This window comes from Mchenga conophoros, linkage group LG5, assembly GCF_057382185.1.
Source record: "Mchenga conophoros isolate Kocher_MC1m ecotype Shallow Benthic linkage group LG5, M_conophoros_male_GT1.1, whole genome shotgun sequence".
Taxonomy (NCBI): Eukaryota; Metazoa; Chordata; class Actinopteri; order Cichliformes; family Cichlidae; genus Mchenga; species Mchenga conophoros.
This window is the reverse complement of record NC_140530.1, coordinates 877,052-949,140: the sequence shown is the minus strand read 5'-3', so window position 1 is coordinate 949,140 and position 72,089 is coordinate 877,052. Positions and strand designations below refer to the sequence as shown.

General features: G+C 42.4%; 3 protein-coding genes across 4 annotated transcripts; all 3 read left to right on the top strand.

The window, feature by feature from the left end:
* Nucleotides 1-27,381: 27,381 nt before the first annotated feature.
* Nucleotides 27,382-31,827, top strand: LOC146573528 (acidic mammalian chitinase-like). The gene is made up of 12 exons (XM_085272760.1): nt 27,382-27,400; nt 27,541-27,600; nt 27,693-27,719; nt 27,824-28,028; nt 28,163-28,219; nt 28,457-28,622; nt 28,806-28,930; nt 29,042-29,165; nt 29,271-29,453; nt 29,570-29,686; nt 29,782-29,914; nt 30,275-31,827. Exons 2-12 carry the CDS (start codon nt 27,576-27,578, stop codon nt 30,520-30,522), a joined length of 1,410 nt encoding a protein of 469 aa, XP_085128886.1. The 5' UTR covers nt 27,382-27,400; nt 27,541-27,575; the 3' UTR covers nt 30,523-31,827.
* A 2,550-nt stretch (nt 31,828-34,377) lies between these two features.
* On the top strand, nt 34,378-40,823 carry LOC146573527 (uncharacterized). Its single transcript, XM_085275440.1, has 9 exons — nt 34,378-34,399; nt 38,541-38,678; nt 38,837-38,914; nt 39,096-39,250; nt 39,463-39,599; nt 39,677-39,770; nt 39,901-40,233; nt 40,312-40,492; nt 40,712-40,823. The coding sequence occupies exons 1-9, from the start codon at nt 34,378-34,380 to the stop codon at nt 40,726-40,728; spliced, it is 1,155 nt and encodes a 384-aa protein (XP_085131566.1). The 3' UTR covers nt 40,729-40,823.
* Nucleotides 40,824-60,586: 19,763 nt separating this feature from the next.
* LOC146573526 (acidic mammalian chitinase-like) lies at nt 60,587-63,682 on the top strand. Of its 2 annotated transcripts, XM_085272758.1 has the most exons (12): nt 60,587-60,604; nt 60,691-60,779; nt 60,867-60,893; nt 60,995-61,199; nt 61,334-61,390; nt 61,628-61,793; nt 61,986-62,110; nt 62,222-62,345; nt 62,432-62,614; nt 62,731-62,847; nt 62,941-63,073; nt 63,275-63,680. In XM_085272758.1, the coding sequence occupies exons 2-12, from the start codon at nt 60,755-60,757 to the stop codon at nt 63,529-63,531; spliced, it is 1,419 nt and encodes a 472-aa protein (XP_085128884.1). In that variant the 5' UTR covers nt 60,587-60,604; nt 60,691-60,754; the 3' UTR covers nt 63,532-63,680. The 2 variants fall into 2 exon arrangements, with proteins under 2 accessions (XP_085128884.1, XP_085128885.1); XM_085272759.1 differs by lacking the exon at nt 60,587-60,604 and having other exon boundaries at nt 60,740-60,779; nt 63,275-63,682.
* Nucleotides 63,683-72,089: the final 8,407 nt, after the last annotated feature.

Here is a 72,089-nt window from a genome sequence, read left to right as displayed (position 1 = left end):
CCTCAGTGGGCTAGTTTCAGTCATTATGCAAATGTACTGTTTATAAGATTGGGGAAACCTGCAGTCAGCTGAGACTGAAGAAGTCACTTGGATGAGTGACGAAACGTTTCTCCCACTGAAATTGCTACGTCCTGAACAGAATCAACTTTTTGGTGACATCCATTTACTCAAAAATTACTGATAAGTGGATAACTGGAATATATAGTTTATAATTTCAACAATGTACTGTACAAAATGGAACTATATATGACAAATGTGGTGTGGTGCTTGTGTGATTTTTAACAAGGACCCTACAAAACTTTACAGTAGTCATGCTACCAAACTTCTGATGGCTACGTGTGGAGTTCCTGCTGTAAATGCATTCACTTTTAAGATAAAGAAATCTAAGTGATAAGAGGCCAGAAATGTTTGCACTGGCTTATGAATCTAAATCACTGAGGCCGTCTCTCCTGCATGAAGTCCAGGTGCTGGTTTTCTGTGTGTGCGTCTGATGCCCCAAAGCTGACTCCGAGCTGTAACACCATCCATGGCTGCAGTATGGAACAGATGTGGGGGTGTCCTCATCTCCCAGAGGAGTCCAAATCGTCATCAAACAGCCCTACAGACACAAAAACGTGAAAATATAAACAACCAGACTATCAGCAGTGATTTAAATTCTGTAATATATACTGTAAATGATTTTCATAGAGGTCTTAAAGTAGTTAAGGCCTTTATAATCACAGAGCATACAGAGAAAAGTACTAAACTGAATCAATTTCAGCCTTTGTTTTTCATCGTGTATATTGTATTAATAATTAAATTTCATTATCTGTGTCTTTACCACACATTTGCCACACAGGTGTAGATACTGTAGGTGCAGTGAATGCTTAAATTGCACTGATTAGAATATACTGGACACTCAAAGCTCAGATTCAGCGCACTCTGTTAGAGGCTGGGATTTGATGAATTCATCATATATACTGTGGCGGACCACCAGGTGACTCCACTCACACCCAAGTTTAAGGGAAGTGTTGGGGTGGAGATTTTGGCGATTTTTGTATGTGGAGTTCTGGTGAATTGGTTAATAAAGTTGTAGTGAGACCTACTGAGACCTCTCCTGTCGTCTTTACATACTGCCACATTGGTGACCCATGTGGCGAACATGCTAAGGTTTGAAGACGAAGCCAGCGCCGGCTTGGGAGCATCGGTTTCCACCGGACTTCCACCTCCGCTGATGGCTGCGTTTACTGTGGCACTTAAGCAGCCAGATTTTTGGTTTTACGACCCTCCTTCCTGGTTCGTGCACGTAAAAGCTCAGTTCGCTCTTCGTGGAGTTTCAGCTGATGATACCAAATACCACCATGTGGTGGCCTCGCTTGATCCACTGTCCACCCGCTGCATGATGACTCTCCTCTGGGACCCCCCGCCCAAGGTAAATACACCGCCTCAAGCAGCTACTTCCTCTCTGATGCTGAGCGGGCCGAGAAACTCCTCTCCCTTGCGGGCCTGGGCAATGGTACCGCTCTCGAGCTCATGGAGAGCATGCTGTCCTTACTGGGCACGGATGACGGAGGATTCCTCTTCATCCACCTCTTCCTCTGACAGCTGCCGGCTGAGGTGTGTGCTGGACTTGCCAACTCCCCGCTATTGGCCACGCAGGATTACCGCTCCCTTTCAGAAGAGGAGGATCGCATCCTCCTGGCTACCCGGAGCTTTGGTGTCCAGGCGACTGTCATGGACTCACCAGTGGCTTCCCCCGCTCGCCCACCGATACTCCACGGGCCCTCCGACTCATCCACGGTGGCTGGGATTGTTGTACGGCGGCAACGTGGAAAAGGGCTTTGTTTTTATCATCAGCGTTTTGGAGCGAAGGCATGGCACTGTCTGCTGCCTTGCAATTTTAAGACCCAGGGAAACGGGCCCACCAGTGCTCTGTAGCAGCCATGACGGCAACAAGGAAAAGCTGCTTTTCATGGAGGACTCATCAGAGGTGTGGACTCGAGTCACATGACTTGGACTCGAGTCAGACTCGAGTCATTAATTTTATGACTTTAGACTTGACTTGAAAAAATGTTCTAAGACTTGTGACTTGACTTGGACTTTTACACCAATGACTTGGGACTTGAATTGGACTTGAACCGGTTTACTTGAAAAGACTTGATATTTCACCCCAAATATAAAATTTAACATGTATATTAGATGTACATGTAGATTGAAAATGTGATGTCATTCCGGGGTAGAACCGCAAAGGATTCTGGGAACTCGTGGCAAGAGGTACTAACGCACGCAGGCTTTCAATTGAAATCAGTCACACAGCGATAAAAAGAAACACAAAAATGTCAAGAAGCTGTTGTATTATTAACTGCAATAGCCGGTCGCATGACAGCCACGGGAAGCCGACGGGTAAAGAGATCAGTTGTTATCGGATTATGTCGTTGAAGAGAAATTGTTCAAGCCATGTTTCCGAAGTAACAAAGAGGCGACGGGTGGCCTGGATTGCAGCCATTCAAAGACCAAATATAACGTCCCAGAACCCTCCAGCTCACAGGTTAGTCTGCTCCAAGCATTTACACGAAGGTCAGAGTTTTTTAGTCGTTAATACGTCATTTTTCTTAACATAATTGGTGATATAGGTTACAAGCAAGTCTGGCGCTGAACAGAAATTGTGGCGCTATGCTCCTTTATTTATTGTGCATAAATAGTGAATTGTCCTGACACAATATTGCGTTTCGCTTCTGTTATTATGGTACATTGACAAAAACATATACTTTTATTCACAGGATAAAACAGGTTTTTTGTATCACTAATTGCCCAGTACGATTACAGCATACAATATTATTGTCACTGCTACATTTCTGTAATGCGTACCAGAGATTATTTCCACTGCTAATTAATTACCGTTGAGCTCAAAGGTCCTATTAATAAACAGTTAACGAATGTGTATTCATGACGACGATTTGTGAGATTGGTAAACTTATGATACGTACGATGGTCTTTACTTTCTACACGGTGCATTTCAAGGTCCTGTACCCATCCGTCGGTAAACTGTACCTGGGCTTGTTGCAGTGACCTGAAGTTACTAAACTTCATGAGTGTATGCACTCACTCCAAGAACCGTATGAAAAGACCAAGACCAAGATGGCGCCGCGGATGGTCGCCCTGGTGCTTCAGTGCATTACTTTTGTTTTGTTTTTGTGCATTTTCTCTGTGTCTGGGCACTCCTCTGGATACTCGTACACCAGAGAAGAGCTCCTTAACTACAGGACTACAACGCCTGTGGATTTATTTCCAATATTTGTCGCATCTGCGGCAGATTTACTGCTGACTCTGACCAGGAAAGCGAGACGCCGAAAGAGAGGGAAGCGAGCCGGCGCACTCGTGCGTTTGAGGAGACGCGGACTGCGAACTGCTCTTCCTGGGATCTTCCTTTCTAATGTACGCTCACTCGGCAATAAGATTGACGAACTGGCCCTGATGAAAAGCATGAACAGAGACTTTGCCTCCTCCTGTGTCTTATGTTTTACGGAGTCGTGGCTCAGTGAGAACATCCCAGACTGCACGCTCAAGCTGGAGGGCTTTCATCTGCTGCGCGCGGACCGGCAGGCCGCTCTCTCCGGTAAGTCCAAAGGTGGAGGTCTCTGCTTCTGCATCAATAGTGGCTGGTGCACAGATGTGACAGTGATTGCTCAGCACTGCTCTTCCTCTCTGGAATATCTTTTTATCCACTGCAAACCGTTTTATTCTCCGCGGGAGTTTGCTTCATTCATCCTGGCCGCTGTTTACATCCCGCCAGACGCAGATGCGCAGGCAGCTCAGTGCGCACTCGCGGAGCAGATTCTCCACACGGAGCGGACATTCCCGGCCTCTCTCATCATTGCTCTTGGGGACTTTAACAAAGCCAATCTGAGCCATGAGCTTCCAAAATATAAGCAGTATATTAAATGCCCGACCAGAGAGGAGAGGACATTAGACCACTGTTACAGCACGATCAGCGGGGCCTATCGCGCGGTGCCCCGCGCTTCACTCGGACTTTCTGACCACGTCATGATCCACCTGATCCCCGCGTACAGACAGAGGCTGAAGCTCTCCAAACCCGTCGTGAGGACTAAAAAACTGTGGAGCAACGAGGCTGTGGAGGAGCTTCGCACGTGTTTGGAGTCCACAGACTGGGACACATTGAAGGCTGCTTCTAACAGCTTGGACGAGTTTACGGACACTGTCACCTCCTATATCCACTTCTGTGAGGACAGCATTGTGCCATCACGCACCAGGGTGAGTTATAACAATGACAAACCCTGGTTTACTCCTAAACTCAAAAAGCTGTGGCTGGAAAAGAGAAAGGCGTTCAGAAGCGGAGACAGGGACTGCTACAGAGAGGCCAAGTACAGGTTCACTAAAGAAGTGGACATTGCTAAACATCAGCACTCTGAGAAGATGCAGCAGCAGATCTCAGAGAATGACTCGGCCTCTGTGTGGAAAGGTTTTAGGAATATCACCAACTACAAGCCTAAAACCCCCCACTCCACTGATGACTTGCTCTTAGCCAACACCCTCAACGACTTTTACTGCCGTTTTGACGAGCCATCAGGCAGCCTTCACACCTCCAACGGCCCCAACAATAGAGACACTTTGGACACTAATTCCCCCACCTCTCCCCCCTACATAGAGCCATCACCACCTTCAAACCGTTCACCTACAACACCCCCCTCCTCACCCCACACAAAAGAGGATTTCACACCACCTCCTCCCACCACAACTCTTCATATTCATGAAGCAGATGTGAGGAAGCAGTTTAAGAACCTGAATGCTCGGAAAGCTCCCGGCCCAGACGGCGTGTCTCCTGCCACCCTCAGACACTGTGCAAACGAGCTGGCCCCAGTGTTTTCTGGCATTTTCAACTCCTCACTGCAGGCATGTCATGTGCCTGCCTGCTTCAAGTCCTCCACCATAATCCCTGTCCCCAAGAAACCTAGGATCACTGGACTAAATGACTACAGACCCGTGGCTCTGACATCTGTGGTCATGAAGTCTTTTGAGCGCCTAGTTCTCTCCCATCTCAGGACCCCCTGCAGTTTGCATATAGAGCCAACAGGTCTGTAGACGACGCCATCAACATGGCCCTACACTTCATCCTGCAGCATCTGGACTCCCCAGGAACCTACGCCAGGATCCTGTTTGTGGACTTCAGCTCTGCCTTCAACACCATCCTTCCAGACCATCTCCGAGGCAAGCTTTCCCAGATGAATGTGCCTGACCCCATCTGCCGGTGGATCACTGACTTCCTGACGGACAGGAAGCAGCATGTGAGGCTGGGAAAGAATGTCTCGGACTCCCAGACCATCAGCACCGGCTCCCCTCAGGGCTGTGTTCTTTCTCCTCTGCTCTTCTCCCTGTACACCAACTGCTGCACCTCCACCCACCAGTCTGTCAAGCTAATCAAGTTTGCAGATGACACCACCGTTATTGGACTCATGTCGGACGGGGATGAGTCTGCCTACAGGAGGGAGGTTGAACGTCTGGTGTCCTGGTGCAGCCACAACAACCTGGTGCTGAATGCCCAGAAGACAGTGGAGATTATTGTGGACTTCAGGAAGCACACAGCCCCACTCCCCCCCATCATCCTGACTGACACCCCCATCACCTCTGTGGACTCATTCCGCTTCCTGGGTACCACCATCACCCAGGACCTGAAGTGGGAGCCCACCATCACCTCCGTCATCAAGAAAGCCCAGCAGAGGATGTACTTCCTGAGGCAGCTGAAGAAATTCAACCTGCCAACACGGACGATGATGCAGTTCTACACTGCAATCATCGAGTCCATCCTCACCTCCTCCATCACCGTGTGGTACGCTGGAGCCACTATCAGGGACAAACAGAGACTGCAGCGTGTTGTGCGCTCTGCTGAGAAGGTGATTGGCTGCAGACTCCCATCTTTGCAGGACCTGTACACCTCCAGGACATTGCGGCGTGCAGCTCGGATCTCAGCTGACCCTTCTCACCCTGGACACAGTCTGTTTGACCTGCTCCCCTCAGGCAGGAGGCTCCGGTCCATTCGCACCAGAACCTCTCGCCATAAGAACAGTTTCTTCCCCTCTGCTGTTGGACACATGAACAATAACCATATGACTGTACCCGCCACTAACACATGACCCTACGCTGTGTCACTGCATCATTTCATGTTTGGCACTGATCACCACCTGCACTCATGTATATATCTTTCAACGTAGCACTCTTAATTCTTATTCTCATGTATATATCTCATGTATATCTCATGCACATATCTTTCTACGTAGCACTCTTAATTCTTATTCTCATGTATATATCTCATGTATATCTCTTGCACATATCTTTCCACGTAGCACTTTTAATTCTTATCCCTACTTTTATTTTTTTCCATGTCTATTTAAGTGCTATTTATGACAGCATGTTTGCACTGAAGCACCGCAGCAATTTCCTAATGTTGTAAACCTGCTCAACATTTGGCAATAAACCCCATTCTGATTCTGATTCTGATTCTGATTATAAATATGCATATAAATATGCTACGATGAGATAGCTGACTTCATCTAACTAGCAAATGTTGTCCAGGCTACGTTGGTGATGCAGTTTTTTTTTAATGTGTATGATATTTTTGTCATGTGATTTTAAAGCTGGTCCTACAACCGCATCCAAGAATAACATGCAGCTTATCTCAGAACTGTCGGTGAAAATTATTCTTGGAGCTAGGTTTAATTGAGCTGCATTTTAAAGAGGTGCAATTTCACAATTTGTGTATATTTTCTAAGTTCACTATTTTGTCATGTGTTGAGAAAAACACAGATTTAAAAATTACATGGTCTAATATTTACATTTAGCATAAAACTGCAACATGCTTTTTTTTTTTTTTTTTTTAAAGACTCGAAAGGACTTGAAATTCAAAATTTCAGACTTGTGACTTTACTCGGACTTTTACACCAGTGACTTGAGACTCGACTCTGACTTGCCTGACATTACTTGAGACTTGACTTGAGACTTGAGGATAAAGACTTGAGACTTACTTGAGACTTGCAAAACAATGACTTGGTCCCACCTCTGGGACTCATGTTTGGGGAGGTGTTTCATGGTGGACTGTGGCTCACAGAATAGCCTTCTTCCCATGGCTGGCTCATTTCAAATACATGGTTGAAAACGCTTTGCTGGCACTGACAGCCTGAGGTCTTGAACTCATGGACATCACCAGATGTTTCCTTCACCAGTTTCCTCCTTTTTAATTGTAGTGATCGAAACCACACAATAACTGCCAAGGGCCTCTATACTACTTATACAAACTTTCAGACCCAGAGCTCTTAAAGGAATGAACCCAGAATAAACGTGGCAAAGAGGTCAGAATCAGCCAGGATACATTAAAGTTTATTATTTTAAAAGAAAAAAAAAGGTCTGCAATGAAACTAAAATATCACAATTAAAAGGTCACTAACGACCAACATTGTACCTTTAATCGTGCAATCTGTCAGCAATGTAACAATCACCTGGTAGCTTGCTCTCACCAGAAGAAAACAGGTGCTCGTTGCTTTAAAAAAAACAAGTCCACCCAGATAAATACGGCTCACAAGAACACTTATCCCACGCACTAAGTGCTTCCCCAAGGCAATAATTGGTATAACTGCAATCAATTTATGTTAAAACACAGGAAATCCATCCACCATAAGACCTGATTCTCATGAGGCACGAGACCCAGCTCAGGGATTACACATAGACTAATATTGCACCGGCTCAGTTAACATAAATGCAAACCCAGACTAAATTTAGAAAATCAGTTTTAAAAGGTGACCCTTGCTCTGAAACAAACTAGGGAGAAAATGCAACAGAAAAGGAGAAAGAGGAAAAAACTGTGACACAAGCCCGTCCTGCAACTGACTACTATGTTTGCTGCACAACTTGCTTAGTGTCTTCTCAGATTACCTGAATCTCTGCTATAGAGATACATAACCACAGTTTGTGTAGCAGGCAACTAAATCTTCTCAGGCTTTTCACTTCCCAAATCACCATTGTTCACAGCCACTCATAACTTCAAAGGAGAGAAGAGGAAGACCTGCTGCTACTTCCTCTTTTATACCCTCCCTTGGGTCCCCTGGTTCTTAAAGCCTTCCGCATTACATAATGCTTTGCCAGGCTATTACTGCAGAGGCTTTCAGTTGCTGTTTGTTTGTGGGTCTTTCTGTTTCAAGCCTTCAACAAGTAAAATGCACGCTCAATTGGGTTAAGAGGTCAATGACTTGGCCATTCAAGAATATTCCACCTTTTGCTTTAATAAACTCCTGGGTCTTTGTTTTGCTCTTTTTCTTGTTTTTCACAACACTGTTACAGTCATGAGCTCCTTCTCAAAATCAAGAGAAGCAAATCCACTAACTTTCTAATCACGGAAGAGCCACCAATCACTCTTGAGGAACAGCGGACTGCTTCGGAGGCATCTACAATTAGTGATCCCTGCCGCAAGGTCTCGCCCACAGTGGAAACGTCTCAGGCTGTGCGAGAGGAGAGAGCAGGGTAAGTGTGGAGGCATCCGGAGCAGGCCAGCGGCTAATCCAAACAAACCTGCTATTCCCACCATCGTACTGTCCAGCGTGCGCTCCCTGGACAACAAGCTAGATTGTGTATGCTTACTTTGGTCCACCTTGAAGTCAGTGAGAGTGTGTTGTGTCCTCGCCTTTGTGGAAACTTGGCTCAATAATAACATTCCCGACAGCTCCATTCAACTCGACCGGCTAACATGCTTTCAAGCAGACAGAGCTCTCGCCGAAGGGGTCAAGGCTAGCGAAGCAGGACTCTGTGTTCACATCAACAATGCCCGGTGTTGTGATGCTGTCGTGGCTTGCAAACACTGTTCACCTCTGCTGGAGCTTGTGATCATCAAGTGCAGACCGCTCTACCATTCCGGCAAGGCTACAGATGAGGGGTCACTCACCAGCTGCAGAGCAGAAGCCAGGGGGGGTTGCAGTGATGTGCCCGTGAGCTCCGCCAGCAGCCAGCTGTGCTAGAGTAACCAAGCTCCAGGCCGAGAAGCCGAGGGCACCCCACACCCGAAGTGGCCCGTGCGAGCCCCAGGCTCCAGGCCCCGATAAGCAGTCACCAAGGAGTGAGCCGGTGTGTACCTGGACACCCACCCCCGGACACAAAGGACCACCAACGCACCGATGTCTGAGGGCGTCTGCCACTGGCAGGGGAAGTGGTGGGGGGAGATAGGCCTCCATACCTTGGAGGGCCTGAGATGTCCCCAGAGAGGTGGTGTCTGATACCCGACCTGACATATAGACACAGACATACAGGCACACACAGATACAAACATCCATTCCCACCCTCATGCTCTCATATGCACTTACTCCACACTCAACCAACGTGGAGACAGACATAAAGAGACGCTGTACACACGATCACACTCCCCAAGCGTACTCTACGAAGCGGGTCTAGGTACCCTTGTCCCTGGAGGGGGAAACTGCACCCAGACCCAGGTGGTGTTACCCTTTTCGCTGCGGTGGGGAGAAGCAGACCGCCCCGACTCCGCAGCAGTAGGGAGGCCCCACACTCCAGACCCAATTCGGACAGCCAACTCCTCCTCCTGCCCCCCCGCACCAGCAGGCCACAGAGAACGGGGGTGTGAGAAGACTCCAAAACCTCCCTCTGCCCGCCAGCTCCCCCGCTGACCCCAGTAGGCACCCCCATACTCCGCAACCCGCCAGGGAAAGGGGGCCCCAGCCCAGAGACGGAGCGCCCCCAGAATCCCACGCCTGTCCCGGACCAACCCAGGGGCAGCCAGGCTACCACGAGGAAACCATCACCTAAGAGCCAACAGAGCCCCTAATAGGCCATGACCGCTACCCCGGATTGAGCCCCCCAAGGAAGATGCTCCTGGGGAACCCCACGACACCCTAAGCCTGTCCCTACCCCCACACCAATCACAACAGTGAAGGTGGGACCAGATTATGACACCCCACCCCCACTAGGTGATGGAGCTGATCAAAGGAGCCCAGAGAAATTGATCTGATGTGGTGGCAGAGGCTGTATCAAGACAAATGTAATCTAATAGATAATTTCTATATTGGTTAGAATTAAGATTATTTTTATTTTTCCAGTTCATGAGGACTGTTTTCTTGGCTATGCATAGGGCAGTGAAAACCATATGGGCTATATTCTTTTCTGAAGTGACATTATCTAAGCTGCCCAACAAACACACTAAGGGGGAAGTTGGAATGTTGCATTTCAGACACTTTGATAAGTCTTCACATATCTCGCGCCAAAACTTCTGAACTGGTGGACAGAACCAAAGAGCGTGGATATAATTGTCCGGTGAATTGGTTTGGCAGTGTGAGCAGTTGTTGGTAGACGTAAAGCCCATCTTGAACATCTGATGACCTGTATAGTGCACTCTATGTAGTATTTTGTATTGAATTAATTGAAGACTGGGATTTCTAATTAGATGAAAGGTTTTTAAGCAAATCTGAGACCAGAAGTTTAGGTCTAAGTTAACTGATAAATCTGCTTCCCATTTTGCAATAGGAAGTGATATTGATTCATCTGTTTTAGAAAGCATTCTGTATATTTTGGATAGTAATTTGGGGGTTTTAAGAGTAAGAAATTGAACGACACTTGGTGGTGTTTGTAGTTCAACTTGACCCGGTTTAAATTTCTTTTTTACTATGGATTTAATTTGTTGATATTCTAAAAATCTTTTCTTGTTGATTCCATATTGTGTAACTAGTCTGTCAAATGAAATAAATTCTGTTCCTTCTAGTATATGTTCTAAATATTTGATTCCTTTACCACTCCAATCTGGAAAGTTGATCATATTATTGTTTTGTAATATGTCAGGGTTGTTCCAGATAGGTGTACGTTTGCATGGGATTAATGAAGACTCCGTCAATTTTAGAAACTCCCACCATGCTGTCAGTGAAGAGCTGATGTTGATGCTTTTAAAGCATTCATGTTGTTGGATGTTTGAGCTGATAAATGGTAGGTCTGAGATCTCTAGATTATTGCAAAGTGCTTGTTCTACATCTAGCCAAGGTTCATCTAAGACGGTATGTTTTAGCCATCCTGAGATAAACTGAAGCCTGTTGGCTAAGAAGTAGTGCTGAAAGTTAGGTAGATCTAATCCTCCTTTATCCTTGGTCTTTTGTAGTGTTTTTAAGCTGATACGTGGGGGTTTATCTTTCCAAAGGAATTTGGACATACATGAATCTAGAGATCTGAACCAATCTTGTGGTGGTTTAGTTGGGATCATTGAGAATAAATAATTTATTTTTGGTAAGACCATCATTTTTATAGAGGCAACCCTTCCCATGAGTGATATGGGTAGACATTTCCACCTAGCCAGATCGCCTTCTACCTTCTTTAAAAGTGGGATATGGTTTAATTTAGTTAGATCTGCAAGCTTGGGAGAGACATTAAAACCTAAATATTTTATATTTCCTGATTGCAGTGGTGTAAGGCAAGGCAAGGCAAGTTTATTTGTATAGCACAATTCAACAACAAGGTGATTCAAAGTGCTTTACAGAGACATTAGAAACAAAAACAAATAAAAAGCATGATTTAAAATTGATTAAAACAAGCAAACAAACAAACAAACTAATTAACAAACAAACAAACAAACAAACAAACAAACAAACAAACAAACAAAACAGTATATAAAATCAAAACAGATAAAATCAGAACAGTAGATAAAATCAGTAGTTAAATGTAAGTTTTGAAATTTAAGCTTAAAAGTGTGGATTTGGTGCTTTATTCAAATGCAGCTGAGAACAGGTGAGTCTTCAACCTGGATTTAAATAAACTGAGTGTTTCAGCTGATCTGAGGCTTTCTGGGAGTTTGTTCCAGATATAAGGAGCATAAAAGCTGAATGCAGCTTCTCCGTGTCTGGTTCTGACTCTGGGAACTGATAAAAGACCGGATCCAGATGACCTGAGGGATCTGGAAGGTTCATACTGGGTCAGGAGGTCATTGATGTATTTTGGTCCTAAACCATTTAGAGCTTTATAGGCCAGCATCAGAACTTTAAAGTCTATCCTCTGACGGACAGGCAGCCAGTGTAAAGACCTCAGAGCTGGACTGATGTGGTCCACTTTTTTGGTCTTAGTGAGGACTCGAGCAGCAGAGTTCTGAATGAGCCTTAGTTGTCTGACTGATTTTTTAGGTAGACCTGTAAAGATGCTGTTACAGTAATCAAGCCTACTAAAGATGAATGCATGGACTAGTTTTTCCAGGTCCTGTTGAGACATCAGATCTTTTATCCTTGAAATATTCTTGAGGTGATAGTAAGCTGATTTTGTTATTGTCTTAATGTGTTTTTCTAAGTTTAGGTCTGCATCCATCACTACACCCAAATTTCTCGCCTGGTTTGTGGTTTTTAGGTGTATAGATTGAAGCTCTCTGGTGACCTGTAATCGTTTTTCTTTGGCGCCAAAGACTATTACCTCAGTTTTGTTTTTATTTAGCTGGAGAAAATTGTGGCACAACCAGTCATTAATTTCCTCAATGCATTTACCAAGAGCCTGTACAGGGCCTTGGTCTCCTGGTGACATTGTGATATATATTTGTGTGTCATCTGCATAGCTGTGGTAGTTTATTTTGTTGTTCTTTATAATCTGTGCCAGTGGGAGCATGTAAATGTTAAACAGAGGGGGTCCCAAGATGGAACCTTGGGGAACTCCACATGTGATACTTGTCTGCTCAGATGTGAAGTTACCTGTTGATACAAAGTATTTCCTGTTTTCTAAGTATGTTTTGAACCAGTTTAGTACAGTTCCTGAAAGAACTGCCCAGTTCTCCAGTCGTTTGAGTAATATGTTGTGGTCAACTGTATCAAATGCTGCACTGAGATCCAGTAAAACTAAGACTGACATTTTTCCACTGTCTGTATTCAGACATATGTCATTAAACACTTTGGTCAGAGCGGTTTCTGTCACGGTTCTGGGTCCGTTGGACCCAGTATTTTGAGTTTATTATGTTTTGGTTTATTTTTGCATTATGGATTGTTTTCTGATGTTCTGGTGCTTTGTTTATTATTATCATTATAGACCTGTTTCTGTTATTCTTGGTGAGGGATCAGTTCTTAGGTTTTGGGTTCTCATGTGTGTTGCAGTTTCTGTTCAGTGTCTAGTCTGTCTCTCAGTGTCATGTCTGCATCTGGTTTAGTAATTCTTGTTTCCTGTTTTATTGTGCAAGTTGTTGTCTTATGTTAGTGTGTGCAGCTTAGCTGCTCCGTCTCGTTAGCCCTGATCTCCCCCAGGTGTGTCTCCCTTCTGTTGCCCATTCCCTCATTACTACCCTGTGTATATTAGCCCTGTGTTTTCCCATGCTGGGTGTCGCGTCGTACCATCAGATTATGCCTGTGTGTTTCTGTTCTCCATATTCCATGTTCACTTCATGGTTTTTTTCGTACCAGCAATAAAGCTGAGGTTTTTGAGTTTCAAGTTAGTGTCTGAGTCCTGCGTTTGGATCCTCCTCTCCGCCTGCCTGCACACAGAGCCCTGACAGAACGACGCGACCAGTAATGGATCCAGCGGACTCATTGTGGAAGTGCAGCTCCCGTTTTGACGGGACCCGGCTAGCGCTTGGAGGGCCTCCGTGCTGCCGTTCCTCACTAGCAGCCTATCCTTCGGCCCACTCGTCTGCTTCCTCACCGCGGACGCCCCGGTCTCGCAGAAAACGCTCCAGCCTGTTCCGTGTCTTCATCCACGCCTGGTCCAGCCTCCGTGTCTTCATCCACACCTGGTCCAGCCTCCGTGTCTTAATCCATGCCTGGTCCAGCTTCAGCTCCGCCTTCGTCTTCGTCTGGTCCTGCCTCGTCTTCATCTTTGTCTGGTCCTGCCTCGTCTTCGTCTGGTCCTGCCTCGTCTTCGTCTTCGTCTGGTCCTGCCTCGTCTGGTGCTGCGGTTGCCACACCACCGTCAGAGCCAACTCGACCCGTTCCGCCTCGCCTCTGCCGGCTGTTTTCCGGGCCTCTAAGTTGGCATCATGGCCTTCGGGGCCGGCCTCCGGAAAGAGTTCGTCGTCGCCGCCGCTGGCATCGCGGCCGACCTCCAGACCTGCTCAGTGGCCACCACTACCTTCCAAGTGGTCGGCCTCCTGATTGGTTTTGCCTCCGCCGCTGTTGCCGTGTGCACGGTCGGCCTCCAGAACTGTTTGCCCGTCGCCGCCGTTGCCGTGTGCACGGTCGGCCTCCAGAACTGTTTGCCCGTTGCCGTGTGCACGGTCGGCCCCCTGAACTTTTCATGGTCTCTTGTTGGGCTCGGATTTGGTTTTGTTTTTGATCCGTTTTCCTGTGTTCTTGGACTGTTTTCTTGTGTGTTTGGACTCTTGTGCTCCTTTTTGTTTCCTAGCAGGTGATTTCAATCATGCAGACCCAAAGACTGTGCTTTCCAAACTGCATAAACACATTAAATTTCCCCACACGAGAAAACAACATTTTGGACAATGTTTTCACCACCCAGATAGGAGATTACAAAACCCTTCCCCTCCCCCACCTTGGTGCCTCTGATCACATAACTATTATGCTAATGCCAGCATACAGGCCCCTGCTCAAAGCCACCAAACCAGTTCGTAAGCAGATACATGTGTGGCCAGAAGGGTCCTCAGAGGCACTGCAAGACTGCTTTTCAACCACAGACTGGGAGATCTTTAAAAAGGCCGTCACACACGACAAAACCACAGACCTGCAGGAATATATAGAAACTGTCACTGGCTGCATCTTAAAATGCATCAATGATGTCACAGACAAGCACCATCACTGTCCAGACCAATCAGAAACCATGGCTCACAGATGAGGTCTACAGGCTCCTGAGGGTGAGAAACGCATCCTTCAGAGCCGGGGATGAGATGAGTTTAAGAACAACAGGGGCAAACCTGTCACGCTGCATCAGAGAGGCAAAAAGGCAATACTCCAGGAGGATTTTGCAAACTTCAGTGGCAGCAGAGATACTCGGAGGCTGTGGCAAGGGATGCAGACCATCACAGACTACAAGCCCACTCTGTAGACCACTGTTGGTTCCACCTCTTTACCAGAAGAACTTCACACCGGCACCAAAGACTCGATCATTCAACACCATCATTCCCCAGCAACTCATTCACAATCTGGATCTGCTGGGGGTCAGCACCTCGCTGTGTAATTGGCTGCTAGATTTCCTGACAGGAAGACAGCAGGCAGTATGGGTCGGCAGCAGCACCTCCGGCTCAAGAACACTGAATACATGGGCTTCCCAAGGATGTGTGTTGAGCTCTCTGCTCTTCACTCTGCTGATCCACGACTGCACACCATCACACAGCTCCAACCTTTATATGAAGTTTGCAGACGACACAACTGTGGTAGATCACATCAGCAACAATAATGAGACCTACTACAGGAGGGAAGTTAACCATCTGACCGAGTGGTGCAGCAACAACAACCTGTCCCTGAATGTGGAGAAGACTAAGGAATCATCAAAGACTTCGGGTGTCATGGTCATGAGCCCATTGACTCAGTGATTTTGTGTTTGGTGTATTACTTATTATTATTGTCATTAATTGTGGATTGTTTTGGGATGGTTTGTGTTTTGGGGTTTTGGATGCTGGGTTTCTGGGTTGGTGCTCGTGGATCGTGGGTGCTTCTCTTCCCTCCTTCCAGGACATCTACTGCAACTGCCTCATCCGGAAAGCCCTCTGCGCCACAGGTGACTCCACTCATCCATCCAACAGCTTCTTCAGTTGAAGAAGCTGCCATGTGGAAGGAGACTGAAGAGCCTCCAGGCCAGAACCAGCAGACTGATAGACTGTCAGGATGCTGAATTCACTCCCTGCTGTCATACACACCAGACCTGCATTCACCTTTTCCCTCTGAACTCCCCATTACTCAAACATACAACCACCACCTGACCCACCACCATTGCCTTTTCACTGACTGCCCCACTCCCACTTGCATACAAACTTGCCCACAGTCACTATGATTGTGTTGGACACTGCTGTTTTAAATAATTGTATAGTATGGTATTGTGTTGTACATAAGACTTTTATTTTATTTTATTTTCCTTTTTTTATCTTTATATTTTAGTGTACACTGCTATGGAAGACTTGCAATTTAAAATTCCTGTGTATGACTGTACATATGGACTTTGACAATAAAGCTGACTTTGACTTTGACATCATCAATAAACACTAGTGTCCCAGAGCCAAAGACATGCATGTGTTTCACAGATGATATGGTATGCTTTGGATCATGACATTCATGCAGTCGACACTGGAGAATAGGTCCTGAAGGACAAGAAACAGCGTGAGTCAAACAACTTGAGATTAGCAGCATGAACGTGGGAGCTGGTTACCAACATCAGGTAGCTGACGAACTGGCAGGGAGGAGATGACAGCGCAGAGCTTAAATCCCTCTTTGGCCTGATTGCCCCAATTGGCTCCAGATGCGTGAAGCTGAGAAAGCCGTGCCCACGGGCGGAGCCACGGGTGCTCTGGCACTGATGGAAAATCCCAGCTGCTCACCCAGACCATGACAATATCTCTGAATGATTGCACTTTGAAACCAACAGCAGCAAAGACTTAGACTGACCTCAATGTTGACTGTCTGTGTCCAAGACAGATGATTGGGAAACTTTTCAATCACATGTTCAAGCCACGTGTCACTCTGTTATTTACTTCTTACCTGATCAATGGATTAATAATTTCTTTGTGCTCCAGTGTATCATTAATCATGATCCAGTTCATTGTTCTTCATTTTTTTCACAGTCAACAAAGAGATACATTTTAAGCTGAAAATTTTAAACTGACTTTCAAATTTAATTTAAGTATTACATGAACTTTTAGACATTACATTTTTTTTATTAATTGGACAGACTCACATCATTTTAAATATAATGGGTATTTTACTATTTGGATGAAATCACTTTGTACTCAATAACTAAAGTCCAGAACCCATAACCATGACCAAATTCTGTGTGTCCTCCCTTGAGGTGCTCTGCTTTGTTTTTACTGCAGCCACCTTCAGTTGCTCCTTTGTGGGTCTTTCTGCATTCAGTTTTGTTTTTAATAACCAGAGAACGTGCTGATTTAATTTAGATCAGGTGACTGACCATTGAAAAATATGGTATCATTGAGGCAATTTCTTTGCCTTGATAAACTTTCAGGTTGCTTTTGCTATGTGGGTTGAATCTTTCGTCATTTGATGCACTGTGAGTTCTTTTGAGTTTGGCAATCTGAGGAGGTCAGTATAGCCCCGTACACTTCAGCTTTCATCCTGCTATTAGCACTCGCATCAGTAAATACTAGTGCAGCCGTACATGCTCATACCATTTCCAAAACCATGTTTGACAGATGATGCAGAAGATGTGATTTGGTTTGGACCGATTCTTATATAGGACTTTTCTACTCTACCGGAGCGCTCGATACAACATGCCACATTCACTTTCTTCTATGATTTTAAGTGCTTACTAACTAACAGTCACACTCCAGTGAATGCATTGGAAAGCAACCGGGGGTTAGTATCTTGCCCAAGGATATTTGACATGAACAGTGGGGGGAGCCAGGGGTCAAACCAACCAACCTTCCGACCTACTCTACCTCCTGGGCTATAGCCAGCCCAACTGCAAAACCCCTTGAGTTAAAACTGAAAAGCAGTACTCCAATCATATATTAACAGCTAATTTAAAATCCACTGTGGTAGTGTACAGGTGTGAAACTACAAAAAACTATGTTTTTGTCCAGCACATTACATTCCTAAGTGTCAGAACTTTCTCCTCACATAGTGTACAAAGTCGTGACTGATTAGACCCCACCTTATCTTAAAGACCTCACTGTACCATATTGTCCCAATAGAGGACTTTGCTCTCAGACTGCAGGCTGAGTGACTTTGTTGTTTCCTTGAGTTGCCAGTGGTAGAAGGGGAGGCAAAGCTTTTAGTTTGTGTCCTTCTATTTTGGGTTCAGGAGACACACATCGTCTGTACTTTTAAGACTAAGCTTAAAACTTGATAAAGGCTATAGTTTGGCCTGGATCAGGTGACCTTTGACCATCTCTTAGTTTTGCTGCTATATTCTAAGGTTGCTGCACTTCTCATGATACGATAAACATTTCTTCTCCACTTCCCTCTCTTCAGTTGCCATCTGTCTATATGCAACAATTGCATGCCATTAATTTTTGTCTTCACTTGTAGATTGTGTTTTGTCCTGTTTCTGTTGTCCTGTGGTCTTTTTACATTCTACTTATTCATCAGTGGTCACAGCAGTTTTTAAAAGAGAGGTCTTCTTCTCTACTTCTACCAGAATCCTCTGAACATTGGGCTATTCTCTCGGTTATTGCTGTGAACTTGCACAATGTATGTAATGCTAGTTATGTATTTTTTTTTCTACACTGTAAAATCTAATATTGTGTTTAATTAAAAATATTAAGTAGGCTGAACTAAATTTTTATCAATTTGTTATTAGAACTCAATTTAAGTAAGTTACCAGTATTATGTATTATTATTTATCCAAAAACGCTGATAAACTCAACAGACCTACGCCTTAGTTCACGGATTCACTTTGTCTAGGGTTTATTTCTGGGATTTCACACAACCCAGGATTCAAATCATGAATACATAATGGGCTTGGATTTACAACATTACAAATGAAATGTGCTCTATTTGGAAGCAGCTGGCCCCTCCCCTTTCGACGGGTTGTGTGAGACTTTAAATCATGAAACTGTAAATTTTAAATTGTTATTGATCCTTTACCCCGAGTCCTAAAGTGTATATTTATTTTCTTACTCTTCTTATATTTATTGTTTGTTTACTTGCACTGCTGTAGCTGGAGCCTCGTCGTCTCATCTCTCTATATGCTGGACTGTATGTAGCGGAGATGACAATAAAGTTTACTTTGACTTCAGCAGCGAGCAGGCGCACCGAGGGCTCTCGCACTCACTCTTCATGTACAGAATTTCGAAAAAACATTGGTGCAAATTATAAGTCTGTATCATGATGTCTGGTGTTTTCGTGTTTGTTGGTTTGTTTTTATTTTGTTTAACTTTGCGAGTTGGTTATTAGATGCTGCTCTCTGCCGCCCCGCCCTCTCCTCCCTGTGCCGCAAGCAGCAGGCGCACCTCGCAAACAAAGGGCGCCCTATACTCCCAGCAAATGGGCGATAGAAAACTGATTGGCGCCTGTACCATTCCCAATATGCGCTGGCTGACATCGGGGACGCATGAGTACAAGCATTTTTTTTTTTTTTTTGCCGATGCCCGTGATGCCGCCCCCCACCATGATGCCGCCCCAGGCAACCGCCCGTGTAGCCCGTATCAATAACCGCTACTGCTTTGCGGCAGCTTTTGAACATCTGTGACATCTATTAATGTCAAATCTAGCCTTTCTTTAACTGCTTTTATATTTAACCGACTTTTCTATTTAATTACATTTTAAATAATAATATTAACAATAGTATTTATTTTGTTAAAAAATGTGTTTAAAAACAAGTTTTTTTGTGAAAGCTATAATCCAGAATAGTGGCCTGTTAAATGGTTAAAGACTAGGTTGGCTTTATACTTGAGAATAAAGTATTACAGCTTGTCCTTCTAAAGAATTAAGTTATATTCCACAGTTGAATCATAAGAAACATTATGTTACATATGAACACTGCCATATGTTAGATCTGGTCATTTTGCTTATAAGAAACTTTATATATTGGAAGTTAGCTTTTAACAAGCATGTAATGATTATATTTAAATTAGGTGGTCTTTTTTAAACACATCTCTTTAGGCCTAAACTGACAGTGCCAATACCACACATTCAGACACAGTAGTAGATGGTGTTTTTACTACTATATGTGTTAGTCTAATTTGGTTGTATGGGGTCTACATTGACCCTCTGTGTTGTACGTTATTATGACTGCACAGCCTTTAAGGGTCAAATCAGCTTCTGAAAAAACTCTGTGTTTTCTCCCTCTGCTTGCTTCTTGCTGTCTTTGAGGGACCAGCACTCCTGCTGTTGGACAGAAAGACATCAGTAAGTATTTTGGTTTTCCAATATATTAGCAACTGTCAGTGACATTTATATTAATGAGGCTGAGCTTTAATCATACTTTAGATCAGCCTGTTTTACTTATTGTTTTATTTGTGCTTTGGTTTGGGGAAGTTGTTTCTGTACTGATCTTTTCCTGTCTTCTGTTATTAGACTTGAGATATGACTGCACGATGCTGTTGCTGGTGACTCCAGTTAATTCTACAAGACATGCTGTGGAAGTAAACAAACAACAACAGTTTGTCTGCATTTCTTGAAAGATCACATCCCCCAAACTTAGTTTAGAGGGTCTACACTGTATATAGTGAAGTCTGCAAGTTTTCTAACAGCAACATTTGTTTTGTTCCCAAATGCACATCATTAGAATGAACGTTATTGGCCATGTTTGCATAGCCCTTTTTAAAATGATGCTTTCATGACATTATTGTGTGTTGGGTGGGGGTCACGGCTATCCAGACTGACAGTGTCACCTCTCCGTGGGGAGGGAGCCTGAGATTGTCCAAACTGGAGTCTGTTTATACCAAATGCAGAAAAAAAATGTTTTAAGAAAGCAATTAAGTTCATGTTCCAAAAAATATGATTGTTTGCTTGCAGGACACCAGGAGAGATGAGTCCTCCGTCACAGATGGTGTGGTCAGTGAAGATGGTCGCCTGCAGGTTCAAGCTCATTGCATCTCCAACCCACATCCACTGCCACTGTACTTAAGGGAAGTTACAGACCTTCTTCTGCACCTACATGTGGATCACCTCAATCCATGACAGTCATTCAGCAGTAATGCCTGGACTGGAAACAAGCATCCTTAAAACATTACAACATTCCAGCTCCTGTGTTGGAATGAAAAACAAATGTGTTGTTTAAATCAGAGACTGCACTTGTGACAGAACAACAAATATTTTATTTTGATTATATAAGTAAGTACAAAACAAAGTTGTGGTAGGCCTAAACTTATTTTCAGAATAATTACATCTGAGACTTTGTTTCATTGTAAGATTATAACAGTGATGGCGATATAACTGTTTGTTGCTCAGCAGAACAGTGTCCAGTATGTTGGCTGTTATACTTTGTTGTGTTTGAAAATAAAAGTTGGGCTGATTTTAACATCATTACAAAAAGTGTTGTTAATTATTTTTAATCATATTCAGGTTACCACAAATTGTTTTTTCATTTAGTTGAACTTGAAATGTTTGTCAGTAGGTAAACAATTAGTACTGTACAGTCAGAAATATCAAGTTATTCTTAATACTGCAGACTTGCAATGTGTAAGTTGTCCTAACAGTCATCTTAAGTAAGCTTTACTTAGTTTTTTTGAGGCAACGAGTTTCCTTAATTTTTTTGATTTCTGGGAACTAACAAGGCTGTACAGTGTACTCAAAATGAGTAAGTTGCCCTAACTTGGTCATCTTACGTAAAACTTTACTCAATTTTGTTGAGGGAACGAGTTTGCATAGCTTTTTTGAGTTCTGGGAACTAATTAGAATTTACAGTGTATGGCAAAAAGAGAGAAGGTCATTTTCAGTTTGACTAAATCAAAATGATCTTGATCTTTATGTGTTTATAAAATTTTGTTTTAAATTTTGAATTCGTTTTACATTGAAGCATTGCTTTATGTAATATGGGATTTTGTATGCATACCCTTTTGCCTTCTGTTACCAGTAATAGTGCCATTTATATAGCATTTAATAACTGGGTGATAATGATTCTGTTCAAGAGATCTACAAAACACAGTGCTGGAAGGGTGACACCACCAGGTGTTGCAATCACTTCCATGGCCACAGGTAAATGAAGGCATGCAGACTGGCTCTACATACATTTTTGAAATAATGGGTCTTTCTCAGAAACCCCAGTGTGTTAGATGTCACCTGTGCAGCAGGGTCCAGAAATAAAAAAAAAAGCTAAATATCCCACAATTTACTGTTAGTTGTATTATATCAAAGTGGAAGTGTTTGGGAATGACAGTAACTCAGCTTTGAAGTGGTAGGCAAGCCTAAATCCTTTTCTGTCTGGCAATCCAATGGACAAGTCTAGGTTTGGCGATTGCTAGGAGAATGGTAATTGTCTGACCGCATTGTACCAAGTATAAAGTTTGGCAGAGGGAGGACTGTGATGTGGGGTTGTTTACCAGGAATCTGTCTCGGCCTCGTAGTTCCATTGAAAGAAACTTTTAATGCTCTGGCATACCTACACATGTAGGACAATTTCCATCCATCCATCCATCCATCCATCCATCCATCCATCCATCCATCTTCATCCGCTTTGTCCGGGGTCGGGTCGCAGGGGCAGCAGCCTAAGCAAAGAGGCCCAGACCTCCCTCTCCCCAGCCACCTCCTCCAGCTTATCCGGGGAACACCAAGGCGTTCCCAGGCCAAGCGAGAGATATAATCTCTGCAGCGTGTCCTGGGTCTGCCCCGGGGCCTCCTCCCGGTGGGACATGCCTGGAACACCTCACCCAGGAGGCGCCCAGGGGGCATCCTTGTCAGATGCCCGAACCACCTCAGCTGGCTCCTTTCGATGTGGAGCAGCAGCTGCTCTACTCTGAGCCCCTCCCGGATGGCCGAACTTCTCACCCTATCTCTAAGGGAGAGGCCAGCCACCCTTCGGAGGAAGCTCATTTCTGCCGCTTGTATCCGCGATCTCGTTCTTTCGGTCACTACCCACAGCTCGTGGCCATAGGTGAGGGTAGATCGACCGGTAAATTAAGAGCTTCGCTTTTACACTCAGCTCCCTCTTCACCACGACGGACCGGTGCAGCGTCCGCATTACTGCAGCTGCAGCCCCAATCCGTCTGTCGATCTCCGGCTCCCTTCTCCCATCACTCGCGAACAAGACCCTGAGATACTTGAACTCCTCCACTTGGGGCAGGAACTCATCCCCGACCCGGAGTGGGCACTCCACCCTTTTCCGGCTGAGAACCACGGCCTCAGATTTGGAGGTGCTGATCCTCATTCCCGCTGCTTCACACTCGGCTGCGAACCGTTCCAGTGCAAGCTGGAGGCCCTCACCCGATGAAGCCAACAGAACCACATCATCTGCAAAAATCAGAGATGAGATTCTGAGGCCACCAAAGCGAAAGCCCTCCGCCACTTGGCTGTGCCTAGAAATCCTGTCCATAAAAATTATGAACAGAACCGGAGACAAAGGGCAGCCCTGGCGGAGCCCATCACCCACCGGGAACGAGTCCGACTTATTGCCGGCAATGCGAACCAAGCTCTTGCAACGGTTGTATAGGGATCGAATGGCCCGTAGCAATGGGCCAGACACCCCATATTCCCGCAACACCTCCCACAGGACACCCCGAGGGACACGGTCAAATGCCTTCTCCAAGTCCACAAAACACATGTAGACTGGTTGGGCAAACTCCCATGCACCCTCAAGCATCCTGGAGAGGATAAAGAGCTGGTCCAGTGTTCCGCGACCAGGACGAAAACCGCATTGTTCCTTCTGTATCCAAGGTTCGACTAGCGGACGAACTCTCCTTTCCAGCACCCTGGCATAGACTTTCCCAGGGAGGCTGAGGAGTGTGATCCCCCTGTAGTTGGAACACACCCTCCGGTCCCCTTTCTTAAAGATGGGGACCACCGCCCCGATCTGCCAGTCCACAGGTACTGCCCCTGATCTCCACGCAACATTGCAGAGGCGTGTCAACCAGGACAGCCCTACAATGTCCAGAGCCTTCAGGAACTCGGGGCGGACCTCATCAACACCAGGGGCTCTGGCACCAAGGAGTTATTTAACTGCCTCAGTGACCTCGCCCCTGGAAATTGGCGGGTCATTCCCCTCATCCCCAGACTCTGCTTCCTCCTCGGAAGACGTGTCAGTGGGATTAAGGAGGTCCTCGAAGTATTCCTTCCACCGCCTGACAATTTTCTCAGTCGACGTCAGCAGCGCTCCGCCAGCACTATACACAGTGCAGGTAGAGCACCGCTTTCCCCTCCTGAGACGTCTGACGGTTTGCCAGAATCTCTTCGAGGCAGTCCGAAAGTCTTTTTCCATGGCCTCTCCGAACTCCTCCCACACCCGAGTTTTTGCTTCAGCCACTGCCCGAGCCACATTCCGCTTGGCCTGTCGATACCTGTCGGCTGCCTCCGGAGTCCCACAGGCTAACCAAGCCCGATAGGACTCCTTCTTCAGCCTGGTGGCTCCCTTCACCTCTGGTGTCCACCATTTGGTTCGGGGATTACCACCACGGCAGGCACCAACCACCTTGCGGCCGCAGCTCAATGCAGCAGCTTCTGCAATGGAGACGCTGAACATGGTCCATTCGGACTCAATGTCCCCAGTCTCCCTGGGAATGCTGTTGAAGCTCTGCCGGAGGTGTGCGTTGAAGATCTCGCGGACTGGGGCCTCAAACTCCCAAATTTGTGGAACCAGTTTGGGGATGGCCCATTCCTGTCCCAACTTGACTGCACACTAGTACACAAAGCCATGTCCATAAAAACAGGGACGAATGAGTTTGGAGTGGAAAAAGTCCACAGAGTCCTGAAGTCGTTCCAATAGCATACCTTTGGGATGAATTAAAGTGGAGACTGTGAGCCAAAGTCTTCTTGTCCAACATCAGTACCTCACAAGTGTGCTTCTGTAAGAATGGTCAAAAATTCCTATAAACATGCTCCTAACACTGTGGAAAGCATTACCAAAAAAACTGAAGCTGATGTAGATGTAAAGGGTGGCCTGACATTATAATGAGTCCTATGGATTTAGAATGGGATGCCATTTAAATTTATGTGCATGCAAAGGCAGATGAGCGAATATTTTTGGTAGTATAATCTAAGTTGCAGGTTTATCAGTCAAGCAATCATAAATGGAACAAACAGAATATGTATCATATGTTCTGTTTGTGTTTTGTATTTTATTTTATTTTTTGAAGATTAATTTTTAAGCACCCTTTTAATTTTAATTTGCACACTTTATTTCACACCCTGAAAACTATGTGTAACATTGAGGCAAACTGTAGAAATTCTAGGGTTTGTAAGGGAAAGCACAGGGGATATTGTGCCATCTAAAAGGATAATGTTTAGATAGATGGCCTTACGTTATCTTACAGTGATAAGTGATAAGATAATGTGAAGGAGTGAGCACTAACTGATTGCACAAGCAAGGAAAATCTCTTTCTTTGTTTTTTTTAAATAAAGGGTATATTTTGTTGTTTCAAAACACTTTATGAAATAAAAAAGAAATCTGAAAACAGTCAAGAATGATTTGTTGACAATGTAAATTCATGCAGCAGGTGGGGGATCAGAATCACCTGTATTATTTTTTCCTTTCCACTCATTTGAAAGTTTGTCAGTGGTTTATCACTTGTTCCAGCACACGCAAACGTCACACCATTGTAAATCTGTTTATTGCACAGGATAACGTGTATTCACTCAAGCCTATTTCCAAATCACCTAAATGTTAATTATGGCACTAGCTGTGAAACATTTTCATGATGAAAGGTCGTGGCCAGTCTTCAACAAAGGAGAGATATAAAATAATCAACGCGGTTAATCTTAGAAGATGGGCACTTCTATATTGTTATGTCATGATGTTTCTCAGTTTATGATCATCTTTTTTATTATTGTCACATAGCTGACAAACATTGAGTGATTATTATTTTTCATACTTCTTCTATTATGTTTAGGTATCAGTCATTGGAGTCATTCACTTCATCACAAAATGCACCCATATGATCGATGTACTTTGTATTATGATATAATCGTGCTTTATTTGCTTTAATTTTTTAATTTATCAGTTACAACTGGAAACTAATGATTTTCCATAACAACTGACATCAAATTTTCATGTTATTATTATATCTTATATATTATTATATTATATAAAGACACAAAGCTGAAATACACATGTTGTATACTTGGGTCTACAAAACTTCACACATTAAAAAAAAAGAAGGCTTCTTTTCAGGAATCAAACCACCAACCTTCAACCAAACTTTATTATTGAAACAACAATAAGGTCATCCACTTTAACAACCTCCAACCCAACTAAAAGAAGAGGGGTTAAGTAAAAACAAGAGTTATTTGAGAATAAATTCAAACCTTTATTATTAGCACAGTCATAAACCAGGTAGGAATTATTTTCTATCTTGTATTATGAGAATAAAATGTTGAAATGAATGAATAGAAAAAACATAAAGGAATAAATACTTCCTCCAATGATTCATTTTAAGACTGACTTTAATCTGGAACATGACAGCATAACAATATGATTTGTATCCAAAACAAAAATTCTATCAGGTATCATATCATCCTATATTTAATTAATGAATAACCATGAAACCAATTGAGCGTTTCCTTGGCTGTGTGTGGGATCACTGTCTTGCTCAAATGTCCACCCTCATTTCATTTTCATTATCCTGGTAGATGGAAGCAGATTTTTATCAAAAATGTTTCAATACACTTTTCCATTCACCCTTTCTTCAGTTTAAGTGTCCCACTGCCGTGTGCTGAAAAACAGCCCCACACCACGATGTTCCCACCTCCAAACTTCACTGTTCTTATGGAGTTTCTGGGGTGATATGCAGTGTTTTTTGACACCCAAACATCACGTGTATTATGGCATCCAAAAGCAAAGTTTAAATGTACTTCAACATGCTTTTTCTTCAACACTGGAGTCTTACGCAGTGAGCATGGCGGTGGAGTGAGTAACTTATTGTCTTCTTTGGAACAATTGTACTTGCTGATTCAGTGTCTTCTTATGATGTTCTTTCCACTTCTGGATTATGGCCCCAACAGTGCTCACTGGAACCTTCAGTAGCCTAGAAATTCTTCTGTAACCAGTGCTATCAGTATGTCCTCAGAGAGCTCATTGGTTTTATCTATCATGAGGTGTTTCATATAGGTTATAGGCCATCAGTTGGGACTGAACCAGCTAATTACTAATTCTTGACAGAATTGCTTTCTAGTTACTGATGGATTTCTGCGAGTGTCTTGACTGGTTTTTGTTTTTGCAACTTCCTTTCTGTGTGTGTTCAATACTTTCCCCCCTGTATTATTTCTTATTATTTTGCATAATTTACGGACATCTATGGTTTGATTTCTTTGCGTGTGTGGATCGGATGGGTTGTTAGCGATTGAATTCTGATAAGAATTTCATGTCAGTAGCAAATTTAGAAATATATTTATTTAGAAAATTGGTAACATGTTCTATACTTACTTTACCCCCTGTATGTAATATACTATATAACGATATGATATGTGACCGGTTACCCAAGGTACACCAGGGTCATATACGTGCCACAATGAGTAAATTATTGCCTACATATAGCTAAGACTAAGCAATCTCTTATCAAAGCATGTCCTAATAATCAGTACACTTATGACCTAGATTTACGAAAGACTGCTATATTGTCTTTGTGTTCGTAGAACAATCAGGTGTATAAAAGGCCAAACTTTGTTGCGGCTGTTTGGGTCTTTCTTCTGGTTTGACGGTAAATGAACAAGGGGCACAGCCCTTATTCTCTCTTAATCATGGTTTCTTTTCTTTTTTTGCTGGTGGGTAGGTGGGTGGGAGGTTGTAGCTTTTATAGTGTTGCTTGATTTGTAGAACTGACATCATTTTTTCTCTTAGAGTCATCAAGTGAAATATTAAGAAGTCACTCTAAGATGGCCAGGCTCACAGTTGTAGCAGGTATTTTGGGAACTTATTGCATGCATACAATATAAATGTAAACACTGACATTTATTTTATCATGCTTTTGCCTACATTCTAATTTTTCTTAGGTTTGTGTCTGGTGATGAGCCAGCTGGGTAAGTTTTTTTTCTGTTTCTTTTTTGTTAAAGAAAATAAATTTTGATCACTACTTGTGTATCACTACTGGGACCTGTGCTTTATTAATATTACACCACCACAGGATCTGCCAGCAGGATGGAGTGCTACTTCACCAACTGGTCCCAGTACAGGCCTGGAGATGGAAAGTTTCTGCCACAAAATGTGGACCCTTTCCTATGCACCACCCTCATCTATGCATTCTCCATCATCAACTACAACAATGAGCTGGTTACCTACGAGTGGAATGACGACGTCCTCTACAAGTCTTTCAATGATCTGAAGACCAAGTAAGTGGATATTATCCTATAGGTCAGAGGTAAAGCAAAACACAATACCTCTTGAGCGTATCGTGTCTTTAAGAGTTTTCCACTAAGATATTACAGTTTCTTTAATGATATTACAAGTTTTCTGCTGTTTCCAGGAATCCCCACCTGAAGACTCTCTTGGCCGTTGGTGGATGGAACTTTGGGTCAACACAGTAAGAAATACTTTAAAGAAAGAAAATTATTTCACATTAGGACAATGGTACGTAGCTAACCAAATATTATGTGTAAACCATCAGTCTGAATCAAATCAAAATCAAAAAGAAGTTTCCATTATTAAACACAGCAAACATTAATCACAATTCTCCTGTTAAAGACATAAAGCACTAAGCAGATTTTACTATAAAGATCAAATGTTAACTTGGTTTTTGTGTTTTTTTGTTTTTTTGCAGGTTCTCCATCACAGTTTCTACTGCAGCTAATCGTCAGAAGTTCATCCAGTCTACTATCAGATTTCTGAGGACTCATGGATTTGACGGTCTGGATTTGGACTGGGAGTACCCTGGATCCCGTGGAAGTCCTCCTGAGGACAAACAGAGGTTTACTCTGCTCTGCAGGGTGGGTATAGATCTCCATTTTTTAAAATCTACATCTCATTGATGTTGTTTCGTTTGTATCATACTTGAATGGTAAATGCTAAATGGACTGATTCCACTAACCTTCCAATCGGTAGATGATCTGCTATACCTCCTAAACCCCATGGACTCCATTCTTACACTGTTATGTGGTGCACTTTTATAGGAACTTGTTGCTGCCTTTGCAGCTGAAGCCCAAGCTACCGGCAATCCCCAGCTCATGCTAACTGCTGCTGTTGCTGCTGGAAAAGGAACCATTGATGCTGGATATGAGATCGCTGAGATAGCCAAGTGAGGGTCCTGCTTTATAAACCATCTTACTTCATCTACTACTTTTAGAAATCTGACAGTTGTGCAATGTAAGCATGAAAATCACTGTTTATGTTTATTTCCTTATTGCAGAGAATTAGATTTCATCAATATAATGACCTACGACTTCCATGGAACTTGGGAGCAATTCACTGGACACAACAGCCCTTTGTACCGTGGATCTCAGGACTTTGGTGACCTTATCTATTTCAACATTGTAAGTAAACCGTTAAAACTGAAATAAGATTCATTTAAAAGATAACTGTAACTTTAACAGGTAACTTCTTATGAACACAAACTTCACATTTTTTAACTTCTATAGGACTATGCCATGAAATATTGGAGAGACAATGGCACCCCACTGGAGAAGCTGAGGATGGGATTTGCATCTTATGGTCGTACCTTCCGCCTGACATCATCAAACACTGGTGTTGGTGCTCCAGCTAGCGGCCCAGCATCAGCTGGTCCATACACCCGTGAAGCTGGATTCTGGTCTTATTATGAGGTACATTTCTTAAGGCTGGAATTTAATGATTGCCTCATGATGTATAGCATATGTTGCTTTGATATCTAATGATATTTATAAAACGACAAATGTTAACCATGTAGTCTGTGCTGTAGATCTGTACCTTCGTGAAAGGCAGCACCATTAACTGGATTGAAGACCAGAAAGTCCCCTATGCTTTCAAAAACAATGAGTGGGTAGGATTTGACAACAAGGAGAGCTATGAAACCAAGGTAAGTGAGAAAGCTTGCATCATTTCTTTTTGTTTAACACATTTGTGTATGTACAAGGTAGTGATATCAATCTCTGTTTAATTTTTCCCCAATAGGTACGTTACCTGAAAGATCAGAAGTTTGGCGGGGCCTTTGTGTGGGCTCTTGATTTGGATGACTTTGCAGGAAAATTCTGCGGGGAGGGTCCCTATCCTCTGCTCTCTCATCTGCGCAACCTTCTTGAAATTGGTATGTCCAAAGCAGATTCATATAGATTAATTATTTTAGTCTATATATATTTAATAAATTAGTGTGGAACTGTTATCATAAGAACCTCTGTAATTTAGATAAGATGTTACTACAACAGTCAATAAAAATCCAAATATGTTCGATACAGTTTTGAACTAGTAAAACTTTTGTACGAGGGCAGTAAATGTTCTTCATGTAGCGATTGGAGTAATGAAGAATTCATGTTAATAGGTCAACAGTGGGTTGGGTTAGGGTGAGGTTGTGTTTTAGCCAGTTACGCATTAAGGGATTCATGCTTATTGATACACATGAATGAAAAACCACCAATAACACATAATTCCTTTGATCTGTACTGTCAAGAGCTTCCCCCACTACCCTCAACCACCACCCCAAAACCTGGAGCGAGCACCACTTCTCCACCCAGCACCACCACCACTACTACCCATGCCCCAGGAACTGGATTCTGCAATGGGAAACCTGATGGCTTATATCCCCACCCAGATGACAAAGCCAGCTTCTACATGTGTTCTGGTGGCAACACCCACGTGGGGCAGTGTGGAGCTGGATCTGTCTTTGATGACAACTGCAAATGCTGTAACTGGCCTTGAGCCTGGAGCAGAGGCATTGTGTATTACATCTGGTGCCAACATCATCTATTAAAGGGACTAAAGTGTATCAGTGTATCCTCTATGTACACATTCATTCACCTATATAACTCGGGTCCTTGGATACATAGATAGAGTTGCCATAAACAGGGTATAACTCGCGTCATCAAAAATGAAGGCCTCAGTTCAGACATCATCAGCCTAATAGTGATTTTGTCTCGTACAAAAAGCAAATAAAACAAAAATAATGTCACAGTGGTCACCTCAGCTTTGAATAAAGTGTTAATTACTGCTTAGAGTTTCTAACCTTGCAAAATGCACTATATTGCCAAAATTATTTTCTTTTCTGCTTTCACATGCATAGAAGTTTAATACAATGCTGACCCACCCGTTGCAGCTATAAAACCTTCAACCCTTCTGGGAGTGTTAGTAGTGTATTTATGGTAACTTTTCACTATTTCTCTCGAAGCACATTTGTGAGGTCAGACACTGTGGGATAAGAAGCTCTGCTCTAATTCAATCCAAAACTGTTCTATCGGGTTGTAGACAGGACTCTTTGTAGTTCAGTAAGATTCTTCCACACGAAATTTGCTCAACCATGTCTTTATGAACCTTACTTGGTTCACTGGTGCAAAGTTATGTTGAAACTGGAAGGTACGGTGGCCATGAGAGGCCAAATGGACTGCAACTTTAAAAAACACCAGCAAACAGAAAAACACTGCAAAAGGACACATAAACACCAAAACATGCTAAGCATTGCTCTGGGAGACACTTAAAAGAAGTGGAGAATTTTTCAGATTTGTGAGGAATGAAAATACTATAGATATAGGTTTGCTATTAGATGTTAACTATTAGCCTGAAAATCTGTCATCTGTTGAAACACACATGAGGGTTTATATGACTGCTGTTTTGCTTTAGGTGAAATAAACAACTAAACTCAGACAACTTGTGTTTTTCAGGGCAAGATGCATTGTCCATTCTGTGGGTTTAAGTTTGAAAACAAATTTCATTGTTCATGTGGAAAAAAACAGCTTTGTCCTGGCTAAAGTTGCTGCCACAGCAGCAGACCTCAAATACTAAAGAGGTAATACTTTCTGCACCGGCTGTTATCTTTTAAGTCTAACTAGTTTTGTAAGAAAATAAAATGAAGAGGGCAAGACTTGTTCACATGTTTGGTGTTTGAACTTTTCAGATCTGTATTCATGTATAAGCAAATAGTGTCATAAATCAAAGAATTTGTTTGTAGTTGGGAAATTGTAGACATCCGGTGTGATATGACTGATAAATCTACATTTCTGAAAGCAAAAACGTGTTTGTGGTGGATCTGACTGGGAAGAGGTGGTGTTTTATGTATACTATATTCATATGTTTTTTCAGTATTAACTTTATCATGTTTGCTTTTGAGTTATATACAAAGATAAACTAATGAAGAGCCTCTTACTATCTCCCTCTCATTCCCTCCTTTCAGCCAAGTCATTTGTTCAGCATTTGTTCAAATACCCTGAAGGTAAAGAGCCTGAAAGGAGGATGCTCTCAAAATCCAAAAAGAAAAAAAAAGAAATCAAAGAAAACAGTGAAGGTTTTTATTAAAAAAGATTTGAAAACTTTTATTTTGTTGTCTGACAACAGGTTTTCAACCTGTGACCACCATCATTTTTTCTAATATGTAATCTATCTTTTTGCTGGGATGATGAACAAAACAAAGACTGACAAGAGACCCATAAGAGGGAAAGCACTACCATTAAATGTTGAACCAAGCTGGTCATCTGAGAAGCTCTTGGGTGCTGCCATTAAAAAACTGAAAGACTCAACCATGAAATCAACCATGATATGGATATGGGAGATGGAGAATACATCCTGCTCTATCCTGCTCTAAAAGAAAAATCCAGGATCACCCTATACTGTATGACTGAACTCTACATAGAGGCCATTGGAAAGACTTACCAAAGAATTACACTATTTGTTTGTGTCCTAGAGAATTTCTTGTCATAAAGGGAGTATCAAATAGACTTGACATTGGGCTTTGTTTTTTGTTTTTATTGTTAAAGATTTTTGTGATTAGTACCTTGAAGATTTAACCAAAGTTTGCTTTCACCAAGTGTGTTGAACAATATACAGTTACACTTAACTTTAAAGCATGAGGCAACTGTGTTGAATATGTGCAAGATGCTTACATAAATTCAAGAGAGAGCCAATCCTCTGTAAGTGATTATTCTCCTGGAAGAAGTCCCTTGTCCTGTGGGCATTGTGTGCTGTAGCGCTGTCCTGTTGATAAACCCATAAACCCAGTTGTTACCATACAGAGGTGGGCCCTCAGTCATGAGGGACGCTCTCTGCAACATGTGGATATAGCCAGTAGCTGTTTGACACAGCTGCACCTCCTGAAGCTCCATTGTTCCACTGAAGGAAAAAGCACCCCAGACCATCATCCTCAAAACATATCAGGCGGGATCTGCTTGTCTTGCCAGTAACGTTGGAAACCATCAGGACCATTAAGGTTACATTTTTTCTCAGAGAAAACTTTCTTCCACCTTTCAATTTCCCGTGCTTGGTGCTCTTTTGCAAAGTCCAAATGGTTAGTTATGTGGAGTTCAAGGAGACGAAAGATTGAAGATGTTTTTGTTTTAGAACACCTTCAGTCTTAGATGCCGTCTCATGGGTATGGGGCTTCAGTCGGCACCACCGAAATGCTACAGAGGATCAAGGATAAAGGAGGATCTGCCTAACTTCTTAGCAACTATGTGTAGCAAGTACATAAGCTAAAATAATTTAAGTTGGTTATGAGTAGTTGGGCTAATTCAGAAGATATCAGATTCGGCTCTAGGAGGTGAGTGAAGTACAATAAACATACAACCACAGATATTGTGATTACAGTTATTATTTATAGTGAAAATAAAGTGCAATTACCAAATACCAATATTTACAAAATCTGCAGACAGGAAAAGATAAAACATAATTCAAGCTTGTAAAATATCCGCTGCACAGCGGTGCAGCAACCTCGTCCAACCTCTGGCAAACAATGTCCATAAAGTTTATTTCACGATTGATATAAGTCCAACGCGTATGACAGTCTAGACAGGTTGAAATTGGAAGTATGATGATCAGCACTAAGATTCCAAGACTGAGATCTCGAAAGTGAGATTTAGGGGACTGAAAACCAAGAGGGGAGAGTGTAGGCCGCAGCAGCCTCCTACCAGACCGCAGGAAGTTATAGCTGGGGTTCTGGCTCGTTGGGCCTAGCTCACCATCCAAAGTAGTGGTGTCGCTGTGGTCTCTCCAGGGCACCACTAGCCTGCACTATAATCACAAGACCACCATTAGCAAAATTCATCTAAATTTCCCAAGCTAGCTTTAGTTCCAGTGTACACAATGAAATCCATGAGAAAATACAACAAATACATATCCAACCATTGTAATGAATTAAAATAAATGACAATCTCAAATAACAAAACTACAGCCACGTAAAGTGAGAGTAGTAGTAATGTAGTAGGCCTCAGCCTTAGTTATCCCATCAGCTAATAGCACTGGCATACTGATACAGGTCACAAATACAAACAAACATTCAGGCTCAACTCACCATTCACTACGTGCGATGTCACATACGAGCCCCACGCATCTACCCGCGGCGGTATCAAAATACTGTTGAACGCAATCCACAATTAATTCAAAAACAAGTCAAGATAGTAAACAGCGAAAAGCGCTCACCCCACGTACCTGTTGCTTCCATCCGCTAACGCCTCTCCCCCGCGTCGTTTCGAGGCGACAACCCGGAAGGCATATAATAGTGCCTCGCGAATAGGATTGGTCACAACAGGCACGTGCAGCCTCGCGGCGTGGCGTGCGTCATGACGCGTCACGATGCCTTCATGGACACGCTCCGGTTGGAATTTAAGATTCCGATTTAGTTATAGATGCAGTTCTTTTTATTTTTATGTGGGTTACATATGCTACAATTGATCTCAGGATGTTTAAAACATGCCCTCTTAGATGAGCCCTGGCTAGATGCAGAACAGGCACTATGTAATAATCTAGAGATTTCAGACCTTCCATTTATCAGCTCAAACATCAAACAACATGAATGCTTTAAAAGCATCAACATCAGCTCTTCTCTGACAGCATGGTGGGAGTTTCTAAAAAGGTCTTCATTAATCCCATGCAAATGTACACCTATCTGGAACAACCCTGACATACTACAGAACAATGATATGATTAACTTCCCAGATTGGCGTCGAAAAGGAATTAAATACTTTGAATATACATTAGAAAGAACAGACTTTATTCCGCTTGACAGACTAGTTATACAGCAAAACCTCTGGTCTCAGAAATGCTCAAAAACCTTTAAATTGATTAGATATCCCAGCCTACAATTAATACACTACAAAATACTACATAGAGTGCACTATACAGATCAATGGATGTTCAAGATGGGTGATGTTCGTCTTCTAACAACTGCTCACACTTTGGTTCTGTCTGGCGCGACATCCGCTGGTTTCCTCTTTCTGGTGCAAAGTGTGCGATAAACAAACAAGAGAGAAAAACCGATCAGCTGATCATTGATCAGTTTTATGATTGAAGTAGAAATGGGAGAGGGAGGGGGAGAGAATGAGAGAAGAAGAGGCAGCTGTGCAGCGTAACGAAACAGAATAACTCCAGCTTTGTGTCTTTTTCCATCCTAGCTAAAGTACGGGACAAACTGTGCTCCTTTTCAGCTCAATACGAAAGGCGTAATATTTTCTCTGACTACATCTCTGAATTCCGTTTTTTACGGGGCGGTTGGCAACTCTACTAACTAACCTTATGAATAAAATAAAGTTCACTATCAGTAACATCATAGCACCCATCCAGCTGTATAGAAACTCCGTCATGCTAGCTAGTACGCAGTATGAGTTATTGTAACTGACTGTAAAAAGTCAGCATAACGAAAATAAACTCCACCTAAACTTGGTTTATATCTGACCCAGATAGACTGCAGGTCATAACTTCTTACCTGAAGTTCAGTTCACCTGACACTCGGACCGGCGGCCGCCTCGGTAAAAATACTTTATTTATTTTGGAATTTTCTGTGAGTGTAGTAATGTTATTTATATATATATGTTCAGTTACATGGATGCATAAGTAAAATATAAAGTTAACTAACTAGCACTACACGTGTTTTCTGCATGTTACGCTGATTCGTTGATAGCAGCTAGGCTAACCTTAGTCAAAAGTTAGCTAACTAATCTTACTGTATTTGAAGATACACATTTCACGTTGTCAATGAAAACGTTCATTTGTATTTCTTTTTTTTAACACTAATGTTTCATTTAACGTTAGCTAACTACAGTAATATTGTGTTTAGACTCATGGTAATGGCCGTATTTAACCAAAGAGAGGTGCAGCCTGCATTGATGAGATATCAACAGTGTTGGGACTAACGCGTTATTAAGTAATGCGTTACAGTAACTACGTTATTATTGTGGTAACGAGCACGGTAACTAGTTATTATGCCAAAATCAGGAATGCGTTAGTCGTTACTGGGATTTAGATAGGGTCGTTACTCGTTACTTCGTGTGGTGGCTATCGTGTAGCTTCCACAGATTCAGTAACATTAGCAAGTGGTGGAGGCCAGCAGGTGGATGAAGGAAAAGGGACGCAGAAGGAAAAGAGACCCGAGGCGGCCGCCGGTCCAAGTGTGAACTGAACTTCAGGTAAGAAGTTATGACCTGCAGTCTCTCTGGGTCAGATATGAACCAAGTTTAGGTGGAGTTTATTTTCGTTGTGCTGACTTTTTCCGTACTGCGTGCTAGCTAGCATGACGGAGTTTCTATAAAGCTGGGTGGGTGTTATGAAGTTAATGATGTTGAACTTTATTTTGTTCATAAGTTATTAGAGTTGCCAACCGTCCCGTCTGGTATTCAGAGAAAATATTACGCGTTTCTTATTGAGGTGAAAAGGAACAGTTTGTCCCGTAATTCAGCTACAATGAAAAAGGCACAAAGCTGGAGTTATTCTGTGTCTTTGCTGCACAGCTGCCTCTTCTTCTCTCATTCTCCCCCCCTCCCTCTCCCGTTTCTACTTAAGTCATGAAAACTGATCAATGATCAGCTGATCGTCTTTTCTCTCTTGTTTGTTTATCGCTCACTTTGCGCCGAAAGAGGAAACCAGCGGATGTCGCGCTAAACAACAGCAGCACGTTTAAGCTTGATCAGCTGTTGTTAGAATTTATTTAATATTACTTTCTAGTATCAGCTGATGTTTGCTGGAGCCACAGCTGCAAAAAAACTGCTGGTCATGATGTCGGTTTGGATATGTGGTGAGAGGGAAACATGAAGATGAAACCAGGAGATGTCCTTACTGGATCATCAGAGCTGAACAGGTGATGGAGAAACAGGTTTACCTTTTAGGTGACATGAATGAGTTGAAGGGAAGTTATGAACTGTTTCTGAGAGACAAATAACACCAGGATCCTTTTTTAGGTAGCTGACAGCTGGTAACTGTGCAGGGGCGGGTCTAGCAAAGTGTTGCCAGTGGGCATGTAGGGCATTAACAGGGAAAGGGGGGCACAAAGAAATACTTTTCTTTCTTATTCTCATTTAAAATGTCTAGCTTTTAAAAAATAATTATCTGAATCTTACAACAAACGATTGATAGATTGATGCATATATACCATCAAAACAGTGTACATCACTGTCACAACAGTGTTTGTTTTCATTCAAAGGCTTTATGATTTTTCCTATAATGGTGGGCCGGTCTCTAGTCAAAATGCCCGGGCCAATTTTCTGTCCCAGTCCAGCCCTGTATGCAGCTCATCTGCAGTCTGGTGTTACCTACATCTTCCTATTCAGAAGGCAGAATTTCCGAGTTCTGAGTACAATCAAAGCACCACGACTGCAGTTTTTGTGTTGGATGTAAAAGGCGCACATGATGCTGTGACGTAGGCTAGAATCATGGCAGCAGTCAATGACGGTCCAGGCGTGGGATTTCTCTCGTGGAAATATGCACATTATCTTTTCCTTTCTGTTGGTAGGTGGCACAGTGCACTTGTGGCAAGTAAGCAAGCTAGAAGACTGGCAAAGTTATGGAAGCAACACATTAACAAGAGAATTCTGAGTAAAACCAAAGTTACTTTCCCTAGTAACTAGTTACTTTGAAAGTAACGAGTAACTTGAAGTAACTGAGTTACTTTTGAGAGAAGTAACTAGTAATGTAACTAAGTTACTATTTTAAAGTAACTTACCCAACACTGGATATCAAGGTACCATTAACGTAAGTTAGTTAGTCCTGCTTCACAGATATGCACACAACCCTGTCGCCAGACCTGAAAAGACAAGGACGCGGCAAACATGCAGTCACATTGTCTGCTAAACCTAGCCTAGCTAAATAGATTTTAAGCAGTAGCTAGTGTGGACAGGCTAGCTCAATGTTAGAAAGTGTTTATGGATTACGTTATACACAGTTCACATAAAGTTATCATAAACAGCCTCTTCTTCTTCCACATGTTATGTTTCATATTAGTAAAGGTTTTTTCCGTAGGTGGCCAAGATGTTGATAAAAGTAAAACACAGAAAGACAAAGAAATATGTCAAATTGGAAAAGTCAGCTTCACAGATTTTGTGAGAGCAGGTAAGTTATGGCCTGGTAAATGGCCTGTATTTATATAGCGCTTTACTAGTCCCTAAGAACCCCAAAGCGCTTTACATATCCAGTCATCCACCCATTCACACACACATTCACACACTGGTGATGGCAAGCTACATTGTAGCCACAGCCACCCTGGGGCGCACTGACAGAGGCGAGGCTGCCGGACACTGGCGCCACCGGGCCCTCTGACCACCACCAGTAGGCAACGGGTGAAGTGTCTCATTCAAGGACACAACGACCGAGACAGTCCGAGCCGGGGCTTGAACCGGCAACCTTCCGATTACAAGGCGACCTCCCAACTCTTGAGCCACGATCGCCCATGGTTATGGTTATGGTTTGTACTAAGTCATTAAAGAGGAAATGATAATGTTGTTATTAACTAAGTGATGATTTTACTTCAGTGCAGCAGAAGTTTCTCATACCAGAAAATGCAGCACTGAAAGTCACAGATGAGCAGGGTATAGAGGTGGATGAGGATGTCTTTCCTGAACTTGCAGGAGTCAAAGAGGTGTGTTTTGTCATCTATATTGAAGCTGAAGGTAAGTAAATATATGCTCTGATAGATTTTGTGGGATTTGATTTCTACAGTTACTCTTAAATAAACCTTTTTTTAATTTGTCTAATATCCTGTGGTAACAATCACAAAATGCTGTTTTAATGGCTCAACAGTAAGTTGGATTTATCACATGCATTTCAGACATCCTGGAAACGGAATCATCCAAGAAGCTGCGTGACTGCTCAGACCTAACACACTATGTGACACTCACACCTTGTGGTATGTAAATTGTATATTACCATAATAAAATACAAAATAACCATCTGTTCTCCTGGGAGAAAGTATAATTTAATCAAAGCATACAATTTACTGGCCCTATGTGCGTAAATGGTAGCTTTGTTGTGGTTGATTTTTGATTGTATATGCCTTATATTGTAGTATTTTTGTTTGTCACCCTCAGATTTGACTGTCCTGAAGCAACATGTGGAAGAGCCCTCCTCTCCAAGTCTAACAGATACATTGTCTGTCTCAACCACCAGCAGTCAGAGCAGTGACACAAGCGATGCCGGACTTCAAATGGTTCAGCCTCTATTGGACAGCATACATGCAAGAAATGTAGATACATTACTTAATGGACTTGTATTTGACTCTTTAGTTGTCATTACTTGAAAAAGCTTAAACACGAAGATAAAACAGATTAGAGAAAAATAATTTGATATAGTATTTCATGTAGTTCATATGTATAATCCACAGATTGAAATTGTTGTTTGGGTTAAAATAGTCTCATTTTTTGTCAATTTTTTGTTCTTTGTATCAAATGTGTTTAGACAGTGGAGCAGATTCTGACTTCCAAACCAGCAGGGGTGACTGTCATCCATGAGTATGAAAAAACTGGGAGTTTGAAAGATTCCACCAGGCGATTAATGGTGAACATCATTGTAGCTCACATGCGTGAAAAGGAAGGGTAAGAGGAATGATGTTTATTCTATTAATTTTTAAAACTGGCAAGGATCTTATCAAAAAACACTTCTGCTTTTGCAGGAGAACTGTAAGTAAAGCAACAAAGGAGTTTCATGCACTTGGAATCGTGTCACTCTTCCCATCTTTGAAGGATCCGTACTCCAAAAAGGGATATGTGAGTTTGCTCTGTAACTGTAGTGTGTAATAAGACTTGCTCTCTCTCTCTCTCTCTGTCTCTCTCCCTACACATATATATAAATATATATACACACTCTACAATGTATGCAATTTCTTTCTTTCTGTAGGAGCATTTCTATGACATTCAGAGCAACAAAGGTTTTCTTGAATGGCATATCAAGACAGTGCAACGTCAATCCAAATCCCCCACTGCTTCACAGAACAGAGTGGAACTGAAAGGAGGGCCCACATCACGAAGGAAGTTTGGTTTCACTAATGACCAGCAAACAAGAGATCAATGTATGGAAGCCATGTCTCTTCTTCATCACACCACTGACCAAGATATAGTCTTCCAGAAGATGAGAGAGACATTCTACTATCGTCAGCAGATAGTCCATGACCCACAAGAATCAGCAAACATTCTTCAGATGTTTCCTCGGTTTTTGGACACTAAAGGACTGGTAGGTAAACAAATGGGGATCTGAAAAATACTTGACTTAAAAAAATTGATTTTAATGGACATACTTCTCCTTTGTTAGATTTTGCAGGACTTTGCAGTGATGTTTGGAGTAGAGACTGCTTCCAGGTTCCTGGAAAAATGGAACACCAGTTTTAAAGACAAGGTTGCCAGGGAAGCCAGAGACCTTAAAGAGACTTGTCTTCTGAAAAGATTGCTGAAATCTGCTTTGAACGAAGAAATGGATGATGCTGATGAGCCAAGTAGTGTCCTAAAGTAACACTTTATTAGTGTAGTAATTTTAGTTTTCATTTTTAAAAGTTATCAAAAAAGCAGCAGTGTGCATAATGTGTGAATGGATCACTTATTTTCTGCTCATACCCTCAATCAGTTTTTATATGTTAGTGAAGTTCAGTTCTGTCTCCCCTTTCCTTTTTCTTAACCCAAGGGTTTATAAAGTGATGCTTTTTATTGTGTTTCAGTCTTGCCAGAGCCTTGAGGATCACCTCATGAACAATGAAGGAAACCCTCAGCCATATCTCCTGGCCACAGGGACTTCAAAAGCACAGGTTTTCAGCTTCTACATAGTCTTGGATCGAAAGCTTCTTCCATGTCAGTCAGGCACATCACTGGGTGCATTTGATGAGCTGTTCAAGTGCCACTTTGTTTTCAGTGTGAAATATGAAGACGCTCTGTCCAGCCTGTACACATTTTTGCAGACCACTGTGTACAATATTGATGTAGGCACAACAGTGGAAAGTCCAAGAGTCAAAGAGTTGCGAGCAAAGCTGTTGAATAAGTAGTAACCAGGTTATGCATTCAAAATGTTGACCTGCTTTCTCTGTGCTTTATCCTTTGGTACAGCTTTACTTTTGTTCAGACATTTAAAACTAGTTCATGGAATGTATCCTGGCAAAAATTTGAAACTAAAATGTGGTCAGATAGGATGTTGTTTACAATTCTCAAGTTATTCTGGATTTAGAAGACATCTGAATAAGATACATGCTACTGTTAGCACATGTGTTCCTCATGAGACCCCTTCTGACCATGATACCCAACAGTTTAGTAGTTCTCAGTGCTTAAATGATGAAACACCATCCACATCATCTCAGTGCCAAAATTCTGAAGCAGGCCCTTCATTCTCAAATCAGAGCAAGGACATGTGTGCCTCCATTATTGCCAGACTTTTAGGAAGTGGTGTACCAAATACAATAGTTCTTTCTACAGTTCAGAACTTAGAGGAATTTGTGGGAGATTGGCAATCTAATATTCAGGAACAATTATTGACCCTATTACCGAATGACAGTCCCTCCAGATCAGCCATTGCAGATTTATTTAAAGATTTGGAATTGTACTATGACGAATTTGAGTGTGCAAGTCCTTTAGGTTCAAAAAAGGGTATACACAAAGTTGGCTGCCTTTACTTCATCCTTAGAAATCTTCCTCCCAGTCTGAATTCGGCTTTAATGAACATTCATCTGGTATCATTATTTTATGCACAAGACACAAAAAAATATGGAATTGATGAAATCCTGAAGCCCCTAGTAAAGGACCTGAAAATATTAGAGACGAGTGGGATTGCTGTTCCATTTGCTAAATTTCCTGTATTTGGTACTCTGGCACAAATTACAGGTGATAACTTGGGGATGCATAGCATTCTTGGGTTTTTGGAATCGTTTAGAGCTAATTATTTTTGTAGATTTTGCCTAATTGATCAGTCTTCAGCTCAATTCGTTTTCTCAAAGGACGACCCATGTTTAACTCTTAGATCACCAATTCTGAATAACCAACATTATAATAATTTGGTAGATGATCCAACATTAACATCTTCATTCGGCATAAAAAGAAAGAGCATACTTAATTCATTAAAATATTTCAATATTGCGGAAAATTATGCCGTTGACATCATGCATGATATTTTGGAAGGGGTTGGTCAATATGAAGTCAAGTTGCTATTTCAATATTTAATCGAATACTTCATCTCTAAAGATAGCTTGTTAAATAGGATATATGCTTTTAATTACGGCTATATGGAAAAGAGAAATAAACCAACGAATATTAACCTGGATCGTGCAGGGTATGGAATAGGTTTAAATGCATCACAAACACTTTGTTTGATCACAAACATACCTTTGATATTTGGTGACCTGGTACCAGAGGATGATTTGCACTGGCATTTGTTGCTTTTGTTGTTGCACATTCTAAACGTAGTTTTCTCATACTCTATCACTGAAGGAATGACTGTGTATTTAAAGCACCTGATTATTGAACACCATAGACTCTTTAAGGAACTATACCCATCAAACAACTTAATTCCAAAACATCATTTCATGGTCCACTATCCAAGGTGCATTCGAAAGATTGGTCCTCTCACTCATGAGATTTGAAGCCAAACACAAATTTTTCAAAGACTGTGTTAAGAACTTTAAGAATTTGACTGTATCACTTGCAAGGAAACATCAGTTTGCATTAGCTTATTATTGGGAATGTATGAGTTTAAAAGCAGTTGAGTCTGGTCCAGTTAAAATGCGTTCACTTGAAACACAAGAATACTCAGAAATTATATCTCCATATCTTCATGTTGATTTACAGAACACTGTCAATCTCACAAACTGGGTAAAGTGTAGTGGAGTTGAATATCGTGTTGGGCTTTTTGTTTGCACAGGCACTTATGAAAACATGCCGGTTTTCAGCAAGATAACTTCGATAATTTTGCATGATGATAAAGCTGTTTTTGTTATGGTTCAGCATGAAACGTGTTTCCATGATCATTTTCATGCTTATCAGGTAAATGAAACCATTCCTAAGAAGATACTGGTCCTAGAAAGGGAGAAGTTAAGACATTTCAAAAATTAAAACCTAATAAATCCCCAGGCCCGGATGGATTCCCATCAGATTGGTATAAGGAAATGAAAGAGTTATTGATTCCCTTGATGAGAACATCATTCAATTATATTTTAAAGACGGGAGTAATCCCCCCATCTTGGAATGAGGCTTCTATTTCCTTAATAGCTAAAGAAGGAAAGGACAGGCTTGGTTGTGGAAATTACCGCCCTATATAGTGTTCTTAACCAGGACTATAAGATATTCACATACATCCTTGCCAAAAGAATTGAAAATATTCTTGTTCAGATAATTAGCTTGGATCAGACTGGTTTTATTAAGCAGAGAGAAACGCAAGATAATGTTCGCCGAACATTACATGTTATTGATTATGTTGGGAAAAATAAAATTCAGATTGTCCTTATGAGCTTAGATGCTGAAAAGGCCTTCGATCTGGTTAATTGGAAATTTCTATATAAAGTCATGGGCAAGTTTGGATTTCATCAATCGTTTATCAGGATTATTCAAGCACTATATAAATCACCAAGGGCAAGAATTAAAGTTAACGGGGCGCTTTCTAATGTTTTTAATTTACAGAGAGGGACACGTCAGGGTTGCCCGTTAAGTCCCTCACTCTTTGCTCTTTTCATAGAGGCCCTGAGTCAAAGTGTTATACAAAGCAATACTATTACTGGAGTCAAGATCATGGGTCGAGAGCATAAGATTTTCTTGTTTGCTGATGATATTTTGATTTACTTGACAAATCCAAACATTACTTTCCCCAAGCTGTTATCACTTCTGGAGACCTTTAGCTCACTATCAGGTTATAAACTAAATATATCGAAGACTCAGATATTAACTTTTAATTATAAGCCAAATCAGGAAATTAAGTCTAAAGTCAATTTTAACTGGGAGTCGGAGCAGATGAAGTATCTTGGAGTAAATATTACTAAAGATCTCTCTAAGATATATAATGCAAATTTTAATCCTTTGTGTTATAAAATAAATGAGGATATTAAAAGATGGAACTTATTACCATTTTTAAATTTTGAATCACGTATTGATACAGTTAAAATGAATATCTTGCCCAGGATGCTTTATTTGTTCCAAACACTCCCAGTTGAAATAACTGATAAATAATTTCAGGAATGGGACAAAATAATCTCTAGGTTCATATGGCAGGGGAAAAAACCACGGATTAAGTATCAAACTATCCAGTTGGCTAAAGACAAAGGAGGGTTGGGGTTCCCATGTTTGAAAGATTATTATATTTCAGCTCAATTGAGGATATTAGTGTGTTGGTGTAATGTAGACTACCAAGCGAGATGGAAAGAAATAGAAACAGAAACAGTGGCCTTAAGAGGTTTTCCCATTCAGGCAAGCTTAGGGGATGTGACACTCATTAAAAACAAATTAATCAACGAAACCAATGGATTAACTTGCCTTTAAAACTTTAGTTACAATTTCTTAATAAGAATGATTGGAATGAAGAGGCCAGGATTTTAAAATGGTGCGCTTTTGATTTAGATTTTTTACCCAATAAGTTAGATGTAAGATATAAAAAATGGGCAGGACAAGGCTTAATGGCATACTGTATGTTTTACGATAAGGGAATTCTTAGGGACTTCCAATCAGTAAAAGATCAATACCAGTTAAGCAAAATGGATTTTTTTTAGGTTTCTTCAAATTAGGCATCACCTACATAACTTTATACCTAAGAGAACAGATCTTTTCTCTCTACCTGTTTTGAGTATATTTGTCAAGGCTTACCAGGCAGATCCCGGCCTCAAGGTGATTTCTAGACTGTATAAGGGTATACAAGAGGTTAAGAAGCGGAATACTACCTACATTAAAAAAAAATGGGAAAGGGAAACAAATACAGCAATTTCAAATGACATTTGGTATCAGCAGTGTGCTTTTCAGTGGAGAATTTCTAGTTCTAATATATGGAGATGTTTTGGTTGGAAGAGGCTCTGTGGGTTTTTTATTACTCCGATCGTGGCTCAAGAGTTGGGAGTTCGCCTTGTAATTGGAAGGTTGCCGGTTCGAGCCCCGGCTCGGACAGTCTCGGTCATTGTGTCCTAGTGCCTACTGGTGGTGGTCAGAGGGCCCGGTGGCGCCAGTGTCCGGCAGCCTCGCCTCTGTCAGTGCGCCCCAGGGTGGCTGTGGCTACAATGTAGCTTGCCATCACCAGTGTGTGAATGCGTGTGTGAATGGGTGGATGACTGGATATGTAAAGCGCTTTGGGGTCCTTAGGGAAAGTGCTATATAAAATACAGGCCATTTACTCCTGCACAAAGTAAACATTATTCTAATCACTCTAGCTGCTGGAGAAACTGTGGGGCCCAAGGAATAAAACACTTCCACTTGTTTTGGTCCTGCCACTGATCAACACTTTTGGGTATCTATTCATTCTGAGTTACAGATCATTTTTAGTATGCAACTCCCCTTTAATTGGGATGAACTTTTGTTTGGATATTTACAGTGGGGCAAAAAAGTATTTAGTCAGCCACCGATTGTGAAAGTGCCCCCACTTAAAATGATGACAGAGGTCAGTAATTTGCACCAGAGGTACACTTCAACTGTGAGAGACAGAATGTGAAAAAAAAATCCATGAATCCACATGGTAGGATTTGTAAAGAATTTATTGGTAAATCAGGGTGGAAAATAAGTATTTGGTCACCTCAAACAAGGAAAATCTCTGGCTCTCACAGACCTGTAACGTCTTCTGTAAGAAGCTTTTCTGTCCCCCACTCGTTACCTGTATGAATGGCACCTGTTTGAACTCATCATCTGTATAAAAGACACCTGTCCACAGCCTCAAACAGTCAGACTCCAAACTCCGCCATGGCCAAGACCAAAGAGCTTTCGAAGGACACCAGGAAAAGTATTGTAGACCTGCACCAGACTGGGAAGAGTGAATCTACAATAGGCAAGCAGCTTGGTGTGAAAAAATCAACTGTGGGAGCAATCATCAGAAAATGGAAGACATACAAAACCACTGATAATCTCCCTCGATCTGGGGCTCCACGCAAGATCTCATCCCGTGGGGTCAAAATGATCATGAGAACGGTGAGCAAAGATCCCAGAACCACACGGGGGGACCTGGTGAATGACCTGCAGAGAGCTGGGACCAAAGTAACAAAGGTCACCATCAGTAACACACTACAACGGCAGGGAATCAAATCCCGCAGTGCCAGACGTGTTCCGCTGCTGAAGCCAGTGCATGTCCAGGCCCGTCTGAAGTTTGCCAGAGAGCACATGGATGATACAGCAGAGGATTGGAAGAATGTCATGTGGTCAGATGAAACCAAAGTAGAACTTTTTGGTATAAACTCAACTCGTCGTGTTTGGAGGAAGAAGAATACTGAGTTGCATCCCAAGAACACCATACCTACTGTGAAGCATGGGGGTGGAAACATCATGCTATGGGGCTGTTTTTCTGCCAAGGGGACAGGACGACTGATCCGTGTTAAGGACAGAATGAATGGGGCCATGTATCGTGAGATTTTGAGCCAAAACCTCCTTCCATCAGTGAGAACTTTGACGATGAAACGAGGCTGGGTCTTCCAACATGATCCAAAACACACCGCCCAGGCAACAAAGGAGTGGCTCCGTAAGAAGCATTTGAAAGTCCTGGAGTGGCCTAGCCAGTCTCCAGACCTCAACCCCATAGAAAATCTGTGGCGGGAGTTGAAAGTCCGTGTTGCTCGGCGACAGCCCCAAAACATCACTGCTCTCGAGAAGATCTGCATGGAGGAATGGGCCAAAATACCAGCTACTGTGTGTGCAAACCTGGTAAAGACCTATAGTAAACGTTTGACCTCTGTTATTGCCAACAAAGGTTATGTTACAAAGTATTGAGTTGTATTTTTGTTATTGACCAAATACTTATTTTCCACCCTGATTTACCAATAAATTCTTTACAAATCCTACCATGTGGATTCATGGATTTTTTTTTCACATTCTGTCTCTCACAGTTGAAGTGTACCTCTGGTGCAAATTACTGACCTCTGTCATCATTTTAGGTGGGGGAACTTGCACAATCGGTGGCTGACTAAATACTTTTTTGCCCCACTGTATACTCAGTGAATGTAGATAAAACGTCCAAGCTGTTGTATGGTATTCTGAGTCTGGCTGCCCGTAGGACTATTACCAAGAAATGGCTTAGTGTGAAAATTCCATCACTAAATGACTGGCATTAGACTGTTTATGGGATGTTTAAAATGGAAAGAATTACCTTCATTAATAGACTCCAATATGACATATTTAGTGATATTTGGGTTAAATGGCAACATTACATTTTGTCAAGGAGACCCGATTTTGTTTGAATCTCTGTAATTATGTATGCCACATTTCTGAATTGTTATGTGTATATATGTATATGTCAGTATGTATGAGGGTATAGGTGAATACATATGTATGTAGGTATGTGTATGTATGTCTAATTATATGGGTGTGTATGTGTGTGTGTGTGTGTATATACACACTAGATGGCACACCCGTTTGTTTATTTTTGAATATTTGTTTATCTTGGTTTATTTGTGTTCTTCTAGGTTGTTTATTAAAAAAAAAAAAAAAAAAAAAAAGAAAGAAAGAAAATAGTTGTGGATGATTACTATACCTTTCTAATGTGACGTTGTTGTCCCTGACTCTTTCTGCCTCTCCCTCCCGCTCTGTTCCTGTGCTACTGCAACTGTAACTACTGCCCCTCCCCCCTCTGCCCAGCACAAAGCACAAGGCTCGCATGCGGAGTGAAGCGGAAAAAAAGTGCGAGAGAGAGAGAGAGAGAGAGAGAGAAAGAAAAAAATGATCAATGGCCATGAGTCCCATTCACAGAGAGTTGGGGAATGGCTGCGATCACAGCATTGTAAGATGGTGACAGATGGACCCTTAGGCCCCTCCTCCATTCAGAGATGGTCTTTCCCTTTTCACGTAAATGGCCTCCTTGACTCCGCCCTCAAACCAGCGTTCCTCCCTGTCCAGGATGTTACATCCTCATCATTGAAAGAGTGTCCACTGGCCTGTAGGTGTAAATAGACTGCAGAGTCCTGGCCTGATGAGGTGGCTCTTCTGTGTTGTGCCATCCGCTTCGCCAGAGGTTGTTTGGTTTCCCCGATGTATAAATCCTGCCAATCCTCCTGCACTTAACAGCGTACACCATGTTACTCTGTTTGTGTCGGGGGACCCGAACCTTGGGGTGGACCAGTTTTTGGCGCAGTGTGTTTTGGGGTTTAGAGAAAATGCGTCTCAACTGCTCCGATACTCCTGACATGTACGGGATCACTACAGGTTTGCGTTTAGGCAGCGGTTGTCCTTCTCTCCTGGATCGGCTGGAGCTTTCTTTAGGAGCCTTCCCAGCTTTGACAAAAGTCCAGCTGGGATAACCACATTTACTCAGGGCCTTCTTGATGTTCTTCTGCTTCCCTGGCCGCTGTGTCTGTGGGGATGGTGTTCGCTCTGTGTTGTAGTGTCCTGATGACGCCCAGTTTGTGCTCCAGTGGATGATGAGAGTCAAACCTTAAATACTGATCTGTTTGTGTAGGTTTACGGTACACGTCAGCTTTTAGATGTCCTCCATTACTAATGGAAATCTCACAGTCTGAGAAGGCTAACCTGCCACTTTTCATATCCTCCCTGGTGAATTTGATGCGTCGGTCCACCGAGTTAATGTGAACTGTGGTACGTCCTGAGATTTGATTTTCACACAGGTGTCATCCGCATATCTGAACCAATGGCTTGGTGGTGTTCCAGGGTAGGATAGCAAAGCCCTCTTTTCCACTTCTTCCATTGACAAATTGGCCACGATGGGTGAAACTGGGGAGCCCATGACACACCCATGTTTCTGCCTGTAGAACTGACCCTTGTATGTGAAGTAGGTGGAATTTAGACACAGTTCCAAGAGCAAACACACTTGGTCAATGCTGAGAGTGGTCCTGTTGCTGAGGTTGGGGTCATCCTGTAATCTCTTACGAACGACCTCCAACGCTTCTGTGACTGGGATGCAAGTGAAGTGAAGCCCAGATGAACAGAATAGACTTTTGGAGATTTACTTACCTGGATGATTGAGCATGCATCAAGATGTTTCTGTTGAGCCATTTCCCAATGTAACTTTTCTTTGTCTTTTTTCTTTCCCCCGATTCTGTACATTTTAATCATAATATCTTAAAAATTAAAAAATAATTAAAAAATAAACATTGAGTAAACTATGAGAATCAAGTGGATCAGTATGGCAAAAGCTGTAATGATGCACTTGGGGAAGTAAATCTGTTGGGCATTTTTCTTGGCCTTCAGACAATAAGTCTGTTACAGTGCCGGACGAGACAGGTAGAAAAAAAAACAAAAAAAACACATGGGATACAGAGCTGAGAGAGATAAAACATAACGAGATGGGAGGAAAGAAATCTGAGCACACTAACACAGGATGCAAGACTGTCAAAATAAAACAGGAAACATGACACACACTTAGACGCAGACTTGACATGGAGACATGACTGACTGGGGAGACAGAAGGAAGATGGATCATGGAAACAAGTAAGAAAAGGAGAAACATGAAACAGAGGGAAGGCAGAGGCAGAAACCTAAAGACTAGAAACTATAAATATAACATAAGTAGAAAACAATAAAGAGAACCATTCATAAAAATAAATCAAAGAATATTAATTTAAACCAGAGTTTACACATTCTGGTTCTCAGACCCTGTACCATGACACCAATATTTGCATACACTTAATATCTGTACATCCTCCACAGAAAAAATAAAGTCAATATGATAGGAGAGGCACTTCAATTCCAACTATATCTATATTGAGTTTCACGTAATATACTGGGAGAGAGATATTAGGCCCCTTATGTCAAACAGAGTGATTTGTGGCCCCAATAAAATGATTTGTGACCCCAGGAAGTAATAAAGGAAGTAATAAAGGAAGTAACAAAAATATGATATTCATAAATATATGATATTCATCAAAAAGTTTTTATATCTAATAGCATTATTTTATTTTTAAGCCATTAAAAAAAGTTTTTTACTTTTTATGCTTAAAAACGCCATCTGGCGGTGGGTCAGCGCATGTGTCTGGGACCGTGCTTGTGTGTTTAAAAATGTGTTAAACCAGGGTAAAAGTGCTTAGTTAAACTTGTGCTTTTGTAACGTTCAGTATGGCCAGACATACAGGTTGCATGCCTCGGGGGAAAACTTTATTTCAATTTATTTGCATTTGTTTAACCCAAACAAAGAGATTTAGAATCAAACTCAGAATCGCAAAAAACTCTCGCGATCCCCGAAAAACTACCCCAAGCATAAGCGCACCGCGGCTCCCAACATAAAAAACTTCCTGAAAAAACCTCCGTATTTCTCCAAAAACGCACAACAAAAAAAACCCTAGAATAACTCGATAAAATCTCTCACAGTTTCCTACCACATCCCTTAGGCAAATAAGAAGGAAAAAACTCCCAAAAAAACCTCTGTATTTCTCCAAAAAATGCACAAAAACCCCTAGAATAACTTGTAGGGAACCCTCCTATACCATCCATCCATCCATTTTCATCCGCTTTGTCCGGGGCCGGGTCGCGGGCCTAAGCAAAGAGGCCCAGACCTCCCTCTCCCCAGCCACCTCCTCCAGCGTATCCGGGGGAATACCAAGGCGTTCCCAGGCCAGCCGAGAGATATAATCTCTCCAGCGTGTCCTGGGTCTGCCCCGGGACCTCCTCCCGGTGGGACATGCCTGGAACACCTCACCCAGGAGGCGCCCAGGGGGCATCCTTGTCAGATGCCCGAACCACCTCAGCTGGCTCCTTTCGATGTGGAGCAGCAGCTGCTCTACTCTGAGCCCCTCCCGGATGGCCGAACTTCTCACCCTATCTCTAAGGGAGAGGCCAGCCACCCTTCGGAGGAAGCTCATTTCTGCCGCTTGTATCCGCGATCTCGTTCTTTCGGTCACTACCCACAGCTCGTGGCCATAGGTGAGGGTAGGGACGTAGATCGACCGGTAAATTGAGAGCTTCGCTTTTACACTCAGCTCCCTCTTCACCACGACGGACCGGTGCAGCATCCGCATTACTGCAGCTGCAGCCCCAATCCGTCTGTCGATCTCCGGCTCCCTTCTCCCATCACTCGCGAACAAGACCCCGATATACTTGAACTCCTCCACTTGGGGCAGGAACTCATCCCCGACCCGGAGTGGGCACTCCACCCTTTTCCGGCTGAGAACCATGGCCTCAGATTTGGAGGTGCTGATCCTCATTCCCGCTGCTTCACACTTGGCTGTGAACCGCTCCAGTGCGAGCTGGAGGCCCTCACCCGATGAAGCCAACAGAACCACATCATCTGCAAAAATCAGAGATGAGATTCTGAGGCCACCAAAGCGAAAGCCCTCCGCCACTTGGCTGCGCCTAGAAATCCTGTCCATAAAAATTATGAACAGAACCGGAGACAAAGGGCAGCCCTGGCGGAGCCCATCACCCACCGGGAACGAGTCCGACTTATTGCCGGCAATGCGAACCAAGCTCTTGCAACGGTTGTATAGGGATCGAATGGCCCGTAGCAATGGGCCAGACACCCCATATTCCCGCAACACCTCCCACAGGACACCCCGAGGGACACGGTCAAATGCCTTCTCCAAGTCCACAAAACACATGTAGACTGGTTGGGCAAACTCCCATGCACCCTCAAGTATCCTGGAGAGGATAAAGAGCTGGTCCAGTGTTCCGCGACCAGGACGAAAACCGCATTGTTCCTCCTGTATCCGAGGTTCGACTAACGGACGAACTCTCCTTTCCAGCACCCTGGCTTAGACTTTCCCAGGGAGGCTGAGGAGTGTGATCCCCCTGTAGTTGGAACACACCCTCCGGTCCCCTTTCTTGAAGATGGGGACCACCACCCCAGTCTGCCAATCCACAGGTACTGCCCCTGATCTCCACGCAACATTGCAGAGGCGTGTCAACCAGGACAGCCCTACAACGTCCAGAGCCTTCAGGAACTCGGGGCGGACCTCATCAACACCAGGGGCTCTGCCACCAAGGAGTTATTTAACTGCCTCAGTGACCTCGCCCCCGGAAATTGGCGGGTCATTCCCCTCATCCCCAGACTCTGCTTCCTCCTCGGAAGACGTGTCAGTGGGATTAAGGAGGTCCTCGAAGTATTCCTTCCACCGCCTGACAATTTTCTCAGTCGACGTCAGCAGCACTCCGCCAGCACTATACACAGTGCAGGTAGAGCACCGCTTTCCCCTCCTGAGACGTCTGACGGTTTGCCAGAATCTCTTCGAGGCAGTCTGAAAGTCTTTTTCCATGGCCTCTCCGAACTCCTCCCACACCCGAGTTTTTGCTTCAGCCACTGCCCGAGCCGCATTCCGCTTGGCCTGTCGATACCTGTCGGCTGCCTCCGGAGTCCCACAGGCTAACCAAGCCCGATAGGACTCCTTCTTCAGCCTGGTGGCTCCCTTCACCTCTGGTGTCCACCATTTGGTTCGGGGATTACCACCACGGCAGGCACCAACCACCTTGCGGCCGCAGCTCAATGCAGCAGCCTCCTATACCCAAAACCTTATATTCGAAAACAGGGGAAAAATCCTGAAAAGTCCTTTGTCTTTTTTCTTCAAAACGATACCTCTTACTAGCTCCTCTCAAATTCAGCGCACAGCCTAAGTTCTACCTCGCTCTTACTCGCATAGAACCACAGCCAGCGCACAATTTTTTCCTTGTTAATTGCTCCGCGGCTCAGCTCCGGAATGCTTGCTTACCTCGTTCGAAATTTGCGCCGGAGACCAACTCCGCCTAACTTCACCCCGCTGCCAATCACATAACAAAGGGGCGGCTCCCCTCGCACCCCGGTTAGCCAATCGCACGCAGCTTGGATTTTTATGATTCCCCGTTGAGGTTAAGACTGGCACGGCGCTCCCACAAGACGTCTGACTTCGGAAGCATGGACAGCTAGCGCCGCTCAGACTGTTTGTGACTTCGCATAAGACCCCTGTCTCCAGACCGCTTCAACAACTGGCGTCTCTTTCCTTATGTGCATATCAATCGGTAAGTGTTAATCATCCTTTGCTTTTAACCATTTTCTGTCAAAAAAAGCTTTTCATCTTCAAGAACCATGCAAATAGGGTTTGTTTAACAATTGGAATACACTTTTTAAAATGTATATAAACTCGAGTTTAACACTCGGAGCTAAAAGTGCTTCTATAGCAGCGATCATGGCCTCATCCGGTACCTCATTTTTCTTACTCTTGTTCATATAATGCTTATATGTTTACTGTTTTTTCCTGTTTTTAAATACTCCTTGCTATTTCTTTTTTAGACTCTGAAATAAGCGTGCTCAACTCTTCTCTTTTTGATTCTCTCGATCGAATTGGTAGGTTTGTTTCATTCTTGTTCCCCGTATTAAAAGCTAATTGTACAAAAGAAAACTTTTTTTTTTTTTTTAGACATCTCAGATTTGGACAACTTTCTTTTTTCGAGCTCACCGAGTTCTTCTCCACCAGAGCTCCAGCGATCCACAGACAAGAACATCCGTCTCTCGACCCGCGACAGGCAAGGCCTGCTCTCTACGCTAGGTCGGTCGGCTTCTTCTTCTTCTTCCGGCCACAGTTCCATCCCCACTGGCACTTGTTCTCTCCCGCGACCATAGGGGAAAAAAATATCTGTCTGTCCGATAGGGATAGGCAAGATTTGCGCTCAGCACTGGGTCCCCGTGTCCCTGGCTCCCAGAGAAGCATCCCAGCCAATGCTGCCTCTCCCCCTGGCAGGCGAAACTCACGGCGCCGGCTTTTGAGATCCAATCACGGTCAGTCTCTCTAGGTTCTCACTTTTTTCTTATTTTATAAAAACTATCCCTTTTGTAGTTAACATGATTAACTATTTTCTATCTTACCCTCAAATTCTAAGGGCATCTCATAAGGAGGAACAGGAGCACAAGGCAAAAACGCAGACGAAACCAGCTCGCTTCTATCGCTCTTGGAGCTGTCAGGGTGAGGATTGTGCTGAAAAGTTCCTCGCACATTTTAGACACCTTCTCTTTAAGGGCTCTATCTTTGTCGCTCATAATGCTAAGGGGTTTGACGCGTACATTATTCTCAGGGTCATGGTTAAGCAAGGTTTAAAACCAAACTTGATCATGCAGCTTTGCAGACCCAGACTTTAATCAGCGCTATATTGACTCCTCCTGCTTTCTCCCTATGCCACTGTCCAGTGTTACCAACTTAGCGACTTTGTCGCTATATTTAGCGAGTTTTCAGACCCCTAAAAAAAGACGTAAAAGCGCGTATCGCTTTTACTCTCAACAAGCAGCGGGTGCTGTAACGCAGTCAGTTCTTCTTTTACTCTTATGCTGTTTTGTGGATCACAAGGTTTAAAACTACTTATAAACACACACACACAAAGTAACTCCACCAGAGCGCCTATTTCGGGTCACTTGCCGGTCCAGGCCCGGGTAAAGGAGCAGGGTTGGAATTGTGACATTAAAATTCCAACCCTGGGGCGACTGTGGCTCAGGGGGTTGGGAAGCGTATCTGTAACTGGAAGGTCGCCGGTTCGATCCCCGGGCTCTCTGTCCTGGTCGTTGTGTCCTTGGGCAAGACACTTTACCCTACCGCCTACTGGTGTTGGCGCGATATGGCAGCCTCGCCTCTGTCAGTCTGCCCCAGAGCAGCTGTGGCTACAACTGTAGCTTCCTCCACCAGTGTGTGAATGTGAGAGTGAATGAATAGTGGCATTGTAAAGCGCTTTGGGTGCCTTGAAAGCGTTATATAAATCCAATCCATTATTATTATTATTATAAAAAAACAATAATTGCTAAAAGAAATTAAATTTGTAGTTCTAAATAAACTCTAAATGCATTTAGGACGTTTTTTACTCACTTTATGTCTCTTCCACGATGTTATTTCTCTCTCCAACAACGTAGGTTACAATTAGATTAGCATGACCAATTATGCAAATTAGGTGATGACGTCATTTAGCGACTTCTAGCAACTTTTAGGACAACCAATAGCAATTTTCCTTACTGAGGAGTTGGCAACACTGCCACTGTCAGCTATACCCAAAGCAATGGGTTTTTCAGACAGCATTAAAGGCTTTTCCCCCCATTGTTTCAGTTCGAAACAAAACCTAACTTATTCAGGCCCTTACCCTCCCCCCTCCGCTTATAGTCTGGAATGGATGACGACCCAAGGCAGGCAGGAATTTTACGAATGGTATCATTCAGTCAGCTCCGGCACCTTTAATTTCATGAAAGAGGCCCTTTCATACTGTGAAAACGATGTTGAAATTCTAGCTCGGGGTTCCACATTGTTCAGAAACGGGTTTATTGAAGAGACAGGAGTAGATCCTTTCAGCCGCAGCACGCTTGCAAGCGCGTGCCTGAAAACTTATTTAACAAACTTCATGCCAGCGAATTCTTTAGCATTACCATGCCCTGTAAATTACCGTAATCAGGTCAAATCATTTTCCTCATCCTCAATTCAATATCTCTTGTACACACAAGGTGTTTTTATAAGGTGCATTCGCTTGATCTCTCGTGAAGTAAAGACATTGCTGTTTGTTTCTTAGTTGTTGTTTTTTAGAATATATCAGCTTTAGACTTGTGTCCTGTCCGTCTGATGGTTTTACCAGTCTGCCTCTTTTTCACCGTTTTCTTCTGCTTTTTAAACTCTGTCAGCCTCTGACCCGGAGGCCGTTTTAAGGGTCTACGTGAAATTATGCTCAGCCCCGAGCCCTCTTGCTGTTCTGGTGTGTTCGAACGAGTCAAATTTGAGAGTGAGGAGGTGACAACATCTGAAGCAAAGCCTTTGACAGCAGCTTTCAGATGAGATTTTGCGATGCTCACACCCCGCTTTATGAACGGGGTCACAAATCTAAACAATTTTGAGAAAATAGATGCTATTCCTCGTCCGTAAATTACTGGCGCACCTGAAAAGCCGGGCAGGCCGTTACCAGCCTGCGTTTCCTAATACCGTATAAATCTATTATTATCCATATTGCTATGAGTTATGGCAGATCCTTGACAGGCTGGAAATGTAGCTTGACTATCGTTTTATCGTAGGTAAAGTTTACAGGCTCGTTCTGATCGGTTTTGATTTCAATATGGATATTTTCGATGTGTTTGCGAGCCACAGGAATGTAGTCTGGTTTGTTAAAGCACAGGGTGATGATATCTCCGTACGCAGTAGGGGGGAGTAGCTATCACCCATGAGCTGTAACGCAGCTATATCAGAATAACAGAATAGATGATAACACCCTGCCTTTATATCTGCAGGTTATGGGGCAAATTTGCGCTCGAATCGCTGCCAGACACCTGCTGGGACACCAAGCATATATGCGAGAGGCGGGAAAAACCTAAGTTGATATATGCCCCCAGCTGTGAATTCAAACTTTTTAACAATCGGGTGATATTTTAGATAAATATCAGAGTCGATACGCCTGAGGCAGGCTTCAATCTCTGCTCTCAACGTGTCCTCATAAAAGCCGGCGCGTATTTTCATTTTAATCACGTCATCAGGCCTCTGCTCAGCATCACCCTTTTTCCTCCATTCAAAATCAGGCCAGTTCCTCCATTTGACCAGGAAATAAACCTGTCCCCTCTGTTTACGCTTTGGGAGAATTTTGTCTATGTGATAGAGCTTTTCCTTGACAAGAGCGATTTTGTGCAGCTCATGCTCGTAAAAACTACCAATAATTTCTTCCCCATCATAATCTTTGATTTTATAAACAGGAGGGTCTCCAGGTATGCATTGGTCAATAGTAAATATCTCACCGGTGAATGTTTGCTCATACCGCTTATCAAACACACCTCTAACTTTAGACAGCCTCACGTGACCTCCCTTTTTAAATTTCATGGGCTTTTTCTGCAGCAAGAAGAAGAAGAAGTGCCATATAGGTTTTGAAATACTAATGCTGTGTTGTCTGAATTTACTTGATTCGGGGCCATTTTTATGGACCGATGATAACTAGTGTTATAGCTGTGTAATAAATCTTGTAAAATATCTATACATTTTACTTCCTTTACTTAGTTCTATTAAACCTTTCACAGACTGAGGCTTTTAGATCACTCCCTGTAGCAAAATGATTTATACCATGCTTTTTCATTAAAAATTGAAAACTGGAACTAAAAAATTCCATACCGCTATCTGTTTGTAGCTTTTGAGGGATTTGGCTATCTTTTAAGACAGAGTCAAAAGCCTTAGTGACTTGAACGCCTGTTTTGTTTTTCAAGACTCTTGCATAAGCCTTTTTAGAGGAAATATCTATAACTGTAAGTAAATATTGATAGCCATCGTTATGCTCGGATAATGCTCTCATATCACAAAAGTCTGCTTGGTATTGATTAAGAGGTCTGGGGACAAACACACAGTTTCTCGGAAAGCGCAGGCGTGCAGCTCGGTGTAAGGTGTAAGCATCCTGCTCTGACAGGAACTGCTGAGCTGTTTGCGCGTTAATCTTTGTACCAGTCTCATCCTGTACGCTTTTAATCAATTTTTGCACACCGCAAAAACTACCAGGGTGAGATGGGTCATAATCAGTGTTGGTCAAGTTACTTGAAAAAAGTAATCAGTAACTAATTACTGATTACTTCCCCTAAAAAGTAATCCAGTTACTTTACTCATTACTTATTTTCAAAAGTAATTAGTTACTTAGTTACTTTTTAAAAAACACGATTTACAACCTGAAGAGGTGATAAAGCGATAGATCTTTCAGCCCAAATCTACTTTTTCTGCATAATCCATCATACAAAATGTAATCAAATGGAAAAGTCTCTTTTTTTTTAAACTTGTTTTATTAGTTTTAATCTTTTAACTTTATGCATCAAGCAAAAATTTAATTATATGCAACATTCTCTGACTGGAAGAAATTTGTTTAACATTTAAACCTATTTTCTGCACATCCCAGCACATAAAATAAAATATTTTTTGTGTTTACACTCAGTCTTTCAAATAGATGCAAGTAAGACACAGCAGAACATAAATAAAGTCAAAGACTAGCGGTGCTGTTGCTCTATTTTCACCTGTAAAGCAGGAGTGGGATAGGCGGAGGTTTACCCTGGTGCAGGTGTGCCGCAGCGGTGCGCTTATGCTTGGGGTAGTTTTTCGGGGATCGCGAGAGTTTTTTGCGATTCTGAGTTTGATTCTAAATCTCTTTGTTCGGATTAAACAAATGCAAATAAATTGAAATAAAGTTTTCCCCCGAGGCATGCAACCTGTATGTCTGGCCATACTGAACGTTACAAAGCAAAAGTTTAACTAAGCACTTTTACCCTGGTTTAACACATTTTTAAACACACAAGCACGGACCCAAGACACAAGCACGGTCCCAGACACACCCACCACCAGATGGCGTTTTTAAGCATAAAAAGTAAAAAAACGTATTTTAATGGCTTAAAAATGAAATAATGCTATTAGTTATAAAAACTTTTTTTAAAAATAATCAATTAGTTCTTTTTTGGAGGGAAAAAAAGCAATGAGCTATGAACTAGCATATTTTGGATGAATATCATACTTTTTGATGAATATCATATTTTTATGAATATCATATTTTTGTTACTTCCTATATTACTTCCTTTATTACTTCCTAGGGTTACAAATCATTTTTATTGGGGCCACAAATCACTCTGTTTGACATAAGGGGCCTAATATCTCTCTCTACTGGGATATTTATAATTAAAGCTATTCTATATTTTGTAACTTTACAATATATTGTACTATTTTATTTAGTTTAATTAGTTACTATCTTATTTTCTTGGAGCATTAACCATATGTATTATTATTATAAGTATTATTATTCTGACTCTATATAAGTAAAATTGAATTGAAGTGAATCAAATTTATTTGAATGGATTGTAAGAACTGCCATAGGTGAGATCCATTAAAAAAAAAATACTTGTTTGTGATTTACTTATTTACTTATTATGTAGGTATATTATGTTATACCTATGCACCTATCCACACACACAAACACACACACACACACATGCACGCACTCATGTGTGTGTATATATATATATGAAGGAATTACTTTGTTGCTGCTTTGCTTTATGGTTGATGATCAAAGGTCATGGCTAGTCTTCAACAAAAGATATAAATGCCATAATATGATATAAAGAAATAAATGTCATATGTCATAATACAGCTTTACGAGTTTACGAGCTTCTCTTTTGATTATTGCCACCTTTCTAACCAAAGCATACTTAGAGATAAGTATACTTTGGTTAGATATTTAGTTAGATTCCTGAATGAATTGATTTATTTTCCCTTTTTAAAGAAATTAGTTATCATGGAAAACAAATACATCTTTTGCTGTTGTTCAGGTCTTCCTTGTTATCTATATGTCACATATATCACATGACAGCGGAGCCGGAGGGGAAGACACATACACACGCACACAAATATACACACTGGCAGGTCCACCGGTCAGGGCGCCGTCAGATCCTGACAACATCTATTTTAAATAACAACCTGAAACTCAAAAACAGACCATTTAAAGGAAAAACAAACAGATTTTGAGAAATTCAAACCTTCACCATTAGTTCCAGGCATTATTCAAGATTCAAGGTCTTTATTGTCAGTATAATAATATACACAGTATACAGCGTACCGAAATGCCATTTCGCCCCAAGCCCCATGGTGCATTTATAAGAATATAAAAAAAAAATAATCTCAGAGAGATATAAAACTAGGAATTACAAATAAATAATAAATTGCTAAATTTGGGTAAATGTGACGAATAAAGCTTTGATTGAAATTAAGAGCTAAAAAGGTACTATTACTTACTACATCTTTGTACAATAAACAAAGACAGGACAGAGACAATACGAAGTGGTCATGTGTAATTACAGTAAAGTGAGATGATTGTGCAGTAGGTATTGAATACCAGGTTCAAGTTATGGTCAGGATATTGTAGACAAGACAGGATGAAGATGTGCAAGATGCAAAGTGTGCAAATATAGTATAATGTAGATCAGTAGATCATTAATCAGTAAGAAAGGATTTTCTTTCTTGTATTGTCAGAATAAACTTGAAATGTGCAGAATATTTTTATATAAACACTTCACTGTACTTTGAAGATTGACTTTAATCTTGAAATATTAAAGTTTACATTTTCATTTTGTGCATTTCAATGTGTATTATTGTTTTATAATCCATTTCGTTATTTTCTTCTTTATTTTAATCAAAAATAATCAAAAAATAAAATTGCATACCTATATTTCCCCAGGTAAGGTTACCATGACAGCATAACAATATGCTCTGTATCCAAAACAAGGTTATATCAGGAGATTATTGTGTCCTAAGATTGGTTTAACTGAATACTGATGATAATGTGATATATCTAGTGACCTAAAGTACACCAGGGTCATATACATAAAAAGAATACCACATAGAGTAAATTATTGTCTACTTATGGCTAAGACTGAGCACTCTCTTATCAAAGCACATCCTAATAAAGAAACCATTTATGACTTGGATTTACGAAAGAGTGCTATACCTTCCTGGTTTTCATAATACAATCAGGTGTATAAAAGACCCACCTTCGCTGCAGCTTTTTTGGGTATTTCATCTGGTCTCAAGGTGAGTAAACAAGGGGAACAGTCTCTCGAAGTTATTCTCTCGTAATTGTGATTATTTATTTATATATACTTTTATACGTCTTACAGTGTTGCCTGATTTGTAGAACCAACTTCATTTTTATTAAGTGAACTCTTAAGAAGTGAATCTGAGATGGCCAGGCTCACAATTCTAGCAGGTATTTTAAGAATTTACTGGATCTATGTAATATAAGTATATCATGCAAGTTTTTATTTTGCTTACTCTTATATTAAAATTTCCATAGGTTTGTGCCTGGTGATAAGCCAGCTGGGTAAGTTGGGTTTACTTTGGTAAACAACTGACATTTTGATCACTACTTGTGTATCACTACTGGGACCTGTGCTTTATTAATATTACTTTGCACCGCCACAGGATCTGCCAGCAGGATGGAGTGCTACTTCACCAACTGGTCCCAGTACAGGCCTGGAGATGGAAAGTTTCTGCCACAAAATGTGGACCCTTTCCTATGCACCACCCTCATCTATGCATTCTCCATCATCAACTACAACAATGAGCTGGTTACCTACGAGTGGAATGACGACGTCCTCTACAAGTCTTTCAATGATCTGAAGACCAAGTAAGTGGATATTATCCTATAGGTCAGAGGTAAAGCAAAACACAATACCTCTTGAGCGTATCGTGTCTTTAAGAGTTTTCCACTAAGATATTACAGTTTCTTTAATGATATTACAAGTTTTCTGCTGTTTCCAGGAATCCCCACCTGAAGACTCTCTTGGCCGTTGGTGGATGGAACTTTGGGTCAACACAGTAAGAAATACTTTAAAGAAAGAAAATTATTTCACATTAGGACAATGGTACGTAGCTAACCAAATATTATGTGTAAACCATCAGTCTGAATCAAATCAAAATCAAAAAGAAGTTTCCATTATTAAACACAGCAAACATTAATCACAATTCTCCTGTTAAAGACATAAAGCACTAAGCAGATTTTACTATAAAGATCAAATGTTAACTTGGTTTTTGTGTTTTTTTGTTTTTTTGCAGGTTCTCCATCACAGTTTCTACTGCAGCTAATCGTCAGAAGTTCATCCAGTCTACTATCAGATTTCTGAGGACTCATGGATTTGACGGTCTGGATTTGGACTGGGAGTACCCTGGATCCCGTGGAAGTCCTCCTGAGGACAAACAGAGGTTTACTCTGCTCTGCAGGGTGGGTATAGATCTCCATTTTTTAAAATCTACATCTCATTGATGTTGTTTCGTTTGTATCATACTTGAATGGTAAATGCTAAATGGACTGATTCCACTAACCTTCCAATCAGTAGATGATCTGCTATACCTCCTAAACTACAGCCACCCCATGGACTCCATTCTTACACTGTTATGTGGTGCACTTTTATAGGAACTTGTTGCTGCCTTTGCAGCTGAAGCCCAAGCTACCGGCAATCCCCAGCTCATGCTAACTGCTGCTGTTGCTGCTGGAAAAGGAACCATTGATGCTGGATATGAGATCGCTGAGATAGCCAAGTGAGGGTCCTGCTTTATAAACCATCTTACTTCATCTACTACTTTTAGAAATCTGACAGTTGTGCAATGTAAGCATGAAAGTCACTGTTTATGTTTATTTCCTTATTGCAGAGAATTAGATTTCATCAATATAATGACCTACGACTTCCATGGAACTTGGGAGCAATTCACTGGACACAACAGCCCTTTGTACCGTGGATCATTTGACGCTGGTGACCTTATCTATTTCAACATTGTACGTAAACAGTTAAAACTGAAATAAAAGGAATCTGAGACATACCTTCTTATGAACACAAACTTCACATTTTTTAACTTCTATAGGACTATGCCATGAAATATTGGAGAGACAATGGCACCCCACTGGAGAAGCTGAGGATGGGATTTGCATCTTATGGTCGTACCTTCCGCCTGACATCATCAAACACTGGTGTTGGTGCTCCAGCTAGCGGCCCAGCATCAGCTGGTCCATACACCCGTGAAGCTGGATTCTGGTCTTATTATGAGGTACATTTCTTAAGGCTGGAATTTAATGATTGCCTCATGATGTATAGCATATGTTGCTTTGATATCTAATGATATTTATAAAACGACAAATGTTAACCATGTAGTCTGTGCTGTAGATCTGTACCTTCGTGAAAGGCAGCACCATTAACTGGATTGAAGACCAGAAAGTCCCCTATGCTTTCAAAAACAATGAGTGGGTAGGATTTGACAACAAGGAGAGCTATGAAACCAAGGTAAGCGAGAAAACTCGCATCATTTCTTTATGTTTAACACATTTATGTATGTACAAGGTAGTGATATCAATCTGTTTAATTTTTCCCCAATAGGTACGTTACCTGAAAGATCAGAAGTTTGGCGGGGCCTTTGTGTGGGCTCTTGATTTGGATGACTTTGCAGGAAAATTCTGCGGGGAGGGTCCCCATCCTCTGCTCTCTCATCTGCGCAACCTTCTTGAAATTGGTATGCCCAAAGCAGATTAACGCCAATGATTTCTTTTAGTCTTTCTATGTTTAAAAAAACAGTGTGCAACTGGTATCATAAGAACCTGTGAAATTTAGATATGAAGACGTAATATTTTCTAAACAAGCATATTTTCAGAAGGTAGAATTGATTTTAAGCAGTGACTTATATAAACATGAATTTAAACTTTGTATTTTCCAGAGCTTCCCCCACTACCCCCAACCACCACCCCAAAACCTGGAGCGAGCACCACCACTCCAACCACCACCACCACAACCACAACCACTACCACCCATGCCCCGGGACCGGGATTCTGCAATGGGAAACCAGATGGCCTTTACCCAAACCCAGATGACCAAAGCAGCTTTTACAACTGTGCTGGTGGCGTGACCCATGTTTCCCAGTGTGGATCTGGATCTGTCTTTCATGACGGTTGCAAGTGTTGTGGCTGGCCATGAGCCAAGAGTGAAGGCAGTGTGTATTAAATCTGATGCAAACATCATTCATTAAACATCATCATTAAACTCATCTTGTATACGTACAATCATTTACCTAAATGATTTTTTTTGTTTAAATGTCTCATACAGGTTGCAAATTCCAAAACAAAATCTTCAAAGTACCTTATTACAAATTGGCTTATTATTTTGCTATATTTATTAATAATAAAATATAATATTTTTTTCTGAAAAGTTTTATTTAAAAAAGTTGCCTCTTACAACTATTGTTAAGCATCTATGCAACAGTAATATATAATATAATGGATTTTATTAACTACATATACACTCATGGGATTTCATTTCAGTCACAGAAACTGAGTGTACATAATAGTAACATAATAGACATTGTATCATAATCATATCATAATCGATTTGAACTGCCAGATTAATGTTTATGGAAGTAGTTCACTCTGTTATATAAAAACTATTATCAATATCTTGCAAAGAAAAGCGTCTGGACTTCTTTAAGTTGCTTGAAGACGTTTCACCTCTCATCCGAGAAGCTTCTTCAGTTCTAAGGAATCCTTCACTGCGCACATTAACGCTGTGGATAAGAACATCAAGTTCACCAGGGAAGACACAAAGGACAACTGTCTGCCTTTCCTGGACTGCGCGGTGCACATTGAAGAGAACGGCAAACTCAACATCGAAGTTTACCGGAAGCCCACACACACGGACCAGTACCTCCTCTTTGACTCCCATCACCCTCTGGAACACAAACTTGGAGTAATCAGGACCCTACACCACCGGGCAGAACATGTTCCCTCTAAGCCTGAAGGAAAAAGAAGGAACACACACATGTAAAGGAAGCACTCAAAACGTGCGGCTATCCTAAATGGGCGTTCTTAAAGTCAGCAAAGAGGCACAGAAAAGAAGATCAGACACCAGCGAGGGAGGACAGACGCAACAACATTGTCATCCCCTATGTAGCCGGCGTATCAGAGAAACTCAGGAGAGTTTTCTCCAAGCATGACATCCCGGTGTATTTCAGACCCAGCAACACGCTCAGACAGAAACTGGTTCACCCGAAAGACAAAACGCCAAAACACAAACTTAACAATGTGGTGTATGCTGTACAGTGCAGCGAGGAATGCTCAGACCTCTACATTGGAGAGACCAAACAGCCACTTCACAAGCGCATGGCACAACACAGAAGAGCCACCTCCACAGGACAAGACTCAGCAGTCCATCTGCATCTTAAGGATAAAGGACACTCTTTGAGGATGCCAATGTTCACATTTTGGACAGAGAGGACAGATGGTTTGAAAGAGGAGTGAAAGAAGCTTCTATGTCCACTGTGAGCGACCATCTTTGAACAGAGGCGGGGTTTACGACACCAACTCTCTGCCATCTATAATCCAGTTTTGAGATCCCTTCCCAGACGCCTTAACGCCCACTCACATCCTGGGCCATCTGACCTCAGGAATTCGCATGATAAGGTGGGGCCAGGTTTCACAATGAGCTCACCCGAAACTCTGGCTGATTGGGACCCACACCCAGTTTCACACCTTGGCTCAGGCGATTAGAGGATCATCAAGGGTCCTTTTGTCCCTCTGTGGGGGGTCACTCCCACTAGGTTTATATCTGGGACTCTCCACCATTTGACCTTAGAACTGAAGAAGCTTCTCGGATGAGAGGTGAAACGTCTTCAAGCAACTTAAAGAAGTCCAGACGCTTTTCTTTGCAAGCTCCTTTGACTACGATGACCTGGATGACTGAGAACCTTCACAGACATATTATCAATATCGTGAGCAGTGAATGGTAATTGTTTTCAGTAAGCCTGGAACAACTGTGCTGTATAGTCACAACATCAAAGGGGCAAGTCTCAATCCAGAGTCTGATAGTGATTTAGCAGTCCAGAAAAAAAAGTCATTTATGAGTCATGACAGGAATCACATCTCCTCTGAATAACAGGTGAATGCCTGTTTTTGTTAGTGATCTAACTAGGAAAAATTTTAACAATATGTTAAGTGTGTCACGATCCTGGGTCTTAGGACCCAGTGTTTTGAGTTTTAGTTCATTTTGATGTTTATAGTATGTTTAGCTCATTAGGCCTCCTATGTTGATTTGCTTATTAGTTCCCCCTTGTGTTTCAACCCATGTTAAGTCTCCCCTGCCCTTCATGTCTCTCTGTGCCCCCTCTGTTCTGTTTATTGTGTGTCTTTGCATGTTCGAGTTTCTTGTTTTCTGTCACCCTGCATTGTGTATTATGTTCTCATGGTTGGTCTTTTGTTACTCCCTCTAGTCTAGTCTCTTGTGTTCAAAGCTGAGTATTTCCCTCTGTGTATTTTGGTTCTTAGACCTCTGCCTTATGGTTTGTCTCTGTTTCTTAGTTGCTGTCTCCACTGTGTCTAGTTCGCGTCTCTGTGTGATACTTCCTGTTTTACTTTGAAGGTCCATGCCTCATGTGAGTGTTTCTAGTTTTGCGTCTCTGTCTCGTCCAGTCCTGATTTCTCCCAGCTGTGCCCTCCTTCTGTGTCTCATTCCCTCGTTATCCCTCTGTGTATTTAAGCCCTGTGTTTCTCTTTGTCAGTGTCGTAGTCTCCATCATAGTTGTGTGATTTTTCCCTGTGGCTCCTTGTGCTTTAGTTTTCCCAGTTTAGTTTATTTTGTATTGTTTTTCGTGTCCCACTCCACGCCAGCAATAAAGCTGTGTTTTTTGAGTTTACCTTTTGTCTCTGTGAGTTTGCGTTTGGGTCCTACTTTTGCCTGCACACAGCCGTACTGTGACAAAGTGATCCTGCAGGGATGAAACAACTTCAAAACAAAGAACATATCACATAAAATAATAAATATAAAAAAGAAAACACAAAAGAAAAAAGGGTATGAGGAAGCAATTTTAGTTTTTTGGCATTTCTTTGAAGTTTAAGGTTTAAGATATTTTATTCAATGGTTGGTATTATCAAACTTTCATTGTCAAATTTTATTAGTTTAATAATAATAATAATAATATATGTCACTGAATGAAATACTACATTGTGTTACTTAAGTGCGCTATTTATCTGTTTGGTATGCAGCTGTGGAAAACTATGGTTCTTTTAGTGCTACAGAGAGAAAAAGCTATAAATGATAAATTATTGTGAGCATTTTGAAGACAAATCCTAAACCAGTACTTCACTATCAGTTCCATTTAATTCAGTTTTATTTATATACACTCAACAAAAATATAAACGCAACACCTTTGTTACTGCTCCCATTCCCCATGGGATGGACGTAGAGACCTAAAATTCATTCCAGATACACAATATAACCATCCCTCCCAAACAGTGGTCACAAATCCGTCCAAATGTGTGGTAGTGGGCACATCTGCTATATTGAGATAATCCATCCCACCTCACAGGTGTGCCACATCAGGATGCTGATCTGACATCATGAGTAGTGCACAGGTGTACCTCAGACTGCCCACAACAAAAGGCCACCCTGGAATGTGCAGTTTTGTCTCACAGCAAAATGCCACAGATGCCACAAGCAATGAGGGAGCGTGCAATTGGCATGCTGACAGCAGGAATGTCAACCAGATCTGTCGCCCGTGCATTGAATGTTCATTTCTCAACCATAAGCCGTCTCCACAGGCGTTTCAGAGAATATGGCAGCACATCCAACCGGCCTCACAACCGCAGACCTCGTGTAACCACACCAGCCCAGGACCTCCACATCCAGCAGGTTCACCTCCAAGATCGTCTGAGACCAGCCACCCAGACAGCTGCTGGAACAATTGGTTTGCACAACCAAACAATTTCTGCAAGAACTGTCAGAAACCGTCTCAGGGACGCTCAACTGCATGCCCGTCGTCCTCATCGGGGTCTTGACCTGACTCCAGCTCGTCGCCGTAACAGACTTGTGTGGGCAAATGCTCACATTCGATGGCGTCTGGCACGTTGGAGAGGTGTGCGCTTCACGGATGAATCATGGTTCACATTGTTCAGGGCAGATGGCAGCTGAGAATGTCCCAGTTCTTGCATGGCCAGCATACTCACCGGACATGTCACCCATTGAGCATGTTCGGGATGTGCTTGACCGGCGTATACGACAGCGTGTACCAGTTCCCACGGATATCCAACAACCTCGCACAGCCATTGAAGTGGAGTGGACCAACATTCCACAGGCCACAATTGACAATCTGATAGACTCCATGCGACGATGTGTTGCACTGCATGAGGCAAATGGTGGTCACACCAGATACTGACCGGTTCTGGGTCCCCAGACCCCCAATAGCGCAAAAAACTGCACATTCCAGGGTGGCCTTTTGTTGTGGGCAGTCTGAGGTACACCTGTGCACTACTCATGATGTCAGATCAGCATCCTGATGAGGTGGGATGGATTATCTCAATATAGCAGATGTGCCCACTACCACACATTTGGACTGATTTGTGACCACTGTTTGGGAGGGATGGTTATATTGTGTATCTGGAATGAATTTTAGGTCTCTACGTCTGGGTGTCGTAAAAGGGGCTACGCATTGATAGTGGAAACATTGATCGGCAACCCTCTGATTGGTCGGCGAAAATGTCGACGGAGCGTGCTCGGTATTTTTCGGCAGCAGAGCAAGAACTCTTGAGTGAGGGATTTCAGGAGTTTCAGAGTTTAATCAGAACGCAAGGGAACACTGCAAAGGCTGCAAAAGCAAGGAGAGAGGGCTGGCAGAAAGTTGCTGACAAATTAAACTCGTAAGTAATTTAATAATAATAATAATAATAATAATAATAATAATAATAATAATAATGGATTGGATTGATATAGCGCTTTTCAAGGCACCCAAAGCGCTTTACAATGCCACTATTCATTCACTCTCACATTCACACACTGGTGGAGGCAGCTACGGTTGTAGCCACAGCTGCCCTGGGGCAGACTGACAGAAGCCAGGCTGCCATATCGCGCCATCGGCCCCTCTGGCCAACACCAGTAGGCGGTAGGGTAGATTTATTATATTACACCATATTATCCAATATTATATTACATTATATTATATTATAATATGTTATATTATATCCCCTTACACATTAGAGCCACAACAGGACCCACTAGAACATGGGAACAAGTAAAAGTGAAATATAAGAATATTCTACAGAATGGTAATATTTATCACTTATATTGCTTTTCGTCTCTTGGAAAGAGACCCTGGAATAATCTGTTTGTTTATAACAGCAACCAAGAAAAGGGCAGAGCAAAAAAAAAGACAGGTGGTGCTCCTGCACCCGCTCGTCAACAAGTTGGTTAAGTAAATTATATCCTCACGGGAAAATCGATATCTCTCTATGAGCACACTGTCGCGCTGAGCTAAAGGATCCTGTCTGTCCCGCAATATACGCTGAATTCTGAGGACTCTCCTTATCAATCTTGCACCTTCCGCAATGGGTGGCTCGCGTATACGGACAGGACATGGCTGCGACAGGGTTCCCAAATCCACCTTCACTTTTATAGCCGTGGTCTCTCATCTTGATTACACAAAGTAATTTGCAATTGCTACTCTGAAATATGAATTACATCTGTAATAACAACATACATGTAATAGAATGTTAATAGTAGATTTCCCTTTTTTAGGAAATGACCTGTATGTATCTGTGTGAAATCAATAAAAGGATCAAGTGCTGCATTGTCTTTAGTTACATTGATGTTATTTATTTATGGTGAAACAGTGGTGGAATATCGCTGTTGCTTTCGTATGAATGACGCGGGCATACCTGCGTGGCCGCGATCTAATCCTGTTTACATAAAGTAAGCCTGCTCCCGAGCAGGTTTACGCTTCCGGCTCTGTTGCTATGACAGCAAGTCCCGGATGGGCTTCGGGGAACCGAACGATCCAAGATCACGCGAAATCGTCAACAATCTAATCCAGCTAACCTACTTAGCGAGGTACGAAGAACGGGCCCCTGGTTTACGTGTTTAATACAGGGACTTCCACAGCCTTTTCAACAGCGCTGCGGACCGCGGGGGGCTCAGCAGAGCTGAGCTTAGGAGGAGCTTTTTAATTCCAGTTCTTGTCTTGAGAGTCCTTCTCACCACTCACCTGAACATTAGCTCTGTTGCTTCCTCCAAGAGCTCCTTGCTGCTTTTTAAGTAAGGATTGACTCTATCAAGATTTACTTACTGCCCGTGTTCTCTGCCTGGCAACAACCCTTCTTTCCCTCTGACCCACACGAGACTCTCGCTTCTGCCATGTTTTCATTGTTGAAACTCCTAAGTTAAATAAATTATTGTGAACCAGTCTGTCAACCAGGGGCGATTCTAGGATCAGAGCTTTGGGGGTGCTGAGCACCCAAAGAGGTGCCCAAACTTTACTCGTCACAATGAGACTTCTTCCCTGTCTCTGTCAGTCCCTGCATCCCTAAATGTCTCCACTTGTCCCGAGTTCTCTCTGACTGTCTCCTTGGTGCATTTAAACCCCTGTTCCTCCCTGTCCTCATCGTCTGTTGTCTTCATCTCCATTATCAGTCATCATAATTTTACCCTCTCAGTGCAAGTCTGCAAATTTCTTTATTAAATCATAAGATTCTTAAATTCATCAAGTCTCTCTGTGCCTGAGTCCTCTTCTCAAAACATGACATCACTGTTTTGTACATTTTAACACAATTTAATCCCACGTTTGTGAAAACAAAAGCAAAACACTTTTTGAAAAGTCTGTAACAAAATCATCAAATCTGATAATGGCTATTTAAATGCTGCCAAAGAAGAATGGATTGGAATAAAAAAAAACAAAAAAAAAAAACATATCCTAACTGTTAAGAAATATATTCTAACACTTCTTCAGCTGAGAATCACACAGAGAAACACACAGTTTTCTTGCTAGCAAGGGCAGTCACCAGAACGCTCGCACGAGAGAGTGAGGGCTCAGAGACTCGCCACGCTGAGACTGCCCTGGTCTTTATTTATACTTCAGTGGTCGTTTATTCCTTACATTGGAATGTGGAGGTGTGTGTGTGTGTGTGTGTGTGTGTGTGTGTGTGTCAGAGTGTGTGTCAGAGTGTGACCCCATAAACGACTTCACTTAACCTGCTGGTCTGGAGAATCCAACAGTTAATCTATATTTAAAAAAGGGCACTTAGACTAAAACTGACATAGCTACGTTAATCCTACCGTAAAACAATAAGACAAGGTACGACTTTTCCCATGCTCCTAGGATGTGGGTGTGAATGCCAGAGCACTCTGGAATCCACCCAAAGCTTTTGCAGACTATTAAGGATTGCACATCCTATCACTACCATATGTAAACTTATATTATTAAAAGATTATACTGACTACTAAGTACAATTTTCCATTGACATTAACCTTAATTACTGCGGGAGAATAATGAATGATGCTCACAGTGAGTAAAAAGTAAACAGTGCATTTTTTGGACAGAGATTCACTTTTAATGTGTGTGTATAATATAATAAAGATACATAAAAAATACACTCCAAAAATAGAAGAGTCCTTGAAATGTACAAAATATTATTAAAAAAATTAGAAAAATGGAGACACCTTGGCTTATGGTACAATGTATACAATGTATGAAAAGATCTTTACTGCAGATAAAGATCCTTTATCTGCTGTCGGGTGTGGGAGGAGTTCGGAGAGGCCATGGAAAAAGACTTTCGGACTGCCTCGAAGAGATTCTGGCAAACCGTGAGACGTCTCAGGAGGGGAAAGTGGTGCTCTACCTGCACTGTGTGTAGTGCTGGCGGAGCGCTGCTGACGTCGACTGAGAAAATTGTCAGGCGGTGGAAGGAATACTTCGAGGACCTCCTTAATCCCACTGACACGTCTTCTGAGGAGGAAGCAGAGTCTGGGGATGAGGGGAATGACCCGCCAATTTCCAGGGGCGAGGTCACTGAGGCAGTTAAACAACTCCTTGGTGGCAGAGCCCCTGGTGTTGATGAGGTCCGCCCCGAGTTCCTGAAGGCTCTGGACGTTGTAGGGCTGTCCTGGTTGACACGCCTCTGCAATGTTGCGTGGAGATCAGGGGTATTATCTGTGGACCGGCAGACCGGGGTGGTGGTCCCCATCTTTAAGAAGGGGGACCGGAGGGTGTGTTCCAACTACAGGGGGATCACACTCCTCAGCCTCCCTGGGAAAGTCTATGCCAGGGTGCTGGAAAGGAGAGTTCGTCCGTTAGTCTAACCTCGGATACAGGAGGAACAATGCGGTTTTCATCCTGGTCGCGGAACACTGGACCAGCTCTTTATCCTCTCCAGGATACTTGAGGGTGCATGGGAGTTTGCCCAACCAGTCTACATGTGTTTTGTGGACTTGGAGAAGGTATTCGACCGTGTCCCTCGGGGTGTCCTGTGGGAGGTGTTGCGGGAGTATGGGGTGTCTGGCCCATTGCTACGGGCCATTCGATCCCTATACAACCGTTGCAGGAGCTTGGTTCGCATTGCCGGCAATAAGTCGGACTCGTTCCCGGTGGGTGATGGGCTCCGCCAGGGCTGCCCTTTGTCTCCGGTTCTATTCATAATTTTTATGGACAGGATTTCTAGGCGCAGCCAAGTGGCGGAGGGCTTTCGCTTTGGTGGCCTCAGAATCTCATCTCTGATTTTTGC

Excerpts from the sequence above, each read along its gene's own strand:
- LOC146573528 (XM_085272760.1), top strand. The coding sequence starts at position 27,576 with ATGGCCAGGCTCACAGTTGTAGCAG. Across the intron at positions 28,029-28,162 it reads TTCAATGATCTGAAGACCAA|GAATCCCCACCTGAAGACTC; the intron begins GTAAGTGGATAT and ends TGCTGTTTCCAG. Across the intron at positions 28,220-28,456 it reads TGGAACTTTGGGTCAACACA|GTTCTCCATCACAGTTTCTA; the intron begins GTAAGAAATACT and ends GTTTTTTTGCAG.
- LOC146573527 (XM_085275440.1), top strand. The coding sequence starts at position 34,378 with ATGCCTTCATGGACACGCTCCG. Across the intron at positions 39,251-39,462 it reads ACAGCATACATGCAAGAAAT|ACAGTGGAGCAGATTCTGAC; the intron begins GTAGATACATTA and ends AAATGTGTTTAG. Across the intron at positions 40,234-40,311 it reads TTTTGGACACTAAAGGACTG|ATTTTGCAGGACTTTGCAGT; the intron begins GTAGGTAAACAA and ends CTCCTTTGTTAG.
- LOC146573526 (XM_085272759.1), top strand. The coding sequence starts at position 60,755 with ATGGCCAGGCTCACAATTCTAGCAG. Across the intron at positions 60,780-60,866 it reads CAGGCTCACAATTCTAGCAG|GTTTGTGCCTGGTGATAAGC; the intron begins GTATTTTAAGAA and ends AAATTTCCATAG. Across the intron at positions 62,346-62,431 it reads ACCTTATCTATTTCAACATT|GACTATGCCATGAAATATTG; the intron begins GTACGTAAACAG and ends TAACTTCTATAG.